We start from the raw sequence: 72,089 nt of genomic DNA on the forward strand, positions 1-72,089 counted from the left end.
AAACCTGACACACGATATGTGTACAGGCTCCCAGTGCCACAGATCCTTTCCCCATGCACAGTAATCCTTATTGCCTATTAATACAAGCTATCAGCGCCTCATGTCCAGCATTGCTAAGGGCATAGTACATCATATTAGCAGCCCCTATATTACAAACCATCTACATCAGGGTGGCCAATCATTTTGTCCTTGTGGGCTGATTATTTTCATACTTGGAGCCTCAGTGACCAACTATAAAGTTTAAGCCAACACTCCCTTAATTTTCATATGCCTCATGTTGTGGGTGCTAACAAATCTCAGTAATCTACCCATAACAGCAATCATCCAGGCCACAAAAAATATAAACAGGATGAACAAAGTAAGAGTAATTATAATTGGATTGCCTGGGCTTGTAAAGTAACACATCCTACATGGTCACACAGCCACAGTCCTCCAAGAGTGTTTGCGGGCTGTTTATGGGCTATATATGGGTGTCTTGACATTACATATTGGAACAAAATCTACTAAATTAGGACCAGCGTGCCATATTCAAACCATTTCACATCCGATTGGGGCCCTTGGTAACAGTTGGAAATAAAACATTCCCAATTGAAAGGCTATGCGGAGAAAGGTTCATTTTCCAATGCACTTGTGCAAGTAAAGCCTGGTTAAATTGGCTCCTTTTAAAACATAAATACATTTGAACAGTTTGCTGAAATCTCTTCATGAGTAACTGTGTGTAGTATATTGAAACATTACCAGACAATATCTACTTTCATCACAGAACCAATTAATTCCGGCATTGACTATTGGCTTCTGCCCCATTGAAAACTCCATCTTCCTCACTGACCTCTTATGCCCCATCTTCTAGTTTATGTTACACAGGACTACATTTCAAAAAGTTCTTCATTGGCTAAAAGAGCTTTGAGACATCCTGAGGTTGTGAAAGATGCTACATAAATGCAAGTTTTTTTTTTGCCTTTATACATTCTGTGTCAACTATTTTTCACCCAACCTCATACAAGGGCCAATACCATATTCCTACATTGTCGCTAATTATTTTAAAGGTACATAACCATACCGCCTGTATGACACTGGAAAACATCTGTGTCAATATTAAAAGCAAAACCTTTGTATTTTCCCTCTTCTTGCAGAAAATTTTAACTTCAGAAAACAGGTGAGTTTGAGTTGGGCAGCAGGTTAAAGCATTGAAACCTGAATCCATGCCTATACCCACCTCCAATGCACACGCTTCTGGTTTTAACAGAAGTAGGACGGTAGCTTGGTAACCAATCCCTTCCAGGATGCAGGTTGACACTTTAAATGTCATAATGAAGCTGTGAACCTCATCATTATTCCCTATTTGAAATGTAATTGTGGAGTCTGGGTTCCTGAAACTTGGCTGCTAAACCCAGGGAAGAATTATTGAATCCAGATGAGTGTCTCTTTACTTAATTTAATTACTTAACTTAATTAATACTCTTTTTTCTAATTCATTTCTGGGATGTGGGCATCGATGGCTAGGCCAGTATTTATTATCCATCTATAAAAGCCCTTGAGATGATGGTGGTGAGTTGCCTTCTTGAACTGCTGCAGTCCATGTGGTGTAGGTACACCCACAGTGCTGTTAGGGAGGGAGTTTCAGGATTTTGACACAGCCACAGTGAAGGGACAGAGATATATTTCCAAGTGAGGCTGGTGAGTGACTTGAAAGGGACTTCCAGGCGGTGGTGTTCCCATGTGTCAGCTACTCTTGTTCTTCTGGATGGTAGTGGTCGTGGGTTTGGAGGGTGCTGTCCAAGGAGGCTTGGTGAGTTCATGCAGTGCGTCTTGTAAATGGCACACATTGCTGGCACTGTGCGTCGGTGGAGGAGGGAGTGAATGTCTGTGGATGGGGTGCCAATCAAGTGGGCTGCCTACCTGCAAGGTCCAGTGTTACCTGCCTGGGCAACCCATCCACGTGAGCAAACTGCCTCCTCCAAACGTTCTGATCTTGCCGGACCTTCCCTCCGAGGCCTCCCAGTTGCCGCAGAGGCCTTCTATCTTACCCCTACTCCGGGGCCTCCAATTCTGCCCCCCTGCCGAGACCTTCAATTGTTCCCGCAATCACCCCCCACCCCCACCCCGAGGCTGCTGAACTCCCTCAGAGGACTCCAAGCTGCATTTCTCTCCACCTCTATACCTCCAACACCACCCTCAGGCACCTGGTACCACCCTCCAGGCCTTTCGTCCAAACTTTCGGGCCTACAATTTCTGCTCCTCCCAAAAGACCATGCGGTCATTCCTCTCCCCCTCGTTGGGATCAGCATCCCCCCGGGATGACCCTCTTGCCCCTGGATTTATCTCCCCCTCCCCCCACCAAAACACCCTTTCCGATTGCCCACCCCCCTCACCAACAAGGGCCCGGACCTATCTTGTCCTGTGGCCTCTACAGAGCTGCTCCTTGTCCAATTGGAATCCAAGCTTGTCATCAACAGTGCTCACCGTTGACTACCCCCCCCCACCGAGTACCCAACCCCCCCACCCCACCTGACCAGCTGATCGCCCAACCCCCCTGACTGACCACCCAAACCCCCACCCTCTGACTACCCCCCACCCTCCTGACTGACCACCTGACCCCCCGACTACCCACTCCTGGCCACCTGACACAGCCCCAATCACCTGAACCCCCGACCACTTGACACCCACTGACTACCTGACCCCTCCCCCACCGAAAACCCGACCACACCCGCCCAACCCCCTGACCCCTTCTACCCATTTATCTTACATACTTCTATCCAAGTGGCAGGGACCTTTAAACTTACCAGTTAAGCTAGCGCCATAAAAAGGGGGTGTGGCTTCACTTCCCCCAACGCTGCTGCACTGCACTGAAGGGACTCCCAGAGCAGCTGCACTGCACATTTCTAAGTTGACCCAGGTCGGAAGTCCGGGTGACAAATGTGCAGCTCCAGACAAAAGAGTGGAGTAGCAATCCGACAGTGCCTGCCACCCCACAGATGATTCAGCCCAATATTAATTCAATCATCAGCTGCCAGATGCAAGTTAACAAAATACCATTGAATTAATCCTTTTTAATTGGTATTTGATCTAAATGGGTGTAACAGAAACATGAGAAGAATGGAGTATTTTTAAATATTAAAAAACTCAGTTAGCACTGCAGAAATCAAAGCCATGTCACCGTCTATCAAAGTGTTTTGTAAATGTACTCTCGCAGAAGTATCAGCATTGAATTTAGATCCATGCAGTGACCAGCAGAAGGACCAAAAGCCAAAGCTTGCAGCAAGAGGTTGTTGGCAGAATGTCAAGCTTCTCCGAAAAGGACCCCTGATAAGCTTTGAATATGTAGATCAACACATGTATATTTAAAATCTATCAGAAGCAGTTGATCTATTACAGAATCCCAAAATGAAGAATGGTGTCATACAAAATTAATGAGCATTCAGATTTTTTGGGAAAAAATTGGGCATTCTAATTAAGCCATTTACAGATGCAAAATGAAATCATTTTGAGATTTTTGCTAGGGAGCTGTCCCTTCAGGCAGACAGATTGCTTCTTTCAGTGTGCAGAAGGCAAGAGGTCAGGTTTCTTCCATCATAAATGAAAATATAGAATGGCACCTTTACAGCAACACTGATCACACCTCTTCTCCCACCTGCACTGAGACTTCACTTTTTCACACAGCAACAATGATGGTCCTACAACATTTCTGACAAATTCATTTTAATATCTGGCCTGTGCTCACTGGCTGATTTTGGCTGAGCCTTCAAATAAGGACTTTGTTATCCCTGGCCTCGGGAGGGGAAAAATCAGCCAGGACTCGTGCTTGAAAGTGTGTGAGTGCCACAGGATAGCAGCGCATTTGATACTGATACCTCATACTAATACGGCTCAATTTTTCCATGGGCATTGGGAACTCAAGGTCAGGACCAATTACTGGCACCAAACATGCACTTCTGGGCAGCATGCCCATACATGCATATGAACATATGAGCATACGGATTAGTGGCAGGAATAGGCCATTTGGTTCCTTAAGCTTGCTTCACTATTTGATAAGGCTATGGCTGATCTGATTGTGACCTGAACTCTACTTTCCTGTCTACCTCTTATAATCTTTGACTCCCTTGTCAATCAAGAATCTATCTAACAAAATCTTTAAAAATATTCAATGACTCTGCCTTCACTGCTGTCTGGTGAAGAGAATTCCACAGACACTTTGAGCAGAGTTTTGCCCTTGGCGGGAGGGCTAAGCGGGGGCGGTCGGGAAACCGACCACCGCCCGCGATCGAGGGCAGGCCGCAACTTGATGATGGCGGGCCAATTAGGGCCCAACCAGTGTGAAACACAAGTGGCAGCGCTCAGTGCTGCCTGTGTGGGGGTGGGAGGAGGGCGAGCAGAGCAAACAGGGAACTTTTGAAAATATCTCTGAGGCACAGACCTGCCTCAGGGAGGTGAAGAGTTTTAAAAATTAGAAATAAAGATTTTAAAAATGATATACATCATGTCCCCTCAAGTGACTCTGCCACATAAGCAGGGACATGTTATAAATGAAGTTGAAAAATTGTTATTTTATTGCTATTTGATGTTGGAAACCTCATCCTGCCCGTGGATGAGGTTTCCAAAAAAATGCAAAGGGACTTGGCCTTTTTGCCTGCCTGTCAAGCGTAAGGTTCAACAGGCAGTGAAAAATTCAAGTTAATTAATACTTTAATGGCCTTAATAGGCCTTCTAATTGTCGGTGGACACACTTCCAATTCCTGCATGCACCTGCCAACCAATCTATCACGCGACTGCGTTTTGATGTTGGGACGCTTGCCTGATGTCATTGCGCGTCATTTCACACTCAAGTGCGTCGGGTGCGGGCCCGTCTGCTGAGATGAAAATTCTGCCCTTTATTAAGTGATTAATATCTGCTAATTGGTTGCCTCCATGTTCACATACAAACATACAAACAAACATATGTTTGTATGTGAACATGAACATACAAACAAGGAGCAGGAGTAGGACATATATCCCCTTGAGCCTGCTCCATCATTTAATAAGTTCATGGCTGATCTGATAGTAACCTCAAATCTGCATCCCATCTACCCCTGATAGCATATCACCCCCTTGCTTACCAAGAATCTATCCACTTATGCCTTAAAAATATTCGAAGACTCTGCTTCCACCGCCTTTTCAGGAAGAGAGTTCCAAAGACTCACAGCCCTCTGAGAGAAAAATTTACCTCATCTCCATTTTAAATGGGCGACCCCTTATTTTTAAACAGTGACGCCTAGTTCTAGATTCTCCCGCAAAAGGAAACATCTTCTCCACATCCACCCAGTCAAGACCTCTCAGGGTCTTATATATTTCAATCAAGCTATCTCTTACTCTTCTAAACTCCAATGGATATAAGCCTAGCCTGTCCAACCTTTCTTTATAAGACAATCTGCCAATTCTAGATATTAGCCAAGTAAGCCTTCTCTAAACTGCTTCCAAGCATTTACATCCTTACTGAAATAAGGTGACCAATACTATACAGAGTACTCCAGATGTAGTCTCATTAGTGCTCTGTATAACTGAAGTATAACCTCCCTACTTTTCTATAAAAGCAAAATACTGCAGGCTGGAAAACTGAAACAAAAACAAAAATTGCTGGAAATGCTCAGCAGGTCTGACAGCATCTGTGGAGAGAAAGACGGAGTCAATGTTTCAAGTCCGTATCACACGCTAGAATTTTCCGGCTGATGTGCAGATGGCATAGCCCGCATATCAGCGCGTAAAATGATGTGTGCTGACGTCAGCACGCGGCATCGCAATATTTCGGTAGGCGGGTGCGCTCAGTTCGCCCGCCATTAATTGAAGGGCTCGTTAAGGCCCTTAACTTGCTAATTGTCCAGGATTTTGAGGGGCCTTTGCGAACTTCAGGTTGGAGCACAGGCCCAACGGGCAGGCGGGTAGGAGATTATTTAAGAAAACTTTTGCAATGTTGGGATATGTGGACTCAGAAGGGTTGTTCATGTTTTTCATGAAGTTATAATTGATGAAAGTGATTAAAACATACTTGTGTGATTGTTAGTAGTTCTCATCGATGTCCAAGAGGTTTTTGTGTAATTTGAACCCAGTCTGCAGATAGCATTCTTTTTCGGCCTTGCAGCTTTCCGGAGGCCTCCATTTAGCCTGACCTCTCCAGTGGAGGCAGCTCCCCTGAGGAGGAAGGGGAGGGATAGAATCAGGAGGAGGCCAGGACTGGACAATCAGCCTCCAAGGGAGGCACCTTTGGGTGTCCAGGCATAGGCACAAGGGGCGCAGGGCCAAGAGGTTATCCAAGGTGCAAGGGGCCCCAGACGACACCACTACCTGCTGCCTGGGTATACAGGCGGCGAAGCAACTACCGCAATATGTCTGAGGTGCAGTGCCGAAGGAGGCTCCAACTCTCAAGGGAGACAGTCAACTCTATCTGTCAGATGATTGGCCCTGAGATCTCCCCTAACTGTGTGGGAGGACACCCCATGCCAGCAGCTCTGAAGCTCACAGTTGCCCTCCACTTCTATGCCTCTGGCTCTTCCAGGGCTCGATGGGTGATCTTTGCGATGTCTCCCAATCAGCTGTCCATACTTGTGTCAAGCAGGTTACAGATGCTCTGTTCAGACGTGCATTGACTTTCATTCACTTCCGCTGCAACCAGGCAAGTCAGACACAGTGAGCCAGAGGCTTCGTGGCCGTTGCTGGCTTCCCCCGCGTCCAGGGTGCTATAGACTGTACACATGTGGCCATCAAGGTGCCAGCAGGTGAGCCCGGTGCCTTCGTCAACAGGAAGGCCTTCCAACCCATGAACGTGCAGATAGTGTGTGACCACAGGATCCAGATTCTACAAGTCTGTGCAAGGTTCCCAGGTAGCCTACATCCTCAGACATTCTCAGGTGCCGGGGCTCTTCAGTGTTCTGGCTTGGCTGGATGGTTGGCTGCTGGGTGACAAGGGCTATCCCCTGCGAAACTGGCTCATGACGCCAGTACGCTGTCCAAGAACAGAAGCTCAGCAGCGGTACAATAGGAGCCAGGGCACCACAAGGGCTGTGGTGGAGAGAGCCATTGGTCTTCTCAAGATGCGCTTCCGTTGCCTGGACCGCTCAGGGGGTGCACTCCAGTACCCCCCAGATCGTGTCTCTCTGATCGTGGTAGTCTGCTGCGCTCTGCACAATCTTGCAGTGGAAAGGGGGGATGCAGTTGATGATGAAGACCTTGACACAGTGGATGAGGCTACACATGATGAATCCAGCAGTGCTTCAGAAGATGAGGAAGCACAGGACGATGATGAGGGCCACAACGACGACCCGCGTTTACACCAAGGAGGCAGGGACACCCGGGACAATTTAATCCAAAGAACCATCAGCTAGATCCACAAACATGGATCAGCAGGAACAGCACTGCCTGGAACTTCCACACGTGGCACTTGGTGCTACATCTTCCACCTCATCAGCTGCAAATAAGGCCTTAGTACAGAAACATCAATGTCCACTCTCACACTCAGGATAATCATGTGAAAATGAAAAAAGCACCACATTGAAAAGATGCTCAGCCATGGTAATAAAGGTGGACTTTATTCTGTCCACAATTAAAGCCCACATGATTATTCGACAATGTTACAAAAAGGGGTCCCTATTCTAAGGCCAACACCAAATCACCAGTGACATATCCGGGAAGTGCCTAAAGTGCCTTATGTTTTTATTTCCGGGTGCTACATCTGGGTGCCAGCCCATCGCTCGGAGTGGCTTGTGAGACAACCTGCTGACTCTGCTGTCCTATTGGCCGAGATGACCTTGGTGGGCGTCCTCTGGCCCGTGGAGCCTGTGATGGCCCCACCTGGGAGGGAGTGGCCAGTTCCTGAACTGGCACCTCCCCAGTTGTCACAGCCTCAACGGAAGCAACATTGACTGGCAGAGGAGCGGAGGAACTGCTGCCCTCATCCGGAGCACCATGAGAGGAGCTCACAGCGACGACAGGCAGCTGCTGCACTGACGTGAGGTCCAAATCTACCTCCCTGCTCACCGCAGATACATGGGCACCGAGTGCTTGGTGTCCACTACATCTCCCACAATGGAAAACACCACCTGTGGCCAGTACCGCTGTGAGGGCTTGCAGGTCAGAACGTATCCCAATCATATTTTGATCCATTTGGTGGAAGCCCCTCTCTTTGAGAGTCGCCAATCTCTCATTGAAGGAAGCCTGAAGCTCTGCCCTGAGGGCAGAATCTTCACGTGCACTCTGCCTAGACTCCTCCGTCGCAGAGAGCGACTGAACTGTTCCCTCATGCAACCCTGCCAGCTGCAAACGCACTTCCTGCCGCCTTTCCTGCAGCTGCTGCAATGGGGATAACTCCAGATGCAGGTCATCAGTGCCGGACTCAGCATGTGCCTTGTCCCCTGCAGCCCTCCGGGTGCTGGAGCCATCAGCACTCTCTGCCCCAACCATCTCCTCCAGTGATTGTGATTTGCCCTCTCCACTGTGACCCGGGACACTAGCTGACGGTAAAGCCCACACCGTGGTGTGTGTCTGCACTGGTGCCTGGCTGGCTGAAATGATGTGCCGCAAGTTGCACATGCTGCCCCTCAGGTGTGGAGGGGGGGCTGCGTTGCGGACATGTGGGTCGCTCTGGTGGTGATGCAGAAATTAACAACAAGGACGGTGCATCAGTTAGCATGCATTCACTTCAACCTTTCATCCCTTTCCCCCCCCACCACCCTCATAAGTTGCTCACCCTTAAAGACCCTAAGGAGAAGAACATTGGTGAGGTGGAAATGAGCCAAGACGGGCCCCAACCATTAAACGCACAAGCAGACAGGCTGGTCAGATGGCCTCATGAATGCCACATGGCTTGTTATGAACCAGAGGAGTGGGAAGAGTGCAGAGGTACCTGATGTGGATGCATTGTTGCCTGGATAGTTGCGCAGCTGAGGAAACATTTCAAACAGTTGTGTCAGGAGATTGAGAGGTCATTTATTGCCCTTCATTCTATGAGGAGGGGCACAGTCCAGGTGGCCAGAAGGCAACATTTCCCCTTGGCGCAGGGATGAGTAACGTGGTGGCATTTATCTAAGTTGAGTGCCATGAGGTTCACAGCTGAGGTGCTGAGGACCTTCTGGACACAGTAATGTGGGGCACAATGGCTGAAAGGCTGCAGGAGGTCCCAAACCCCCGAAAATGGAATAAGTCTTTGGCTGTGCAGCAGCGATCCAATGGCATGTTATACCATGGTGATCGTGGTCACATTGGAAGGTGGTGGAGACGCTATTCCTCAAGGGGACGAGGGTCCCTTCTGTATGACCCAGACGTCAGAATGTCTCAGTCTGTGAATGAGCATTGTTGCAGCATTAACGATTGCAGCAACCATCAGTGGTTTGGGTGGTAGGCAGACAGAGTGGATGGGACTGTGTACCTGCCCGCTGGACCCCAGCCTTGCCGCCCCCGGCCGCCCTGTCCTCCTGCCTCCTGCCCAGCTCCATGGCCTGCTCCTCGAATGGGGTGAGGCGCTGGAGGAGGGCACACCCACCACCAGTCCTCAGGCGCTCCTGGGCATTCTGGTTACTTTTTGCCTGCAAAACACATAAAAGGATTTATTGGGGCAGGTCACTCATGTACTCTGCACGCGCACGCCGCACCCCAACCACAGCGGGCCATCTGAGGCCTCCAGCGGCTCCTGTCCACACTACTAGTGATGAGTCCCCAGAAGATAGTACGGCTGGTCCTAAACCCCTCCCCCAATGGTCCCCTTGAACATATTCGGCGTGCATCACTTTGAATAGCACACGGGTCCTAGTGCCCACGGAAAGGAGAATCAAACAGGTGCGGCGCCAATGCCAGCAGATGGGACTTGGCCAAAAGATCTTGAGGCACCCCTTGGACCATCTCATTACCACAATATATCATGTGTTGGGGTTCTGAGTATGTGTCTACCTGCCTCCCCTGCAGCTTGCTCCCAAACTACTCAAATGCCACAGAAACCAACATGTGCTGCAGGGAAAGCCTTTCTTCTCCTCAGCCACTAAGGCTGATGTAAGCATTGTCAGTAAACATTTGCCCACCCAGCGTGCGACAGATGCCCTATGCAGTAACGACAGCAATACATGATGGAGGGGGTGGGGGGGGTGTGGTGTCGGGGGGGTCAAAGACAAAGGCTGCCTTCTGCCTCAAATAGCCTAGACAGACATGGTACTCACCCATCCGGAGCGCAGCAAATCATTGAAGCGTTTCCTGCACTGTGTGCCAGTGCGCCGGATGTCGTCATGGGCACTTACAGCCTCGCCCACCTCCTCCCACACCTGGCTGGTAACATGGGGGGGCCATCCTCCTCCCATCCTCAGGATACAGAGCATCACGTCGCTGGCCCACCTCTTCCAGGAGGACAGCAAGGCATGCGTCCGAGAATCTGGGTGCACAGTGACCCCCTGCTGGCCTCTCCTGCAGCCTGCCCCCCTCCCCCTCCACCTCCTCCTCCTCTGCCCTCCTTGGAGCATTTCTACCTCTCTGAGTGGCCATGGTGCACTGCTTCAAGCAGGCTGCCTGGCCACTCTATACAGGCTGCCGGTTCCGCATTGGAACTGGCAGTCTGACGCCCACCCGCGGAAAATGGTGGCACGGCCCGTTTTGCCAGCAGCAATCGCCCGCCTGCCTGCTGCTGAGTTGGTTGGGCCTGCCTGACCAACGAACGTAAAATTTTGCCCACAGACTTCTAGAGTCTAGCAATTTTTGTTTTGTTCCCTACTTTTGTATTCAGCTCCCCTCACAATAAATTATAACATTCCATTAGCTTTCCTTATTGCTTGCTGTACCTGCATACTAGCCTTTTGCAATTCATGCACTAAGACACCCAGATCCCTCTGCATCTCAGAGCTCTGCAATATCTCACCATTTAGATAATGTGCTTCTCTTTTATTCTTCCTGCCAAAATGGACAATTTCACATTTTCCCACATTATACTCCATTTTCCAGATCTTTTCCCATTCACTTAGCCTATCCTTATCTATTTGTAGCCTTCTTATGTCCTCTTCACAACTTACATTCCTACCTATCTTTGTGTCATCAGCAAATTTGGCAAACATCCCATCTATCCATTCATCCAAGTCATTTATATAAATTGCAAATAGTTGAGGACCCAGCACTGATCCCTGGGCACACCACTTGTTACACCTTGCCATTTATGCCTACTCTCTGTTTCCTGTTAGCCGGCCAATCTTCTACTCATGCCAATATGTTATCCCCTATACCATGAGCTTTTTTCTTCTGCAACAACCTTTGATGTGGTAGTTTATCAAATGCTTCTGGAAACCTAAGTACAGTACATCCACTGGTTCCCCTTTATCCACAGCACGTTACTTCATCAAAGAACTCCAATAATTTGCTTAAACATGATTTCCCTTTCACAAAACCATGTTGACTCTGCCTGATTACCTTGAAATTATCCAAGTGCTCTGCTATAACTTCTTTAATAATAGCTTCTAACATTTTCCCTATGACAGATGTTAAGCTAAGTGGCCTGTAGTTTTCCGCTTTCTGTCTCCCTCCCTTTTAGAATAATGGAATTATATTTGCTAAGGGAGGGAGACAGAAAGCAGGAAATTATAGGCTAGTTAGCCTAACATCTGTCATAGGGAAAATGTTATAGCAGGGCACTTAGAAAAATTCAAGGCAAACAGGCAAAGTCAGCATGGTTTTGTAAAGGGAAAACCATGTTTAACCAATTTATTGGAGTTCTTTGAAGGAGTCACATGCGCTGTGGATAAAGGGGAACCAGTGGATGTACTATACTTAGATTTCCAGAAGGCATTTGAAAAAGTGCCACATTAAAGGTTATTGCAGAAAATTAAAGCTCATGGTGTAGGGGGTAACATATTAGCATGGATAGAAGATTGGCTAGCTAACAGGAAGCAGAGAGTTGGCATAACGGACTTTTTCTGGTTGGCAGGTTGTGATGAGTGGTGTGCCACAAGGATCAGTGCTGGGGCCTCAGCTTTTTAGAATTTATATAAATGACTTGGATGAAGGGACAGAAGGAATGGTGGCTAGGTTTGCTGAGGACACAAAGATAGTTAGGAAAGTAAATTGTGAAGAGGCCATAAGGAGGCTACAAAGTGACATAGATAGGTTAAGTGAGTGGCAAAGATCCGGCAAATTGAGTATAATGTAGGCAAATGTAAAATCGTTCATTTTGTCAGGAAGAATAAAAAGCTAATTATTTAAATGGTGAGAGATTGCAGAGCTCTGAGTTTCAGAGGGATCTGGGTGTCCTAGTGCATGAATCACAAAAGGCTAGTATGCAGGTACAGCAGGTAATTACGAAAGCTAATAGAATGCTATCCTTTATTGTGAGGGAAATTGAGGGGAGTTGTATAGGGCATTGGTGAGGCCACATCTGGAGTACTGTATAGAGTACTGGTCTCCTTATTTAAAGAAAGATGTAAATGCTTTAGAAGCAGTTCAGAGAGAGTTTACTAGACTAATACCAGGAATGGGCAGGTTGTCTTATGAGGAAAGGCTGTACAGGCTAGGCTTGTATCCACTGGAATTTAGAAGAGTAAGAGGCAGCTTAATTGAAACCTTTAAGGTCCTGAGGGGTCTTCAGAAGGTGGATGTGGAGACGATGTTTCCTCTTCTGGGAGAATCTAGAACTAGAGGTCACTGTCTAAAAATAAGGGTCATTCATTTATGACAGAGATGAGGAGAAATTTTTTCTCTCAGAGGGTTGTGAGTCTTTGGAATTCTCTTCTTGAAAAGGTGGTGGAAGCAGAGTCTTTGAATATTTTTAAGGCAGAGATAGATTGATTCTTGATTAATAAGGGGGTGAAAGATTATTGGGGGTATGCAGGAATGTGGGGTTGAGGTTACATTCAGATCCACCATGATCTTATTAAATGGTGGAACAGGCTCGAGGGGCCGAGTGGCCTACTCCTGCTCCTAATTCGTATGTTTGTATGTATGTTCGTATCTTACAATCTAATGGACTCTTCCCTGAATCAAGAGAGTTTCAGAAAATTAAAACCAATGCATCAACTAATTCGCTAGCCACTCCTTTTAAGACTCTAGGATGAAGCCCATCAGGACCTGGATACTTGTCAGCCTGCAGCTCCAATAATTTACACAATACCACTTCTCTGGTGAATATAATTTTCCTGAGTTCCTCCCTACCTTCCATTTCCTGATTTACAGCTGCTTCTGGGATGTTACTTGTATCCTCTAGAGGGAAGGCTGATGCTCAGTTCATCTGCCATTTCCTTCTTTTCCATTATCAACTTTCCAAACTCACTTTCTATAGGACCAACACTCACTTTGTTAACTCATTTCTTTTTCAAATATCCATAGAAATTCTTACTATCCGTTTTTATATTTCTGGCTAGCCATCTCTTATCCTCTAATTTTTCCCTCATTATTAATCTTTTAGTCATCCTTTGCTGTTCCTCCACCACCATTTTCTCAAGGGCAATTAGGGATGGGCAATAAATGCTGGGCTAGCCAGCAATGCCCACATCTCAAAAATGAATAAAAAAAATTCTGTCCAATCTTCTGGCTTTCCACCTATTGTATAGTTTTTCTTTAAGTTTGCTACTATCTTTAACCTTTCTAGTTAACCACAGGCGGTGTGTCCATCCCTTGGACTTTTTCTTACTCGTTGGAATGTATCTATTCTGTGTATTCTGAAATATCCCCTTAAATGTTTGCCACTGCATCTCTATTGACCTATCCCTTAACTTAATTTGCCAATTCATTTTAGTCAGCTCTGCTTTCATGCCCTCATAACTGCCCTTATTTAAGTTTAATATCATAGTCTTGGACCCAGTCCTCTCTCCCTCAAACTGAATGTAAAATTCAATCATATTCTGATCGCTGCTACCTAGGGGTGCCTTCACTATGAGGTTATTAATTAATCCCATCTCGTTACGCAATACCAGGTCTAATGTAGCTTGCTCTCTGGTTGGTTCCAGAACATGCCGTTCTAAGAAACTATCCTGGAATCACCATCCAATTAAGGATGTGGGATGGAAACAGGGAAGTGAGAGGCCTGAAGGCATGGTCATTCAGTAGCTCCATTGGCAGAGGTGCGCACTGCTGTAGAAGAGGGAGACCTTGTGGGTGCCTCAACATGGATGCGCTCTCAAAAGATCAGTTTAAAAAAAACAAGCGGCAGAATTCTGAGGGGCCTGAAAGTGGAGGTCTCCTGCCTGAGAAGCTGCCTCCATATTATGGGCTTCCAATACGGTGGACAAAGGGCAATGTCAGGAATCTTCACTTAATGTCAGAATTTGGGCTTCGATTGAGGCCTTAATTACGTTGGTTGCCTGCCTGTATCCTTCAAGGGGGTTGCCAATTCCAGTGTCCTCAGCCCAACCATCTTCATCAATGACCTTCTTTCCATCATAAGGTCAGAAGTGGGCATGTTCGCTGACAATTACACAATGTTCAGCACCATTCGCGACTCCTCAAATACTGAGGCAGTCCATGTCCAAATGCAGCAAGACCTGGACAATATCCAGGCTTGGGTTCACAAGTGGCAATTAACATTCGTGCCACACAAGTGCCAGGCAATGACCATCTCCAACAAGAGAGAATCCAACCATTTCCCCTTGACATTCGATGGCATTACCATCACTGAATCCACCACTATCAACATCCTGGGGGTTATCATTGACCAGAAACTGAACTGGACTCATCATATAAATACTGTGACTACAAGAGCAGGTCAGAGGCTAGGAATCCTATGATGAGTAACTCACCTCCTTACTCCCCAAAGCCTATCCACCATCTACAGGGGACAAGCCAGGAGTGTGATGGAATACTCTCCACTTGTCTGGTTGAGTATAGCTCCAGAAACACCAAGAAGCTTGACTTCATCCAGGGCAAAGCAGCCTGCTTGATTGGCACCCAGTCCACAAACATTCACTCCCCCCATCACCGACGCACAGGAGCAGTAGTGTGTACCATCTACAAGATGCACGGCATCAATTCTCCAAGGCTCCTTAGACAGCACCTTCCAAACCCACAACCACTACTACCTAGAAGGACAAGGGCAGCAGGTAGATGGGAACACCACCACCTGGAAGTTCACCATCCTGACTTGGAAATATATTGCCGTTCCTTCACTGTTGCTCAGTCAAAATCCTGGAACTCCCTCCCTAACAGCACTGTCGGTGTGCCTACACCACATGGACTGCTGCGGTTCAAGAAGGTAGCTCATCACCACCTTCTGAAGGTTAATTAGGGATGGGCAATAAATGCTGGCCCAGCCAGCGACACCCACATCCCATGAATATATTTTTTTAAAATGAGTGACTTCCTGCAAAGGGGGAATAAGGAGAAGAGTATTAGGGCAGAATATTCATTCACTCCATAGCTATCCTCTAAAAGTAGAGTTTCTCCAAAGCAGTTTAGTTGTTTTTGATAATCAGATACAAAGGATATCAAAACATTAAGGTTGATTTTAACTCAAGGCATGTTCAGGACAGGTAGGATCATGGTAGGAGGGATCCCCACTTCCACCTAGAGTTGACAATGAGCCCTGGGCTATTTCAATTAATGGGCTTTATTATCATGTGACAGAGCTGTCATCCCAGTTGAATCTGTCAGGAGTGAAGGTGGGGGCAACAGGCGGGAGCAGAAATTCAGACAGGAATTCAAGCAGGCTGATGGTCCAAGGAAATACTTTCTGGCATGAAGTTGGCACTGAGTGAGGAAAGTGGTGGGTGGCTGGGAGATGCAGGCAGGAGATGTTGGTGCTTAAAGGAAGAGGCAAGGTAGTGGATGTGGAGCAATGTTCCCTTTAATTTCTCCTTGCTGTGTGTGTCTGATTGTTGCACTGTGCTATTCCTTTCTGAATGATGTGGGGTCACGGATCTCAAAGCAAACATTGCTTGTGCACAGTTTGTTTGTTCCCTGTTCAGCATATTTCTGGTTGCCACATAGCCATACACCCTTGCAGCTTAGAAGGAATGTTACTCTAGAGGCCCAGGGACATTTTGTGGGACCTGGGGGGGATATGCTAATTCTCATGGCGCACAAGTAAAAAAGGGAAAAAAAGAAAAGGTAAATAAAGAGGCTTACCGTGGCCTCTTCTGGTCATTCACTCAGCCAGACTGCTGCCAGGTTTCCCATGCCCACGCCTTGAATTTTCTGAGTTGAAATGGCGGTGTGACACCAATGGCACCGTCGGACCATGACTTTGAAATGTAACAGAGACCACTGCTTAGACAGGGTGAGGCCCTCCTATGCCCCTTTGAAGAGAATTAAGATGGTGAGGCAGAAATTCTCCTCCATGAACATGTTAGGCCTGTCATTTTAATTCTCCACCTAGCTGTCACTCTGACATCTCTGTCCTTGGCCTGCTCCACTGTTTCAATGAAGCTCAACATAAGCTTGAGAAGTAGCACCTCATCTTTTAGGCACTCAATATTGAATTCAATAATTTCAAACCATAAACTCTGCCCCCCTTCCCCCCCATTTTGTTTATTTTTCTTTGCTTTTTCCAATTTTTCTCTTATTTTTGCTTTCCATCACACCTGCTCCAGGCACATCTTTTGTTTCTTTATTCTTTTTGTTTCTTTTCTTACCCCATCACCATTCCCTTTGGCCATGTAAGACTAACTCTTCTGTCATTCAATCTCTCCTTGCTTCTGCCCCATCACAGACCTCCCTTTTGTCCTTGTCCTACATACCCCTTCCTCAAACCTATTACATTTCGAACTTTTCCCTGTTTGGATGAAGGGTCATTGACCTGAACCATTGACTCTGTTTCAGTCTGCAGATGCTGCCTGAGCTGCTGAGTATTACCAGATTTTTCTGTTTTTATTTCAGATTTCTAATATCTGCAGTATTTTGTTTTTTGATTTCTGATAATAACATTCCTGTCCCATTTGCTAGAGGCAGGATGGGTTAATATAAAGCCCGTTTATGTCAACTGGAAGATGTAGTGATGCAAACTAGCCAGAAGAGGGAACTAATCAGCTCCACTCGACCATCAGAGGGACCATGAAAAGTGTCAGGGTAGTTCTGGGGTGGGGGCTTCACATCACTGGGGACAATTGAATTGCACAGGCAGAAAAGATTCGATGCAAAGCTGCCAGGGCATTTTTTGTGATACATCAGGGAAACTAACAGTATGAGCAAAAAACTCTACAACCTAAAATAAGAAAATAAAATAAATATGTTTGAAAAGCTGTCAAAACATGATAAACGGCACAAAATCTACAGCAACTTTTATCTGACTTCACTTATGTCCTGAAGGAATTGTGTAAAATTAGGGTTGCCAACGCTCCAGGAAAGAATTAAATATTAATCTCTAGGACACTGCAGTGAATAAACCTGGGAATTAAATCACAGGCCCATTAAAATAAATTGTGCACTTTTTTTTTTCATTTTCTTTGAACTAGTTTGTTTGTTGAAGACAATGTTAAAGACGGGAACACAGCTGACTGCTAAGGTTCATCCGACTGGTTAACAAGGAGTTTTCAAGTGCTTTTTCAATTGCTGCAGGAAGACCAAGCACTGTGAGCAATGACAGGAGTGTGGCAGTAAGATGGTTGACAGTAGGAGGTCATGTGATGAGACCTGATGTCCAGGCTGAGCTGGGAACCCTATGTGGGATGTACATCAGCCAAAAAAATAAAGGCACCACAAGGCTATTTTTTAAAAGGATAGGGTTCCCTCTTGTAAATCAGTGCAGATCATACGAAATTTGGATTTTCAAAACCCTTTTAGGATTTGAAGTGGCAAAATTATGCTTCTTTTTCTCAAAAGTTCTTCTGACCCTTTCCTCTGTAACAGAATATCAATGCACAGTAAATAGCAATGGCCCAGTCCAGTGGCCATTTTTCATGGATGGCTCTGGACAGGTTTTGACTTCAATGGAGATCCAATTTGAGGCCAGCCTTGGGGGAATTCACTGGATGTCGATCAACAGTGAGAAAACCCCAGTTGGTTATTTGTTAAAAAGCATGACTGAATCAGGAAATAGGTTGAAAGCCTGGAATATCCCTGTTCTCTAATCTATGGCTCAGGAACTCAGTATGGCATTGAAGGTAGGCTTCAAAATCAGCTAGATGTAAATACTAATTATAATTGACTGCAATGTGTCATTTTAGTTTTGAGGGGAAAAGGATATATAGGATTGACCTCTTCCTCTGGCTCCAGTCTTCTGGACCACTCACCATCTGGCATTAAAGGGGTAAGCAGGTGAGCTATTCCACTGCCTCTGTCAATCCCTAAGCTGATAGGACATGCATGAAAGCGACCCAGTATTGAGTGATACTCTGATTTTCTCCCTGTTCCTGTGAGGTGCTGACAATGTCCCACTGCATGGATGCTCAGCACCACCAAATATGACATGAAATGGGACTGGACATCACAGTACTGCTGTTTTTTCTTCATAAAGGAACTCCATATTCTCTGTATAATGTGCAGTGGTTCAAATGTTTTGTGCTGTAATTTACTCAATAGGTCAAGATGGAGTCAGAAGCTGTAAGGATAAAGTTTGGGTGATTTATGTTAATTGTTTGGGCCTTGAGATTGGATTGATAACTTACATTCACTTCTTGGTGCCTGTTTTACTCAAGGATAACAGGGAATTTTCATAAATTTTGGGTTTGAATTTCATCAGAGTCTCTCCTACTTTGTCGTGGCAACTTTGGCAGAAGTATGGTGGAAACTCCGTTTACACAGCACTTCTGGTCAAAGTACAGTGATGGAATGAGAGAAATTCTGAGCAAATTCACCCCCATTACCTTTGCTGTCTCGCATGGAATCATGCAGCATAGAAGGAGGCCATTTGGTACTCAATGCCTATGTCAGCTCTTTCATATCCCAAGAGTCTCAATTCCCTGCTCTTTTTTCTCAAAGCCCTGCAAATTTTTCCTTTTCAAGTTTATATCCAGTTCCCTTTTGAAAGTTATGATTAAATCTGCTCCCACTTCTCAGGCAGTGCATTCCAGATCATAGCAACTCGCTGTGTAAGGCATTTTTTACTCATCTCCCCTCTAGTTATTTTGCCAATTTGCTTCTTTGGTTTATAATGTGAAAGTAGCATTGGATTACATGGGAGAGAGGGGATAACTGGCTCTATGGAGTAGGACCAGGAAGTATATTAGATAAAATGACAATTCCTCCAGTGTTATCAGATGCTTTATTCACTGTATGGTCCGTTGGGAGATAAAGTGAGCTCTCTTGTAAACAACCTGAATTGGATGTCATACTTCTAGGTCCATGAAGTGGTTTCCTTTCAAATGGCCCAGTCCTACTTTCATTCTGGAGTCTGCTTCATTTAAATTACTGAGGCTAGAAATGAAAATACATCCCTAGTGCATTAAATTGAAACATAGAGCAAGCTACATCTAAAGGACATGTTCCCAGCTCCTCTGATAGTGAAGATTTAACAGAGCGACTCTGGAAGTTCTCTGTAATATCTTGCAGTATTTTCCAATGTTTATTTGCATGTAGCCTGGTTGTCTTTGAGGGAAGCTTTCATTGAATATTCCTCTGGGGATAAAGTATTTTACATTCATGCCTGTGTTTCTGGTTCTCCCCATCTGACAGTAGGAACAGTTTCAGACTGCTGAAAAGCTTTTTACTTTTGTTTATGTGACATTTAAATATGAGAAATATTTCATTTTTAGTGTAACACTGATGCATTTTAAAAGCATGCTTGATGGGAATATAATAGATGGGGGTGGAGGGAATGAGCTCATTGAGACAAGGGAGGAAGTGAAAATCCAGCACTGTTAAAGGGAAACAACATCTCAATCTGAATGGAGGATGATAACATGTTGAAGGTATTCTCTCTCTCCAAAGAGGCATGGGGAAAGGGGAAGAGGAATTTTATAGAAAAGTAAGCTGCACTAAGTGGAAACCCAAAAGTCTTCTAAAGGCACATAAATAGTAGACAGGCAGTAAGAGGAGGGCTGATGTCGATCAGAGACCAAAAAGGAGACCTACACATGGAGGCAGAGGTCATGGCTAAGGTATTAAATAAATATCTTGCATCTGTCTTTACAAAAGAAAGAGGAGTTTGTTGAGATACTGGATGAGCTAAAAGTTGATAAAGAGGTGTTAGATAGGCTCGCTGCACTTCAATAAAAACACCAGTCTAGATGGGATGCATTATAAGTTGCTAAGGGAAGTAGGATTGGAATTTCCAGAGGTACTGGCAATAATCTTCCAATCCCCCTCGATGCCAGGAGTGGGGGGAGGGGGGTGGGGTGGCAGTGGGATGCCAGAGGAGAATAATTGCAAATGTCATAGCCTTTTTCAGAAAAGGATGGAACAATAAATCTAGCAATTACAGGGTAATAAGTTTAGCCTTGGTGGTGGCGAAGCTTTGAGAAATGATATTCCAGAACAAAATTGACAGTCACTTGGGAAAGTATGGATTAATTTGAGAAAACCAACATGGATTTATCAAATGTAATTTGCATTTAACTAACATGATTAAGTTTTTTGATGAGGTAACAGAAAGGATTGATAAGGACAACGTGGTTGATGTCGTGTACATGGACTTCCAATAGGCGTTTAATAAAGTGCCACATAAAAAACTTGTCAGTGAAGTCCATAGAATAAAAGGGACAGTGCAGCATAGATGCAACTTGTCTAAGAGTCAGGGAACAAAGGGTAGAGGTGAATGGTTGTTTTTTTTTAGACTGGAGGAATGTATACAGTAGGACCACTGCTTTTCTTGATATATTTTAATCAATTGCACTTGGGTGTACAGGGCACAATTTCAAAATGTGGAGATGGTACAAAACTTGGAAGAGTAGTGAACATTGAAGAGGATGGTAATGGACTTCAAGAGAACATACACAGGCTGGTGAAACAGTTAACACAGAGAAGTGCAAGTGATATGTTTTGGTTGGAAGAATGATGAGAGGGTGAGTTAAAGGGTATAATTCTAAAGGGGTGCAGAAGCAGAGGGACCTGGGGGTGAATGTGCACAAATTGTCGAAGGTGGTAGTGCAGATTGAGAAAGCGGTTTCAAAAAAACATACTTTAAAAATATACTTTGGCTTTATAAATAGATACATAGGAGGAAATTTAATCTAGGCAATCTCGCCAATTGGCTGGAGAGCTGGTGAAAACCCCACATCACTTACTTTGGGTAAGGTCCAATACACTAATTGCCAATCAGGCACTTAACTGGACATAAGTGGGTCTTCCTGGGATCAAGGGCACCTTGACTAATCAAGGTCGATTTGCCAGCCAATCAGCACCCTTTTCCCATGCAGTATAAATTGTTGCTCTCCTTGAAATTTGGCATTCTGGTTTCTGATGCAAGACGAAAAGCTTCGACAGCATGTCTGTTTTTTCAGCAATACTCAATATATTTTATAATCCAGTAATAAGGAAATAAGCAAAATCAATTATAAAAACAGTTCATATATATTACTCCAATAATGTGCATGGAATATCAGATTAATTGCCGTACTTACTATAACAAGGGATTAGTTATAAAATCTTAAAAAAACAGGGGATTGGATATGAAGATCCTAGGTCTCCGAAGGGCATATATTCTATTCACTGATTTCATAACACAGGGCATGTTTGCTTGCAAAGATTGCTAAACTCTCAAAGGAAGTATTATAATTGGTAGTAGCTTTTCATTCCTCTGTCATTTCTGTGATTGTGTCATTCTCTATCTTGATGACTCAGCTGAAATTCTGGAACTGTTTGTGTGGACAGCTGAGCCTCTCACAAGATGGCTTTCTTCATGTGCAGTGATGTATTGAGACATTAAGTACTGTGTCACTGATGCTGCGTCTTATATACAGAAATAACAGTAACAAGAGAAGCTGTGCATTTGCATCGTGCCTTTCACAGTCTTAGGGCAATTCTTTAGTACTTTACATACAACATGGTCCTTTTTGAAGTAGTGTCGCTGTTACAATGAGAGGAACACAGCAGCAAATTTGTGCACAGCAAGGTCCAACAACAATGTGATAACAACCAGAAAATTAGTTTCAGTGAAGTTGATTGAGAAATAAGTGTTAGCCAGGACAACTGGAGGTATGCCCCTGCTCCTCTTTGAAATGGTACCTTTTATGAGAGTGCAGAGAGGAGGTCGATTTGATGTCTCATCTGAAAGGTGGCACCTCCAGTGACGCAGCGCTCCCTCAGCACCGCACTGAAGTTTCAGCCTAGATTTTCTGCTCATGCTTCTGGAGTGGGACTTGAATCTGCAGCCTGCTGAATCAGAGGTGAGAGTGTTACCAACTGAGCCACATTTAACACAGCAATAGCTCATCTTCAACTGGAAACAAAAACATATCTTTACTGAGCACCTTCTACACAGCAAAATATCCCAAGGCAATTCAAAAGGGAGCAGTGGGCATTGAGCAGGAAGTATGAATCAGAAATGCTTTTGTCAGTGATTGTGATGTCTTGCGTGATAGCAATGTTCAGGTGACGACCAGGTGGAGAGTTTAAGTGTGGAACAGGCTTGAATCTCAATGAGAAAATGGAGGCAGTGGAGGAGATTTAGTTTTTGCGCAAGTTCAAGTCTCTGAGAATGAGGGGCTGAAGGCGAATCCTTCCCTTTCTGCTGCAGAGACTAATGGCAGAATCTCTCAGATTTGCACAAAATGCAGTAGCGGGCGGGAAAAAGGACAATTCACCAACCGGCTGCAATGGTGGCTTTTTGCACCATATCATCCCATTCCTGCTGCTTCCCGCCTCATTAATAATGCATTGACGGGCAACATTCCAAATCGCTGGTGGGCGGGCTTGGATTTGCCTGCCACACCACGGCCTCAGTGCTTCCTCACTATGGGTGCCATATTTAAAATACACTAGAGCGCAGCCTACTTCATGTCTTCAGATCAGGACTGCTCCAAAAGACAGATGGCCCTGAAAGCAAAGAAGATAGCAGCCCCCAAATTTAGTGACGCCTCTCTGAGGCGCCTGCTGAACTCAGTGGATGCCACGATGTCCTCTACCCCCAGACTGGTCACAAGCAATCCACTATAGTCACCAATCCAGCTTGGGAGGCGGTGGCAGCAGAGGTCAGCACCACCAGAGCACAGAGGAGGTCAGCCATCCAGTGCAGGAAGAGGATGAATGCTCTCATCCATTCCACCAGGTTAAGTTAACCAAGTCATCACTCTCAACTCACACACTCACAAACCCATCACACATCCACAGAGATATCATACCGCAAGGGACAACACCACTAACTCTCATGCACGCCCTCACATCTCCAGCAGGCTCATAACCTCTGGAGCTCTTGTCCTCAACCCATCCACAACCCTACACACCACACAAACATTCCATGTAGTGCCATGTGTTCTGCTCACACTCTCTCTATCTTTTTTCATGCAGGAGAAGCTGGCTCACAGCAGCGGGGAGAGGTCCCAGACTGGAGGTGAACTGGCCCACATTAAGCCCCTCACTCACTTTGAGGAATGTGCCATCACACTGACTGGTGAGGATGTGGACCATACCTGCAACGATGGAGAGGTCAGTGACCCACGTGAGGGTCCTGCACCACATCATCTCTCTCTCAACACAACTGTGAGCGCTCTCTCTCCTGCTTTTGACTCTGCTACCAGGCAACTAATTATCTCTACTTTGGTTCACAGGGAGCTCTGCCAAGTGATCCACAGCCTCAGCCAGCCAGTCCCTCAGCTCCATCCACGTCCTCACCTCCTGCCAAGAGGACACCTCCTCCATTGAAGAGCTGGAAATAAGCAGCCTGGAAGACCCATCACAGCGCTTATTCACACCTTGCACCAGCACAGAGACACACTCCTCAGTGGGACCTAGATCTAGAACAGGCTCGGGTTCACAATATGGTGGCCACTGCACTGACACATGTCCGCAGCAGGAGAAGGCAGGCTCAGTCGAGTTCCCTGACTGCTGAGGAAGAGGCATCTGTGAGGTCTGAGTTAGACACTAGCCTCTGGATCGGCCTTCTAACTCATCCAGGAGAGTCAGCAGAAGGCATGGGAACATCACGCCGAGCTGTGGAAAGCCCTCAACAGAGTGGCACACCAGTCGGAGGAGTGTGACCGCCTGCTCTTTGATGAAGTGGTGCCCACATGTGTACATATGGAGATCTCCATGGGAATGATGGCGGAAACCATGAAGAACCTGGTTCAGCAGAATGCGGAGATGCGTGAAGACTTGCACTCCATCGCGGGAGCCATGGGTGAATTCCTGCAGTGGCAATGTGAGAGGGAAAGAGGGCATCTTGATGTCCCTCCAGGTGCCCCTTCCCCTCAAGAAGTCAGGCCAGGGCCCTTGCACCTCCCGAAAGAAGGAGGAATGGCAGCTGGACACCCCTGGGTTATCCACTCGGGAATCTCAGAGGCTGTCCACTCCCTCTGAGTCTCCTTTGCCTGTGATCCCCTCAACCTCATCCTCTGTCACTGCAGAGGGAGCAGCTGGCCCACAGGAGGGTAGCTAAAGCAAATCAGGGTTATCAAGGCCTCAGATCTCCAGAGGCAACATGAGTCATGCCGAAGTCATCAGAGGCAACAGGGCCAACCATTGCACAGGCTGTCTCTACCCCTGCTGCGGATGTCAGGGTAGCACCAAGAGGAAGTGGTAGGCGTAGAAAAGTTAAGAAATTCTGATAACAAGTGGTTGAACGGGTGAACACATTTTGTCACTTTATAATCTGAAAATATATTCGCTTTCACTGAATAATGTGTAATTTATCTTTCAGCTTCATTTACAGACTTTGCGAGTGCTCCCACCCAACCCCCACCCCACCGCCTCCCCACAACTAGCAGTTCAGCTGTACGCAGCCACACCTTGAGTGATTCTGGAGGGACAAGTGTATGTGTGGCAGAGCCTTTCGGAGCCTCGTGCAAGCACTCTCCCATACACACGGATTCTTCATGTACCATACTCACCTCAATGTCCTGAGCATTTTGAATGCTGCCTGCTGGGGTTCACTTTCAGTTGTCCATCTGAGCTGATCTGTACCTCCACCCACCCACTGATTGCTGCTGCATGCTGCTCACATGCAGCACCTGTGCCCACCCAACACGAGGCTTTGCTCACTTTTGATTTCAACAACCATGGTAGTTGTTAGGTTTCTGATCAGCTCCTCCATCCTTCCTCCTCCCCCCAACCCAGTCACCTATGTCCTTTGCTCCATCACTGTGAACCCCACGGGCATCACCTTCCACCTCCCCACTGTCACCTACCAACCTAAACCCTTGTCTTTTCAGGATGTCCAGGTGAATGAGCACATTCTCTACCTTCCACAGAATCCCACTCCCATCCACATTGACCTCCCTGACCAAGTCCTTCCCACCCCCAGGGTCCATGTCTGCCTGCGAGTCCCCACCAAACACCCTCACTGTCTCTTCTACTGCTACTGTCACACACTCACCCTCCTACCCTTCCAACTCTCTCTGCCCCTTCTCATACTCACCATCTTACCATTCTCTCCTACCACGCCCACCCTGAGTTTGCTTCCCAGGAGGCTGTCATTGACTCCACAGACCCCTCCCTTACATGTTCACCTGGACATCATCCACCCCACTTACTTCCTCCACCCTTACTCCCAGGACTCCTTCCTCCTCCTGGATTCCTTCTCCCCTCTGAGCACCTTCCTCCCCCTAGACTCTTTCCTACCCCTGGACTCCTTCCCCATCTGAACTCCTTCCCTTACACCTACCTCCCAACTTGCTGCATTCTCCCCCATTATGCCCTTCTCCCAGGATACTCCCCCCTCCCAACCACATCCCTCCCAACACCGTCGTTCCTAGCCCAAACATCAACCCCAAAACTTTCATCCCCCACTTCCCAGCTTCACGGCCCCCGGTACACCTTCCCCTCCCAGTCAAACCTAGACTTTCCTCTCCCACCAAGTACACCTTCCTCTCCCTCTCTTCACCGATCATCTGTAGTAGCCCATGGCTAAGACCATGATGTTCCAAAGCAGGCCCGAGAAATCAATGGAGAACCCCCACTTTCCGTGAGTTGTTTTATGTCAGAGCCATGTCCGTGAGAATCCGCCCAGCCTGCGATGCATGTGTTCCTCCAGGATCCATAGCTGGTAGGGCTCCAGTATCTTCTGCTCCTCGGACATCCACAATCTGAACAAGGCCCTAACAGTAAGTCCCATATTCTGCAAGTCGCACTTATCCAGATGTGTTCAGGCATGCTTTCCTGCCGGCGTGATGGAGAATCTGGCATGGGCGGATGATTCCGGTTGTGCCTTACTTTGCATCCTATCAACAGAATGCAAAGTGGGTTCATGTTGGCCTCCAGTGGGTTTGGCGTTCTGCCACAGCAGACACTATCGGATGATCCGGCTGTGCTTTCATGCCAGCGTGAAACAGATTTTTGGCCTTCTCACCATATTGTTTCCCCCCCACCCGCCATGATGCCAACAGGTGGACTGCAAAGATCAGATTTTGATGAAGATATCATCTGGAGGCTAGGAAAAGTGGGAAATGACATTGTAGGAAAAGCAGGTAGAGTATTGGATTGGCTGAAATGGGATGGGGCAGCACTATCACAATGGCGATCGTGGAAGAGACATAGTGGAAAATACTACCTGGTAGGATCATTTCAGTGAGGAGCTAAGAATCACTGTTTGGTCAGGCCCATTATACTGGAGTTTTTATTGAGAATTAAGTCATGGGTTCTTGTTCATAGAAAAACAGACATTTCATAATGGAGACACACCATTGGTTGGAGGGAGCATGTGGAGTAGAATGGGTGACAAAAAGGATCTTGGCAAAGCTGACCTCTGACAAACAGATCGGCACCAGAGGAAGGAACTGAAGCAGTTTATATGGCTGCTTTTGAAGAGCAGGTGGCCAGTTCCATGGTGGACACATCAAAAGTCACTTAGGACACAGCAGATAGAATAAAAGGCCTCTCCAAGAGACACTCAGACCCTAGGATTGGGGACAGGGTAGAGGAAATAGAAGAGTAATGAATCAAAAGAATTAAAGTTCAAAAAAATCATTGAAGTTATTTAGAAAATTGTTTTAACTTAAATTTTCAGTCCAAACTTGATTATCCCAAATTAGCAGATACAGGTAGAGTAGAGAAATTATTTTGTTTGATGGAGGTTCCATTCTGCTCTAACATTATGCTGCTGAATGTTGAACAAGGAAGCATAGTTGGTTGTCTATGGCATCTAGCTTGCTAGGGATGAATTTGTGATGCTTTATTGTATCACATGGCAGGATGCTGTGCCGTCTATTCCTTTCACTTGTTCATGGGATGTGGGGGTTGCTGGGTAGGCTAACATTTATTGCCATCCCCAATTGCCCTTGAGAAGTGGTGGTGAGCAGCCTTCATGACCACTGTTAGTCCCTGTAATATAGGTACACACATCATGCTGTTAGGGAGGGAATTCTAGGATCGGAGATTTTTCCAAGTTAGGATGACATGTGATTTGGAGGAGAACATGCAGGTGGTGGTGTTCCCACTATTGGCGAGGATTCTACTTGATCCCTATTGACTTCACTTTTGTTCAGATTCCTTGATCCCACACTTGGCCAAAGCTGCCTTGATGTCAAGGGCATTCACTCGAACTTCATTCTGGAATTCAACTCTTTTACCCATGTTTGGACCAAGGCTGGAATGATGTCTGGAGCTGAGTGTCCCTGGTAGAACCCAAACTGAGCACTGGTGAGCAGGTTATTGGTGAGTAAGAGTCACTTTCATCGCTTTGCTGATGAGCGAGAATAGATTGATAGGTTGGTAATTGGCCATATTGGATTTGTCCTGCTTTTTGTGGGCAGAGCATACCTGTGCAATTTTCCACATTGCTGGGTAGATGCCAGTGTTGTAGCTGTACTGGAACAGCTTGGCTAGTTGTATGGTTAGTTTTGGCAACAGTTCAGGGAGGACGTATTCCAGAATGTTGTTTGGGCCCATAACTTTTGCCAATCCACAGCCTTCATCTCTTTGTTGGCATCATAAAAGAGCTGAGTTCCAGAGATGAGGTGAGAGTGATTCCAATTGGCTGAAGACTGGCATATGTGATACTGAGATGTCAGCAAGAGGCCAAAATGGATCATCCACTCAGCACTTCTGACTGAAGATAGTTGTAAATGCTTCTGTCTTTTCTTTTGCTCTATTGTGCCTTGCTCCGCCATCAGTGAGGATGAGGATATTTGTGTAGTTGGACTACCAGCTGTCCAAATATGGCAGGACTGCAGAGCTTGAACTGATCTGTTGGTTGTCGATCACTTAATTCTGTTAGGGAGATGCTTATTCCACTGTTTAGCATGTGTGCAGTCCTGTGTTGTAGCTTCACCAGGTTGACATCTCATTTTTAGTTATCCCTGGTCCTGCTCCTGGCACACTCTCCTACACTCTTCATTGAACCATAGTTGATTCGCTGGCTTGATGGCAATGGTTGGGTGAGGGATATGCCAAACCATGAGGTTACATATTGTGGTTCAATACAATGCTGCTGCTCCTGATGGTCCCAATGCTTCATGGATGCCTAGTTTTGAGCTGCTAGCTCTGTTATGAATCATCTCATTTAGCACAGTGATAGTGCCACACAACGCAATGAAGTGTGGTCTCGGTTTGAAGATAAGACTTTGTCTCCACAAGGACAGTACAGTAGTCATTCCTGCCAGTACATTCCCAGACAGGTGAATTTGTGACAAGTAGGTTGACGAGGATGAGGTCAAGTAGATTTTTCCCTCTTGTTGGTTCTCTGAGCACCTGCTGCAGACCCAGTCTACCCGTCATATCCTTTAGGACTTGACCAGCTCAGTCAGTTGTGGTGTTATTGAGCTACTCATGGTGATGGACAATGAAGACCCCCACCCAGGTTATATTTGTGCACTTGCAACCCTCGGTGCTTCTTCCAAATGGTGTTCAACATGGAGGAGTACTGATTCATCAGCTGAGTGGAAGCAGGATGGCGGTAGGTGGTAATCAGCAAAAGGTTTCATTGCTCATGACTAACCTGATGAGGCTTCATGCAGTCACAAGGCAATATTGAGGACTCCCAGGGCCAATGCCACCCAACTATAAATCACACTGCTGCCACCTTGGGTGGGTCGGTCCTGACAGTGTAACAAGACATATCGAAGGATAATGATGGAGGGGTCTGGGACATTAGCTGTATGGTATGATTCAGTGAGTATGGCTATGTTGCTTAATTAATCTTTGGAACAGCTCTTCCAATTTTGATGAAAGTCCCCAGGTGTTATTGAGAAGGACTTTGCAGGGTGAGCTGCGTAGGGAATGCCTTTGACATTTTCAGTGCCGAGGTTGGGCTGGGTGGTCAATCCGGTTTTATTCAAATTTAACTTTTCTGTAGCGGTTTGATACAAATGAATAGCTTGCTAGGTCTTGAGTCAACCACATTGTTGTGGATCTGGAATCATACGTAGGTTCACCAGCACCTTCTCAAGGCAATTGGGGATGGGCAATAAATGCTGGCGTCCCACTGGTGCTTATGTCCCACGAATGAATTAAAACAAAAATCATCAGTGAATATTCCCACTTCTGACTTTATGTTGAAGGGAAAATTCATGGACGAAGCTGAAGGTATCTGGGCCTAGGACACCGCCATGAGGAACTCCTGCAGTGATCATTGGGCTAAAACTGATTTAAAAGAAACTAATTTTTATTAAAATTGTTGCACTGGGTATTGAAACATTGAAATATACTGCAAAGCAATTGCCAGCTGAGAGCAATATTGATAGACCCTTGGAGCAGTTCAGTCACACACCATCTTTACCACAGTTAAGCCTTGAAACTGGGAGACTCTGCACCCAATGATGGAATTTTGCTAACGGGAGTGCAGATCAGACAACTCTGACACCTTGTGTTTCTGTGCTGATGTAGAAACTCTTCCACTGTTAAGACAGGTATATGGCACATTTTACAATGCTAGCACATCTTGCAAGTACGCAAGGCAAATGCAGATCATTATAATGGTGTTAAAAGTTCCCTGCTGATTATATTCTTGATGTTGGCCACACTGTCAGAGGGATAGCAGCGAGAAGCTGGGTGATTCAGCATCTGCAGAAAAATCAGCGCCCAAGTCACCTCAGGCCACGCTTGAAGATCTCCACATAGCTGATTGCAAGCGGTGGCCTGCAGGACACTGGCAAACCCACCCTGTCAACTGGGAAATCACGCGTGCTTTGAGGGGACTGGAAGGCAAAGGCAGGGATCAAAATGCAAAAAAGCAGATAAAAATGAATTACTTTCTGAGTCCTGCTAATCTGTTTACCCAACTGGATACTCTCTCTAAAATACTTTTGGTGCCTTATATCCATAAACTTAAATAGGCCATTTGTCATATGTTATTCAGTAGAGATTCACTAGAACCAAGGCTATTACAATAAGATTTGACTTTAATAACATTCGCCATGATGAAACTTCTGTTTTACTTAAAGGCACCACTCAGAGCGTAGGTATTCACAGGGACAGGAAATATTTGATTCTGAAAGGTAACATTCGTGCAGTTTTTTAAAAAATTATAATGGACACATGTATTTTTTCCTTCTTCCTCTTCTCCCACAGCTTTTCTTTATTTTAGATTCAATGAAAGAAAATGCTAATGTCTGAGTTCTTTTGATGGATTTTGTTTTAACCAGCTTTCGCAGGATCAAACGTTTCCATTGGTTCTGCTGGAGCTGCAGTTATGAGGGACCCCAGTGAATTCCTTTGCCGCGGACCCGGGCATGTTGATGAGATTCCAAAACCATGTCACCAATGGTCTTCCCAGCATTATGACAACTCTCCTAGAATATTGTTGAGGAGATTTACTGCTGGTTAAGAGGTCATAGTACATTTAATGTCTAATTGTTCTAACTCCCCACCGCCCCCCCCTTTGAGGGGCCTTCCTCCTTCCGCCATTATGGATTGGCGGCTTCCAAGATACTTTTGTTACAGCTAGAAAGAGAGGTAAAAATAACAACCATGTTGTGAATCAGCATTATAACCTGTTCAATGAGCATCTGGTGGAAAAGACTTGTGACGAAAGGCTGGCCAGAAGTGATAACCTATCTTAATGTGTTGCATAAATTTGGCTTGTATTCATTCCTTTATGAATAGAAGATTGAGGGGCGATCTGATCCAAGTGTTTAAACTGCTGAAAGGATTTGATAGGGTCGATGAAGTGAACCTAGTTCCTCTGGTGAGGGATCAAGCACGAAAATGCAAAATCTTACAATTGGAACTGGGCCATTTAGGAATGTACAGAAGAAGTACATTTTTCACATGTAAAAAAAAAGTGGAAATCTGGAACTCTCTTCCCTCAAAGAATATGGATGCTGGATCAGTTGCATCTTTGACTGTGTTGAGGGAAGGAGAGCAAAGTTGTGTGTGTGTGTGTGGGGGCGGGTGCGGGTGTTAAGTGGAGATGAGGTACAGATCAGCCACGATCCAATCAGAGGGCAGAGCAGTCTGCAGGGATTCAGTTCAGTTCCTCTGCTCCCATCTCGTTCAGATGCTGATCGACCAGTTATATATTTCCAACATTTTATGTTTTTTTATTTCATGTGTTGACGTGCTGCAATGAAATATAATCCGTGTTTTTTTAGCGGGGGGGGGGGGGGCACAAAGAATCTATAAAATAAATAAAATGACAAGTATGAGAGGCGCCTTTAGATTTGGTCTCTCTCTTTCTCGGTTAAAGTTTTACATAGATCCCTAATTTGTGTTTTATTTTGAAACCCCAACTTGTTATTATCTGATACTTGAACGTGCAGCTTTACGCCACAACTTTCTCTGCTACACCTTCGTGTACGAATGCAGCGATTTCTCTACACAAAGCAGCCGGTACGACAATGCTTCACACAGCGGGCGGCGGGGAGGGGGGTGGGGGTGCGTAGGTTGGCGTTTTAGCCTTTCGGTTCTTCTCGCCGATAACCTCCATCATCTCCTCGACCCATGTTCCGAATATCTGGCGGCTCTGAAGGGAGAATGGGTGGGCAGGAGGCTCTATGTAGGCGGGGAGATGGGATTTCGAATGCTTTTCCGACGACCTTGGCTGAATCACCAAACGCGCGTCCAAATTGAGGAGGGCTGGAACTTGGCGACTTTCTCTCTGAACTGTTGCCAAAACACTTTCCCCAAAGATAGCACAGCACGCACGGTTTGCATCAATGTGCAGCCTCTTTCGGCTTTACGTTCGCTTCGATGCAATTTGTTATGCCAAACACGCGATATGATTTCTTACCTTCTCACATCACACTCTTGGCAAAGCTGCTGCCTCTCTGTAAATGGCGCGCCACAGCCTCTGGATGGCAGCAAAGTTACACATTTGCTTTGATTTTTTAAAAAAACGTTTTTTTGCGCATTTTGTCAAACACGTAGCTAAAGTTCCTGTTCCCCCCCCCCACCACTCCTTTTTTTTTTCTTGCTCTTTGAACTCGCACCCGCGTATAATCGTTATGGAATGGCCACAATCCTATCCGAGTCTTTCAGAGCAGGGTGTTAGGAATATCCCAGTGCTGATGTGGATTTGTCTGTAACGCAATTAAAATGTCAGTCGCTGTCCTTTCAGAACTGCACGTTTGTTACATAAAGTGATATCCAGAGAGCCCATTCCAGGCAATCCAGAATTTAAGTGTTTAATACGACTCAATAAATCACAAGTCAGATATACAAGACACCAATGTGCGTTCTAAATTCGTCAAGCAAGGGTTTCGAAAAAGTTTCGATTTCCCCTCCTCAATTTATATGGGGATTTTCTCATTGTATAAATATATTTTTCCCCCCAAAATAAACTTTGAAATGTGACGAATTGTGGTTAGAGGCCACACTTTATCCAAAGGCGAAGATTGTTGTGTGGGAAGATTGGTCTGCCTGTCCCAGGCGGGAGGGGCTTCCCCCGAGAACCCCCTCGGCGTCCACTGCATGAAACGTGGAGTGTAACTGGGGCAAGGTGTTGCCTATTCGAAACGGTGGCTGTGGGCTGGGATGGGGTGAGTGTGCTGGAGAGAGAGCTGCTTCCCCTGTGCGTGTAAGATTGGTCGAGTCCAACTCGTTGGTTCCAGAGAGCCGGGTTCCGCTTTGCTCTGCTCTCTGCCTCTCTCTCACACACTCAATCACACTCTCTCACACACACACACACGGAACTAGTCTATCTCCTTCTCGAGCTTTGCTGAGGATTGAGCTCTGCCGGAATATCACCGAGACGGATTTGAAACGTTCCCTCTTCTGCTCTGGCCTCTCTATATCTCTGCAATACACACATACAAATATATAGTCTTTCTGCTCCCCCTCCATGATATGCCAGCGAACCATGAGAAGCCCTGGCACCCCCAGTATGGTCCGACTGGTACCACCGTGTGAACCCAGATCCGTATGTGTTGAGATTAAAGCCCTTAAACCTTCGGCGTGCGGACTCTTGGAGATGACGGCAGGAACATCACTGAGATCTCTGCTGCTGCTCTGCTGTGTCGGTCTGCTGGTTGCAGCTGGCGGTAAGTTAGCGGTGATCTTCACACATGCCCATCTCACCCTTAGGAGGAAAAGCGATAGTTTGTGTGGTTGTGTGTGCATCTGTCGGATCCAGAGCCCCGCCAGTCTCAGCTAATCTGTCCCTCACACCCCGAGAAGTGGACATCACCCTCCACTGCACTTGACATTTGCCTGAAAGCTGCAGCCTCTGAACTCCTTAAGTCAGGAGCAAGCAGCTCCTCACTGAGCTCAGTCTCAGCTGCAGCTTTGGAACGGGCTGGGAGAGAGGGGTATGAACAGGGGCTGGGGGAGAGGGCTAGAAACAGGAGCTGGGAGAGAGAGGGTAGGAACAGGGGCTGGGAGAGGGGTAGGAACAGGAGCTGGGGGAGAGTGGCAGGAACAGGAGCTGGGGGAGAGGGGTAGGAACAGGAGCTGGGGGAGAGTGGCAGGAACAGGAGCTGGGAGAGAGGGGTAGGAACAGGAGCTGGGGGAGAGGGCTAGAAACAGGAGCTGGGAGAGAGGGGTAGGAACAGGAGCTGGGGGAGAAGGGTAGGAACAGGAGCTGGGAGAGTGGGATAAGAACAGGAGCTGCGAGAGGGGTAGGAACAGGGACTGGGAGCGGGGGATAGGGGTAGGAGAGAGGGTTGGTGGTAGAAGAGGGGACTGGGAGGAAGGAGGGGGAGTGGGAGAGAGGGCTGGCAGGAAAGAGACAGGGCTGCGGGGCAAGAACAGGGGGGTTGGGGGAAGGAGAGGGGGCTGGGATTTGGAAAGGGGCTGGGAGTAGGAGATGGGCTGGGGTTGGAGAGGGGATGGAGGTAGGAGAGGGAATGGAGATAGGAGAGGAGATGGGGGTAGGAGATGGGGCTGGGGGTAGGAGAGGGGATGGAGGTAGGAGAGGGGATGGAGATAGGGGATGGGGCTGGGGTAGGAGATGGGCTGGGGTTAAAAGGGGTTGGGCAGAGATGTGCTGGGGGTAGGAGATGGGGCTGGGGGTAGGAGATGGGGCTGGGGGTAGGAGAGGGGCAGGGGTTAGGAGAGGGGATGGGGTAAGAGAGGAGCAGGGGGTAGGAGAGCGGCGGGGGGGGGGGGGTGGTAGGGGATGGGAGAGGGGATGGGGTAGGAGAGGGACTGGGGGTAGAAGCTAGAACGCGGAGGAGGGGGTCAGGAATCGGAGGGATGTAAACATTTCGAATCCCAAACCCCGAAATGACTGAAGAATCCGGTCATTAACTGGAGTGAACAGTGCATTTTTATCAATGTTGGATAATATTCAGCGTTGCTCTGTTTCTAAAGGAGAATGAAGACTGCACTGCTCCTTGGCTGATATATCTGATTTAATCTGATTAATTTTGTATTTCTGCCTCTCGGCTTCTATATGTTTGGTGAGTCGGTGGGGAACAGACATGGGGAAGCCCAGGTCTGATAGATATCGGCTGGATTGAGAACACTGAATCCTTATTATCTGCTCCTGGCTGTCACCGGGCCCCCTGCTCGCCTTTCAATATGTAGCTTTAATGCTGAAATGGACGATTACATTGAAGGAAACTTGATTGCTGTTATTTTTCCTGCAGAATCTATGTTTAGAAAGTCACACAGGTGTTTTATTGTCCAGCTGTATATTTGTTTCAGTGAGACTGGGGGAATCTTGGTGAGTCTGGTAGCGAGCTTGTCTTGAAATCTTTTTTTAATGGTTGTCAGGAAGTTCCGATACTTGGTGCGTTTTCTTCCATTTCCTTTTTTGGAGAGAGGGGAGGTGATTTCGGCTGGCGTGTGGCTCTATTGCGTTAAGTTTAGTTACATCTGTCCCCCCTCCCCCGCTCCATGCATAATACCAGGGCTGGAGCTGAAATTATTTTGCTTTTCTAAGTCCTTCTTGAAATGGCGCTTTGGAGCGGAATGAAGACATATCGCGGCTCTGCTCCCGAAATATAGATGGAGAAAGGCTAGAGACAGCCTCCCGGTGATTCTCAGCACGGAGAGCGCCCGTGTTCAAGTCCGCGGGCTGGACTGCGCGAATTAGATAGAGCGCACAACGCATTAAGAGCAATGCTTCTAGAAAGTGATTTGTTTCAGTGTTCTGCATTATTGCGACTCGACACAGGAAGACGTTAACTAACCAGGGAGAGGAGAATTTGAACAAGAGCTGGACCGAGTCCGCCTTGAATAAGAGATTGGGATAAGGGGAAGTGGGGAGAATCTGTTCGCAGTTTGTCACTCTTGTTGCTTCACATCTCCCCGGGCGGTATTCTCGCTCAGAGTCCTGTATCTACTTGCACATACTCAAGTCTGTGTAAGTGTGAAGTGAGTTTCTGTCACTCAACATGCGGTTGAATGTATGTATGCCTGTGTGTTAATGTGGTGTATGTGTGCATCATTCTGTGTATGTCCGAGTGTGTTAATGTAGCATGTGTGCGTCATTGTATGTGTGTGTGTTAATGTGGAATGTATGCATCATTCTGTGTGTGTTAATGTGTTGCGTATGCATCATTCTGTTTGTGTGTGTGTGCGTGCCTGTGTGTGTTAATGTGGTATGTGTGCATCATTGTGTGTGTGTTCAAGTGGTATGTGTGCACCATTCTGTGTGTCTGTGTGATAATGCGGTATTTGTGCATCATTCTGTATGACTCTGTATATTAATGTGGTATATGTGCATCATTGTGTGTGTTATTCTGGTACATATGCACCATTCTGTGTGTGTTAAAGTGGTATGTGTGCATTATTCTGTGTGTCTGTGTGTGTACATGTTATTGTTATATGTATGCATTATTCTGTGTGTGTTAATGTGGCATATGTGCATCGTTCTTGTGTGTTTGTGTGTTAATGTGGTATGTGTGCATCATTCTGCATGTGTGTTAATGTAGTATGTGTGCATCATTCTGTGTTAATGTGGTATGTGTGCATCATTCTGTGTGTGTTAATGTGGTATGTGTGCATTATTCTGTGTGTCTGTGTGTGTACATGTTATTGTTATATGTGTGCATTATTCTGTGTTAATGTGGCATATGTGCATCGTTCTTGTGTGTTTGTGTTAATGTGGTATGTGTGCATCATTCTGCATGTGTGTTAATGTAGTATGTGTGCATCATTCTGTGTTAATGTGGTATGTGTGCATCATTCTGTGTGTGTTAATGTGGTATGTATGCATTATTCTGTGTGTGTTAATGTAGTATGTGTGCATCATTCTGTTTGTGTGTGTGTTAATATGGTATATGTGCATCATTGTGTGTGTGTGCCTGTGTGTTAATGTGGTATATGTGCATCGTGTGTGTGTTAATGTGGCATGTGTGCATTATTGTGTGATATTGTGGTATGGATGCATCATTGTATGTGTGTTAATGTGTTATGTGTGCATTATTCTTTGTGTTAATGTGGTATGTGTATATCATTGTGTGATACTGTGGTATGGATGCATCATTCTGTGTATGTGTGTGCCTGTGTTAAAAGGTATGTGTGCAATATTCTGTGTATGTTAATGTGGTATTGTGCATTATTCTCTGTGTTAATGTGGTATGTGTACATCATTGTGTGTGTTAATGTGGTATGTGTACATCATTCTGCATGTGTGTGTGTGTTTCTGCTATTTGAGGGATGCTTTAATTTTCTGCAAACTTGCCAATAAAAGTCAGCCCTTTGGTGGACAATGGGGTGTGAGTATGGGGACAGCAGGAGCTCTGCCTGTCCCGCATATCGTAGTCCACAAGAAAAAGAGAGTTAAAGTGACATCAGGTACTGCTCAAGGGAAATAACCTTTTTCACAGCTTTTCTACATTGATATCTGGTCTTATCTGCATCACAAGGGGCATGCTGTTAGTGTGGGTGACAGACAGAGTGCAGAGTCTGTGCACCTGGTGACTGACCCTGGATTTCCTCTGCTCAGTCAGCGTCTGCCAGCTCTCTCCACCTGGGCACAGCGCTGTAGATTTGTACCGGGCCAAAGGAGCTCTGGCCGTTGGCTTCTCTCCCTTGGAAATTAAATGTTTACTTCAGCACAAACACATTCACACTTTTACACACCCACACTTCTACACAGAAGCACACACATACTCAGACACACTTGTACAGTTTCTGCGCCCATTCGCAGACACAGACTCCCGCACTCACAACCACACAGACACACAAACACACACTCATACTGTCTCTCTCACTCTAACTGGAGTGTGAGTCACTATTTATGCATGGGCTGGGGGAATCCGATGCCAATGTTGGTGATGGGGGAGTCAGGGGCGCACATTCCCAGCCACTTACACCACCAGAATGAAGAGTCAGCAGTGGCGAGAGGGTCCACACAGTGCCAGGTGCTGTGGCAGAGAAGCGCAGCTCCGCGCCAATCCTACATGTCACCATGGTGAGAATTCCCGAGAGTGAGTGCATGGGCGAACACACACTTGAGGATTGAACATGGAAAATAGCTTGTGGCTTGGAAAAGGACAGGTTGATGTAGAATTACCCATTGATAGAGTGGGAAGTGTTCATTGCATAAGATATCTTTAGACATGGTGTTAAAGGGTCTGGTTTATCCCCAGCTAGAAAATTTCACAGACTCAGATCACCACCCAGCACACACTGAAGCCCATTCTCACAAACTCAGGAACCCCTCACACACAAAGACACGCCCTCCACATACCCTGACCCCACTCACGCGCACACACACACATCCTGATCCCATTCTCTCACACACCCCCACACAACCTGATGTCATTCTCACACACCCACACATCCTGATGTCATTCTCACACACCCACACACCCTGATGTCATTCTCACACACCCACACACCCTGATGTCATTCTCAAACACCCACACACCCTGACCCCATTTTCACACTCCCAGACAACCCCACACACCCTGATTCCAACCCACACATTCAGACACCCCCACACACCCTGACCCCATTCTCACATGCTCAGACAGTACCACATACCTTGACCCCATTCTTACACACACAGGCACCACCACACACTCTGATCCCATTCTCACATAGACAGACAACCTCCACATACGCCCAATCCCATTCGCACACACCCAGACACCCTTCACACATCCTGGTCCAATTCTCACACACTCAGACATGTTGCTGAAACACATTGCTCACACTGATCCCTGAAACACATTGCTCGCACTCTCACACTGATCACTGAAACACATTGCTCACACTCCCACACTGATCCCTGAAACACATTGCTCACACTCCCACATTGATCCCTGAAATACATTGCTCACACCCTCACACTGATCCCTAAAACACATTGCTCTCACTCCCACACTGATCACTGAAACACATTGCTCACAATCCAATACTGATCACTGAAACACATTACTCACACACTCACGCTGATCACTGAATCACATTGCTCACACTCACACTGATCCCTAAAACACATTGCTCACACTCCCACACTGATCCCTGAAACAAATTTCTCACACTGATCCCTGAAACACATTGCTCACACACACACACTGATCCCTGAAACACATTGCTCACACTCACACACTGATCCCTGAAACACATTTCTCACACCCTCACACTGATCCCTGAAACACATTGCTCACACTCTCACACTGATCCCTGAAACACATTGCTCACACTCACACTGATCACTGAAACACATTGCTCACATCCAGACACTGATCTCTGAAAAACATTGCTCACACTCTCACACTGATCCCTGAAACACATTGCTCACACTGATACTGATCCCTGAAACACACTGCTCACACCCTCACACTCACCACTGAAACACATTGCTGACACTCACACTGATCCCTGAAACACATTGTTCACACTCCCACACTGATCCCTGAAACACATTGCACACACCCACACACTGATCCCTGAAACACATTGCTCACACCCTCACACCAATCCCTGAAATACATTGCTCACACTCCCACACTGATCACTGAAACACATTGCTCACACCCTCACACTCATACTGATCACTGAAACACATTGCTCACACTCACACTGATCCCTGAAATACATTGTTCACACTCCCACACTGATCACTGAAACACATTGCTCACACTCCCACACTGAACCCTGAAGCACATTATTCACACTCCCACACTGATCCCTTAATCACATTGCTCACACCCACACACTGATCCCTGAAACACATTGTTCACACTCCCACACTGTTCACTGGAACACATTGCTCACACTCCCACACTGAACACTGAAACACATTGCTCACACTCCCACACTGATCACTGAAACACATTACTCACACTCCCACACTGAACACTGAAACACATTGCTCACACCCACACACTGATCCCTGAAATACATTGCTCACACCCTCACACTGATCCCCAAAACATATTGGTTAAACTCCCACACTGAAACATATTGCTCACACACTCACACTGATCCCTGAAAAAACATTGCTCACAATCACATTGGTCTCTGAAATACGTTGCCCACACTCACACACTGATCCCTGAAACACATTCCTTTAGGCACTGGTCTGCGCAGAGAATAATCTCAGCCGTTGAAAGCAACTTGAGTGCCCTCTACCCGGGTAAGCCCATCTACAGGTGGTCAATGACAATCCTGTCTTCTTATGCTGCCTACAGGACGGCGGCAGGGTAAAGCTCTCTTCCCTCAGTGTACAAACTGCTTGTTTCGCCTTCCCCTTGGTCAGTCCCTGGTTCGGGTCAGCTGGAGATCAGCAGCCTGGAGAATAAATGAGTGATCGAGGCGAACTGCATGGTGAAGCAAATCAAACAGAAATACAGCTGGCCGGGGCGAGTTAACTGTGGGGAAAATGGCTAATTGGGGAGAATTATCTGTGGGATAATATAATTATTCTTGATCAAAGTGAGTTATGTATCTATATATCTATAGTGACTGAATATTAAAGATAGGCTAATAGTTTGATCATTTGGCCTGGATGAATGACTGAACTCTCACAGTGTGAGCACCTTGTTGCAGGCGAATTTTTCCCCAAGTTATTGCTCTTTCCATTCAGCACAAGCTCAGAGCTGAAGAGAAACGAGTCGCCATCCATCCCCACCTCCTTTCCACATGAGAACCCGCCTCCCCAGGCCTTTGCTCTCCTCCCCTCCTCCCTAGGCCTTTGCTCTCCTCCCCTCCTCCCCAGGTCTTTGCTCTCCTCCCCTCCTCCCCAGGTCTTTGCTCTCCTCCCCCCTCCCCAGGTCTTTGCTCTCCTCCCCCCCCCCCCCCAACCAGGTCTTTGCTCTCCTCCCCCCAACAAAGGTCTTTGCTCTCCTCCCCCCCCACCCCCGATCTTTGCTCTCCTCCCCACCCCCCAGGCCTTTGCGCTCCCCCCCGCCCCCCGGCCTTTGCGCTCCCCCCCGCCCCCCGGCCTTTGCGCTCCCCCCCGCCCCCCGGCCTTTGCGCTCCTCCCCACTCTTCACCCCGCCCCCCCCCCCCCCAGGCCTTTGCTCTCCTCCTGCCCCCGACCCTTGCTAACGGGATGCGAGTCCTCCCTGAGACAGTCCCATCGGGAAGCAGCCGAGTTGCCGGGGTAACCGCTGTGGCGTGGCGCGCTTGGAGCAAGGCGGCAGGCGGCAGGCACGACACGGGGCGGGGCCGGGGGGCGGGGAGCCGGCTTCTCGCACTCACCGCCACAGCCCCTGTGTCCTGGCCTTTTGCCGCCCGGGAAGTGGTTGAGTTTAATCAAGTTCGACTTCAGTCTCAGTGAACTCTCCCGGCGGTGTCCCTTTTCGCAATGGGCGCCCAGGGGGGCAGCCGGAGCGCCGGGCACCGAGGGCACCGGGGGCAGCCGGAGCGCCGGGCACCGAGGGAAGAAGCACATTCAAGCCGCCTTGGCGCGAGGTTTTGCCACTCTGACGGCGCTAAAGAAATGCAAGTTGTCTGTTTCTGCTGGGGTCGGATAAAATGACCAGAATGGCCGGCACTATTTTGTGAGCTCTTTCCCTTCCACTCAGTATTTAAGGGCAACTGACTGGGAAGGATTTTTATTCGGAGACATAAACGGTGCGAGAATGTAACTCAGTAAAGGTTACATTTTTAAAAATCCATCGCGATTAGCTAAAAGTGATAACCGGCCCACCCTGCATAATCTGTTTTTTTGTTATAACCTTTTATCTGCACAGTCACCTCTTCTTGTCAAATTTGTCAATCAAATCTGACACTCTGTAAAATAAACTCCATGGGGTGTGGGCGTCACTGGCAAGGCCAGCATTTGTTGCCCATCCTTAATTGCCCTAGAATCAAGTGGCTTGCTGTAGGGCAGCTAAGAGTTAACCACAGTGCTGTGGCTGTGGGTCTGCAGTCACATGTAGGCCAGACCAGGTAAGGACAGCAGGATTTCACTCCCTAAAGGGGACCAGAACTGTAACTAGCTTTCAATTGCAGATTTAAAAAAAATTAACTGAATTTATTCTTTAATTACATTGAAATTCACCACCTGTCCTGGTGGAATTTGAACTCACATCCCCAGGTTAGTAACCTGGGCCTCTGGATTATGAAGCAGGTGACAATGCCACAACACCACCATCTCCCCTGCTCTGGTTGCTGTTATTACTGTTGATAGAGGCAAGCATATACTTGTCTGACTTCAGATTTGGTGGCAGTCTATATCCCACCAAGATTACTGATAGTAGAATGTTTGCCTGTAAGTGAAGACCTTTCTCGACAACAATCTGGAGACAGGCAAGGAATCTTCGGCTAATCACGATCATCCATTTGGCTGAGGGTAGTGCTAAGGATATAGGCCCAAATCTGCCAGTCTCCAGATCGGAGATGGTATATACATCACAAGATACATGCCAAGTCGCTGAATTAGTCCTGGTGCTACACATTCGTAGGAGTTGCCTGGGTGAGTTTTTCCAGGTAATTCTGTTTTTGTTTAGCTTAAACTTCTGATGGGCTGATTCCCTGCTTCCCAGCAGCCTCTGCGAATGCCTTAGCTTAGGGTGGAGACTTGGGCAAGGTACATGCAACTGACCTGGATACATACCCTGGAAATGTAGTTTAATACCTGCGGTTTAATACCTGCTCTAACAGCTGGATAGCTCTACAGCCAAACCCCTGAAACATCTCCCCTGACCATTCAACTAACCCCTGCTACACAACTGGGAGCAGACCAGTTGGGAACCAGCAACAGTTTTTGGCACTTCTGCACCCACCAGCTCCACATTCAAGTAAGTTCTACTAACATCACCAGTTAGGCCTCATATAGACTACATTTTCCTAAGTGCAGGCACTGGCTGTATTCAGGGCAGCCCCATTTTACTGGCATTATGTTCCTTATTTGCATATAGTAGCATTGACATTTGGTAATGTCGCTTGACTAGTAATCCAGAGGCCCAGTCTAATGCATTGGGAGCACAGGTTCAAATTCCACCATGGTAGCTGGTGGAATTTAAATTCAATAAATAAAATCTGGAATTGGAAGTTAGCTTCTGTAATGGTGACCATGAAACTATTAAACTAAAAGCCCATCTGATTCACTAATGGCTTTTAGGGAAGGAAATCTGTCATCCTTACCCATTTTTCCTACATGTGACTGCAAACTTACAGCAATGTGGTTGTCTCTTCACTACCCTCTGAAATGGCCTATCAAGCCATTGAGTTCAAGGGCAATTAGGGATGGGCAAAAAATGCTGACTTTGCCAGTGACACCCACAACCCATGAAAGAATAAAGAAAAAAAATGTTAACACCTGTTTCAAGCTTGGGCCTAGGGCACTGGTTCTTCTGCATTTATCAATATGGCACTTCCAGTGCGAGAAATGTGAGCCCACTGTGTTCGACAGTTAATTTAGCACCTGAGAAACAGGCACAGCACCAACTAATTTTTCAGACTAGGTGTTTAATAATGACAGGCTGAATGGAAAAGCAGAAATATTGTTACAATTCTTTAGATTAAATTCAGTTGCCCAGCAGATTAAAGATGAGAAAAATACCTTTAGGAGCCAGGTTCTTAGACAGCACTAGTCTTCTTTACAACATATCTGTCAATTTGCTAACAATTCTAACCCCTGCTTGCATAGAGAGTGCTTTGAAGTATTATTACTTGGAAATGGAGATTTAAGAAAATGTATGGTACAAGTACACAATGAGACACAAATCTGTCAATTCATTCATGGAAATAGAACAGCTCCAGAAATGCATAATTTTTCACATTTAGTCGATTTGCGTAGAAACACTGTAAAAGAACAAGCAAATTTGCATCTAGCTGATCTGGGAGCTGAGCCACTATTTTGTGGATTTCTACTTGGTAAAGTACAGACTCTGAAACATTATTGCCATATGGTTTTCCTCTAACATATTAATAAATTACATGTTATTGAAGTATTTTTACCAGCTTTCCAAACACAATTTCCATAAAATGAAGTCTGCAAAAAAAAACTGATTAACTTTCTTGTTTCCTTTTGTAAAGGGAAGTTTTCCTTCTTTGAGTGTGGATACAACCTCTGCTCCTTGTTTCTGTCCGCTCATAGTTCCCCTAACACTGAGCCACTGGCCTCTACAAGCATGGAGCAGCTTCCAAAGTGCTTCCGAAGCACTTTCCTGAGTTAAGGTGTTAGGTTCTCCCAGGCAGTGAGCTGTCGTATTTTTAATCAGGTTTCTTCTCACAGTATGAGAAACGTTTCTAAAATCTGGAATGGGATTACATTACCATAGTGATATTCTCTTCAGATGCAGTTACACTGATAGGCTTCTCTATTGAGCAAATGTGGTTTGTTAGGTGACGGCACAACTTTCAGGTCTTACTCCGCAGTACATTAGAGTAGAAGAGTGAATCACCTTTGTTCAGTGATTTTACACCCATCTTTAGACATCAGGACAACTCTCAAATCTTATTCTGCAGTGGACTGAATGGAAGGTAAGAAAATCCTTTGGTCAGTGATTTCCCACCTCTCTTCCAGTCTGTAGGCGGCAGTATAACTCTGATTTGCATCTGCAAGAATCAATTCTTCTCTCTGACAACATCAGAAATAATCTGACCTCCAGGCATTACTGATTAGAGCCAGAAGGTATGGATTTTTAAGGCAGTAACCTCAATCAAAGATAGAGTGAGATTTGGAGTACGAAGTATAGCAGCTAACCTTTCGTCATGGCTGGTCTGCATACATAAACTTAACCTCGAAGATTATCGAACTGATTTTTAAAATAGCTTGTTTGATCTCCCAGTTTCAAAGGTAAAAGTGAGCCAACAGAAAAATTTTGTGGAGAACATGCCCTTTCCACACCGTTAGAATCATCTTCCATACATATGTTACAATGTCATCCGAATGAAAAATAAAGACTTGTACACCACCTTTCACAACCTCAGGACATCCCAAAGTGCACAATAGCCAATGAAGAGGTGTAATAACTGTTACAAAAACAAAAACAGAATTACCTGGAAAAACTCAGCAGGTCTGGCAGCATCGGCGGAGAAGAAAAGAGTTGACGTTTTGAGTCCTCATGACCCTTCGACAGAACTTGAGTGAACTTGTAGTGTAGAAAACCTGGCAGCTAATTTGCACAGAACAAGCTCCCACAAATGACAGTGTGATAATGACCAGATAATCTGTTTTTGTGATGTTGATTAAGTAATTGATATTTGCCAGGACACTGGGGATAACTCCCCTGGTCTTCTCCAGAATAGTGCATGGGATCTTGAAGGCCCACCTGAGAGGGCACACGGGGCCTCTGTTTAATGTCTCATCCGAACAGCAGTCACTCTGACAGTGTAGTACTCTCAGTACTGGAATCGAGTGTCAGGCTAAATTTGTGTGGGTCTTGAATACATAACTGACCTAGTCAATGTGCTGAGCAGAGAAAGCAAAAAGAAATGTCACAATAATTATTTCAATTAACTTTACATATCCTACTCTGACTTCTCCCTTTCTGCACAAAGCATATCATTGATCAACATTTATGTAAAGTTGGAAGCACAGAATGACAAGTCCCCAATTTTCATGTCACAATGACACCATGTTTGCCCAATCAGAGACATGCCTGGTGCACTCCATGCTTTGCCAATTAGAAACATGTTTGCTGCCCCATGAGGCCCTCTGTCTTCTCTCTGGATAAAACAACCTTCTGCAAACAACTGACATGGGGTCACCATGTCATCTCAGGAAGGGACCAACTTTTCATTGTACAATTAAAATAAATACATTTACCCTGAACATTATGTGTATACAATTTCTTCAGAGATGTTGCATAATCCTTTTTGTGATGTAATACTGTCTTTAGATAAATAATAAAAAAAACTGTTGGCATTGTAAATTGTAATCTCCAGTTGTGGGTTTTAACAATTGCCATATTACTTTAAGAGTACTTTCATCTCCAATCCTGCTGAGCAGTGGCTTCATTGGCATGGTCAATCTTCTTGTAGATGGTGATGCTATTCTACTATAGAACCGTCACAATCAATCCAAACTCACTCTTTTTGTTTGAGAGCCACATGGGACCATATTAACAACTGCTGCCTGTCTGTTGTTAAGACCTATAAAACACAAGTTGTTTTGAGGCTAGGATCTCATTTACATGTGGCTGGCGAGTTGCACTGCCACCAGTTGGGGAGGCCAGGAAAGTGACTTGACTCTTAAGTGGAACTTGCTGACAGAACATATGGAGGTGGAAGTTGTGGGTTGGGGTTTGCAACAGACTGAATTTTTTTTTTATGGACCCAGAATGGTCACTTATAAGTTACAAATGAGCAGACCATTTACAACACGCATTTGCTTCTCAAAATTACATTGGTGGTTCTATGAACATCAAACCATCTTGATTCGTGTATTACACATGGTGTCCCACCTGAAAACAGGCTGGTACTCTGGCCATGCATCCCAGGACCCTTCCCAAGGTCGCAGCAGCCACAGCTCCATCAAAAACTGGATAGCAAGTGACTCACCCCATCTTCAGGCCATGGTGCACTGTTTACCCCAAAGGGGGCACTAAAAAACCACTCCACACAAATGCTTTTCTGTATCAGCCACTGGATGGTGATGATGAGCAGGCACTGTAGCTGAATCTTAGCCCAAGGATGATGTCAGAGGAGAGGTCAGGTAACATTATAAACCCAGAATTGAATCTGGAACTCTCTGGTCTGTAAATTTAGTGCTATGAAGTGCAGTGCTTGTTCACACCAGCCATTGGTAAACTGGAACTTATGTGCATTGGAAATATATTGTATTTTGACAAGTAACATACACATGAAATAGCTGGTGCTTGAACCTAGCAGTTGATTAAAGTTGTAGATTCTATATGGATATGTTGCTTCCTCCATCCTTCCTAATTTGTAGATAATTACTGTGGATTACTTTGCCCTTCCTGGCTTATCTCTGTGCTCGCCTTCATTTAAATGGGTGTACCTGCAAAGTTCAGCACACATTAAATTGAAATTATAGTCAGACATTTAGCTGGATAAATTATACCATTGTGTTGCAAAATTGAGCTGATCAATCAATGTTACCTGCTTGATATAAAACATTTCAGTAATGCAGTTTGTTCCAGCCTCCTCTTATAAAGATGAATTATGTAATGTACCAATTATTGTCACTAAAACAAGGATATCCATTAAGATATGTAAAGTAATAAAATACACCCATCTTGACAAGGTTCAATGCAAGTAGAGGCTGTCTATAATGATTTTAATCCCATATTGATAAAATAAGCTGTAGTGTTGCTACAGGCAGCTGCTTCTCCAAGATATAAATTGTATGTGGTAAAGATGCAATGCAAGGTTTACATTTTACCTCTCAGGGTTATGTACATTTGGATGATTATAGTTATTGCAGCATGGGTTTGCATCTTGTAAAATGGTTAATTATGAAGAAAAGCTGCAGAGTGAAGACAGGGCAGATCAGGTGCTGGGAATGATAAAGACATTGCTCCTCAGTGGTAGAATTGGGCTGATCAGCGCAAATCCCATTAACGTATTCTAATTATTCTTTACAAGGATTTCTCAGCAGTCATTAGACATGGGAGTCACTAATTACAAGAAGGTTTACATGGATAGTCATTTACGAATTTACCAGCAAGATAAGTCACTTGATGGCATTTTAAATTTTATTGAGGTTATCCCAGCTATTGTATTACAGAGTTTATGGCCAACTTCTGATAAGTCAGAGAACCAAAGCCAAGTGTTTGTTCAGTCCTTTTTGTGTGGATTACTTCAGTGTACTTACACTGTCAGAATGGCATGTATAAACAAGACTAACAGAGAGGTTAAGGTTCAGCACTATAATGACAGATTGCAATTTCACTCAACAGCTTCTAACATTTGTGAATGCAAAATGAATGCCATTCAATACACTGTTGGCATAGTGTTATATGCCAAGGCTACTGCAGCCTTTGGAAATTTGGCTGTAAAAGAATAAAAAGAAAGAAAGACTTGCGTTTATACAGCACTTTTCATGATCAGTGGATGCCACAAAAGCACTTCACAGTCAAAGAAGTACTTTTGAAGTACAGTTACTGTTGTAATGCGAGAAAACAAGTTCCTTAAATTGAATATTTAAACTTTTGATGCTTATGTGCTATTGCCATGTGTTGTCTAGCTTCGTGAACAATAATAATTCCTTCAGAATTTTTTTCACTTTAATTTTAACGTTACAGATACCAGTGAAAGAACTCACAGAATATAAGGGTTATAACTCCTCCTGTTGCCTAATGTTGGAACAAAAGCACTGTGTGTAAAATGTGGGCTTCTTCAATTTATACTCACATTAACCTTGATTGCTAGACAACAGAGGGAAATACACTCCATTATGTTTTAGCCCTTTCTGTGCTGTGTACCAACTATTTAATTTTAGTACAATTGAGGTGTGAGCACCTTGGAGAAGGTAGAAGCTTGCAGCAGTCCTTCTTAAATGTAAGAGGCTGCCTTGACTGCATTCATCATATAATCATGTCAATTTCTAGAGTTCTTGTTTTCAATTATCTAAAAAAAAACCTCTAAAGCTGATTTCTAAACTGTAAAAGGCTATTTTTGTATTTGTGGGCCTTATCTTCAAAATGGATGAGAGGACTCAGGTAAGAGCATAAGAACATAAGAAATAGTATCAGGAGATGGCCATTTGGCCCCTTCAAGCCTGCTCTCCCATTCAATAAGTTCATGGCTGATCTGATTTGGCCTCAACCCCACTTTCCCACGTGTTCCGCATAACCCTTGACTCAACTATAGTTCAAAAATCTGGAGATCTCAGTCTTGAATGTATTCAACCACCCAGCCTCCACATCTCCCTAGAGTAGAGAATTCCAAAGATTCGTGACCATTTGACAGAGAAGAAATTCCTCCTCATCTCTGACTTAAATGGGAGACCTTTCCTTCTGAAACTATCCCCCCCCCAGTTCTAGAATAAAAGCAAAATACTACGGATGCTGGAAATCTGAAATAGAAACAAAGCGCTGTAAAAAATTCAGCAGGTCTGACAGCATATGTGCAGAGAGAAACAGAGTTAATGTTTTGAATCAAATATGACTCTTCTTCAGAACACAGTTCTAAGTTCTAGATTCTCCCATGAGGTGAAACATTCTCTTAGCATCTACCTTATCAAGCCCCCTCAGAAACCTATATGTTTCAATAATGAATATAGACCCAACCTACTCAACTTTTACTCATAAGAAAACCCTTTTCCCAGGAATCGGCCTAGTGAACCTTCTCTGAACTATCTCCAATGCCAGTATATCTTTCCATAAATATGGAGACAGAAACTGTATGCAGTACTCCAGGTGTGGTCTCACCAATGCCCTGTACCATTCGAGCAAGACTTCCCTATTGTTATTCTCCATCTCCCTTACAATAAAGACGAACATGCCATTTGCCTTCTTAATTACATGTTGTACTTATATGCTAACATTTTGTGTTTCATGTATGAGGAGCCTTAGATCTCTCTATACCACAGCATTCTGTAGTCTCTCTCTATTTAAATAATATTTTGCATTTTCTATTCTTTCTACCAAAGAGTAGAAAAAAACTTTCTACCTCACATTTTCTGACATTTCACTTTATCTGCCAAATTTTTCCCACTTATTTAACCTATCTATATCACTTCGCAAACTCTCAGTGTCCTCCTCACAACCTGCTTTCCATGTATCTCTGTATCATCAGCAATTTGCCTATAATACACTCAGTCCCTTCATCCAAATCATTAATGTTGATTGTTATTAGTTGAGGCTCCAGCACAGATACCTATCACTCTACTAGTTACAGCTTGCCAACCTGAAAATGACCCATTTATCCCAAGTCTATGTTTTCTGTTTCCAATTCTCTATCCATGCTAATATATTCTCCCAACAAGTGAGCTCTTGTGCAGTAGCCTTTTATTTGGCACCTTACTGAATGCCTTTTTGAAATCCAAATACACTACATCCACAGGTTCCCCTTCATCCTATCTACTAAACCCTCAAAAAACTCTAATGAATTTGTTAAACATGATTTATCTTTCATTAAACCACATCGACTCTGCTTAATTGTATTATGATTTTCCTAATTTCCTGCTACTATTTCCTTAATAATGGATTCCGGCATTTTCCCAAGGACAGTTGTTAGGCCACTGGCCTATGGTTTCCTGCTTTCTCCTCCCTCCTTTCTTAAATAGAGGTGTTACATTAGCAGTTTTCCAATCTACTGGAATGCAGGGAATTTTTGAAAAATTACAACCAATTAATTCATTATCTCTGCAGTCACTTCCTTTAAGACCCTATGATGATGGTCATCAGGTCCAATTGACTTGTCAGCCTTTAGTTCCATTAGTTTCCCTGGCACTTTTATTTAAAAAAAAATGTTCATGGGATGTGGATGTCACTGGAAAGGCTTTCAATTCCAGATTATATTAATTGAATTTAAATTCCACCAACTGCTGTGGTGGCATTTTAACCTGTGCCCCAGTGGATTAGCCTGGGACTCTGGATTACTAATTCAGTGACGTTACCACTATGCCACCATCTCTAGTGATGTGATTTTTTTAAGTTCCCCCCCTTCCTCTTGCCCCCTGTGCTTTTACTAATATTAGGATGCTTTTATTGTCTTCCACCATGAAGATAGATACAAAATACTTGTTCAAAGTTTCTGCCATTTCCTTATTTCCCATCATTACATAAGAAGATATAAGATCTAGGAGCAGGAGTAGGCAATTCAGCCCCTCCAGCCTGCCCCGCCATTCATTACGATCATGGCTGATCTCATTTCAGCCTCAACTCCAATTTCCTGTCCTCTCCCCATAACCTTCCAACCCATTACTAATTAAAAATCTGTCTATCTCTTCCTTAAATTTATTCAGCATCCCAGCATCCACTGCACTCTGAGGTAGTGAATTCCACAGATTCACGACCCTTTGAGAAAAGTAATTCCTCCTCATCTCAAATTTAAATTTACCATCAATCATTAATTCCAGAGTCTCATCCTCTAAGGCATAAATGTTTATTTTAACCCTCTTCCTTTTCATATACTTGTAGAAGCTCTTACTGTCTGCTTTAAAATTTCTTGCTATTTACAATCATAACGTATTTTCTTCCTCTTCTTTTCAGTAATCATTTGCTCATTTGTAAAATGTTCCAAATCTTCTGGCCTACCACCAATCTTTGCTGCATTGTGCCTTTTATTTCAATTTGATACCATCCTTAACTTCCTTAGTTAGCCACAGCTGGTTTATTCTTCTCGTACAGTCTTTCTTTCTGAGTTTGATACACCTTTGTTGAGAATTATGAAATATCTCCTTTAACTGCTTATTGACTCTCATACTTTTAAAATCTATTTTCTTGGTCCATCTTAGACATTTCTGTCTTCATATCATTGCAAATGCCTTTACTTATGTTTGAAATATTGATTTCAGACTCATGTTTCTCACCCTCAAACTGAATGTGAAATTCTACCATGTTTTGATCACTCTTTCTTAGAGGATCTTTTACTGAGGTAATTAATTAATGCTGCCTAATTACACATGAGCCATTTATTCTGAGTCTCTGTTTCCTGTTTCCAATTCTCTATCTATGCTAATATATTCCCTCAACAAAATGAGCTCTTATCTTGTGCAGTAACCTTTTATATGGTATCTTATTGAATGTCTTTTTGAAATCCAAACACAGTACATCCATTGGTTCCCCTTTATCCACCCTGGTTGATTCCACAATGTACTGTTTGAAGAAACTGTCCTGAATACACTCTTTGAACTTGACCTTGAGGCTACCTTTGCCAATTTGATTTGTCCAATCTAAGTGTAGATTAAAGTTGCCCATGATTATTGTAGTACTTTCCTTACAAGCTGCTGTTATTCCTTGATTTATGTCTTACAGTGTAGCTACTGTTAGGAAGCCTATAGACTATTCCCACTAGTAACTTCTTTCACCTGCTACCTCTTATCTCATGGCTCCAAGTTATTTTCCTTTTTGCCTATCCTTCTGAAATGTCAAGTATTCAGTTCCGACTGTGGTCACTTTGTAAACCTATCTCTGTAATAGCTATCAGATCATACACACTTATTTCTATTTGTGCTATTAATTCATCTACCTTGTTAAAAATGTTTTGTGCATTTGAATAAAGAGCCTTTAATTTTGTCTTTTGTCTTTTCCCAACACTGACCCTATTTGCTGGTGTACTATTATGTTTGTATGCATTGTCGCTTTCTGTCACATGCTGGTTATCATTATCTATATCACTACCCTTCATTATTACCTTGTCCTTTCTTGTTAACATTCTAAGCTTCCCCTCATCTGAACCCTCCATCCACTAGTTAGTTTAAAGCCTGATTTGCTGGGACACTGGTCCCAATGTGCTTCAAGTGCAGGCTGTCCCAATGGTACAGATCCCTCTTTCCCCAGTACTGGTGCATTATTCTTAATGCACTGAGGATTATTTAGTAAATGATATCATAGCTTAGAAACGTGTTCTAAGAATTACTCTGACAACCAATTTAAGTTTGTCAGTTGGGCTCACAGTGTGGTGCAGTTGCATGTACTGAAGCTGCATATATCAATACACAGGGCCAAGTTCTTCGCAGACAGAAACAGTAACCATTAACTGGTGCATTCTCATGGCAACGCCTCTACCAATCAGAGTCCACGTGCCAACCAAACAGCATTCTCTTCACATACAGTATAAAGTTGTTGCTTCCTCTGATATTGGTATTCTTGCAATTGTCCTGATGAGTGCAAGATGAAAAGCTTTGACAAAATATCTTTTTCAGTAATACTCAAGTTCTGTACGGCCAAATCACTAATTGTCTATAGTTTTAACCTAAGTCATAACATTGTTTAATTTATTAAATGCAATTATATGCTTTAGCCCTTTACTGCAACAACCCACAGCCCTAATTAAACCCTAATTCTCTGTATTTATTTATATATATCAAGCAACACCTCTTACACCCACCTCATTGTATTCCCATTCTCTTCAAACACCTTTGCACTGTGGTGGAATTTGCACTCAGGTGAAAGTGCTCTGTGCTAATATTCTTATTATTGCACCAATTATCATTTTACTAACACCAATTTACATTTTTAATTACTGGGACTCAGTTTAAACCATTCATTTAAGAGCGTAAAAGAAGGAAAAATGCACCAGTAATTCACTTACCTGCTTTCCTGTGATGTCACACTTTGACTTATATCCTTGTTTTATTGAACTCTGGATTTGAAAATAGCCCGTCCACTCTCCAGACTCACTTTCTCGAACCATTCCACTCCCCAGTCTCACTCTCTCTGACCACTCCACTCCCAGGTCTCTCTCTCTCTCTGTGACTACTCCACTCCCGGCCTCCCTCTGTAACCACTCCACTTCCAGCCTCTCTCTCTGACCACTCCACTCCCAGCTTCTCTTTCTGACCACTCCACTCCCAGTCGCTTTCTGTGACTACTCCACTCCCGGCCTCCCTCTGTAACCACTCCACTCCCGGCCTCTCTCTCTGACCACTCCACTCCCAGCCTTTCTCTCTCTGACCATTCCATTCCTGGCCTCTCTCTCTGACCACTCCACTCCCAGCCTCTCTCTCTCTGACCACTCCACTCCCAGACTCTCTCTCTGACCACTTCACTCCCGGCTTCTCTCCCTGACCACTCCACTTCTGGCTTCTCTCTCTCTCTGACCACTCCACTCTCGGCCTCTCTCTCTGACCACTCCACTCCTGGACTCTCTCTCTGAGCATTTCACTCCCAGCCCCTCTCTCTGACCACTCCACTCTTGTTTCTCTCACTGGAAGTTGTAATGCAGATTAATAAGATCATAACAAAAGCAAACCAAACACCAGGGTTTATTCCTCAAGGAGTAAAAAAATAGATACATTATACTTATATTGAACCTTGATTCTCCAGATTTGGAGTACTGTGTAAGTTCTGGTCGCTATATTATCAAAAGGACATAGAGTCACGGGCAGGGTCCAAAAAATTTTATTTTTTTCGTTCATAGAATGTGGGACTGCTGGAAAGGCCAGCATTTAACATCTATTCCTAATTGCTTTTGAGAAGGATGTGATGAGCCAGCTTCTCGAGCCATTGCACCCATGTCATCTAGGGTACTCCCACAGTGCTGTTGGTAGAGATGATATCAGACATGCAAAATTATTACTATTAGGAAAGGATGAACAGGCTTGGTTTGCTTTCTCTTGAGAAGTGAAGGCTGAGGAGTGACGTTAATAGACGTCTTTAAAATAATGAAATGTTTTGATAGAGTAGGCACAGATAACATTTCTACTTCTGGGGAAGAGCAAAGCTAGAATCCATCAATACAAGATAGTCACCAAAAAAATCCATTAGGGAATTCTTTACCCAGAGTATGGTGAGAATGTTGAACTCACTACCACATAGTCGAATACTATAGATCTAATTCAGAGGAAGCTAGATAATCTTATGAAAGAGAGGGGAATAGAGATTTTGTTGATAAGAGTTAGATGAGGAAGGATGGGAGAAGGCTTGAGTGCAGCATAAATATTGGCACGGGCTGTTTAGACCAAATGGCCTGTTTCTCTGCTGCATGCTCAATGGGGATATATGACTCTAGTTCCACACAACTTGGTTGACTTAAGTGCATTCTGAAGTGACCCAGCAAATCATTCAGCTGTATCAGCTAGGGACCGACTGTAAATATTGACCTTGTCAGCGATGCCCGAGAATGAATTTTAAATGGTCTCCATGTACTGCAAAGGTTAAATTTATTACTTCAGAGAGAACAAACAAAGTGTCTGTCTTAAGGGTTTCAAAAATCTACCACACATGGATAATCCTTCATTTGCGAGGTGTGTGGCTGAATTTTCTGTTGCTTCGGAGAGCTGCAACTATTAAATACATTTCTGCAGTTGAAAATGTCAGTGCTGTTACTATAAGCAGATAGCACTTTAAGCCTCAGTTATCTTAGTACTCATCAGCCAACTATTTTTTCCTTTAATCATTTGCACTTTCATTGATAAAAACGGTGCATAATTCCTGATTGTTTAAGGGTAGGAGCATTTAGATCAGTGTAGGATCATTTTCATCTTCACGACCTGGACAGTAATCTGGTGGAATGGATGACCCATTCTTCATAGAACCTTCTGATTCCCCATTCATTAATTCCAATGGAATGATAATCAGGTGGGTTCTACAATGGGCAAATTATCAACTCTGCCAGGTTTTCATCGGGTGGTATTTGCCCCTGAAGACCTATGGGCAGCATTTGGAACTTCATTAAATCTATGTTTTCTTGTGTTGGACTCTAATATTGGAAGCTGCATTTACATTTTCAATTATTTTTCTTGTGTGGTCCTTTTCTGTTAATATTCATTTGCCTCTACAAGAGATCTTTTATAATGGATTTTGAATGATCTAACAGCCTCCAATTGCAAGTCAAATTAAATTACAATATTTTTCCTCCTTGGAGTGACCTGTAGCTTTGTTGTTCTGTCAGCTTAGCTCAGAGGTAGCAGTCTTGCCTCTGACACGTAAGAATGCGGGTTCAAGTACCACTCCATAATTTGAGCACATAATCTAGGCTAACACTTCATTACTGCACTGAAGGTGTGCCATCTTGTCAGCACTACTGTCTTTCAGATGAGATTCTGAATTATTTGGAGGACACTATTGGAAGAGGAACAGGGTGGTTCTCATGATTGCCTGGCCCAGTAATCATCCCCCAGCCAATATCTCCAAGATAGACGAGGTGGTCAATGATCCCATTGTTTTCTTTAAGCTATGAGTAAATCAGCTGTCTTGTTTTACTTAAAATCTACAGCGACTATACTTTCAAAAGCAACTCATTAGCTATGAAACTCTTTGGAGCAACCTGAAGGCACTCTATAAATGCAACTTCTTTCTCAAAATTACTTGAAGTTACAAGTTACTGCACATCAAAGAAATATCAAATAACCCAACTAACCTTTTTGTATTTCTCTTAATTTAAAGCTGATTTGAAGGGACACCGAATCCTGAAACTTGTTAAATTAAACTTTATGTCAACTCAACTGCATAATGAGATGTCCCAAGCTGCTTCACAGGAGCATTATATAAAAAAAAGACACCAAGCCATACATATTAGGACAGATGAAGTATGTTTTAGGGAGTGTAATAAAGAAGGAAAGTGGGTTGAGAGGTTTAGGGAGGGAATTTCAAAGCTAAGGGCCTAGATAGCTGAAGGCATGGCACCAATGGTGGAGTGATTAAAATTAAGAATGTTCAAGAGATTGGAATTAGAGAAGTATAGATATTTCGGAGGCTATTGGAACTGGAGGAGATCACAGAGATAGGGAAGGGCAAGGCTATGGAGGGCTTTGAAAACAAGATTGAGAATTTTAAAATCGAGGCAGTGCTTAACCGGGAGCCAGTGAGCATGGAGATGATAGGTGAACAGGATTTGGTGTGAGTTAGAACATGGGCAGCAGAGTTTTGGAGGACATTATATTACAAAGGGTAAACATGAGAAGCTAGCCAGGAGTGCTCTGGAATAGTCAAAACTAGAGGTTACAAAGGCATAGATGCCTTCAGCAGCAGGGGAGGTGGTGATGTAGTGGTACTGTCACCGGAAGTTAATCTAGAAATCCATGGGTAATTCTCTGGGGACCTGGGTTCAAATCCCATCCATAGCAGAGAGTGGGATTTGGAGTTAAAAGTCTAATGAAACTGTGAAACCATTGCTGATTATCCTTAAAAACCCCTCTGGTTCACTAGTGTGAACTAATTTCACTAATCCCCTTCCATTAGATTAGGAAATCTGCTGTCCTTACCTAGTCTAGCCTGCATGTGACATCAGACCTGTGAACAAGGGCAATAAATGCTGGCTGAGCTAGTGATGTCCACATGAATGAATACATTTAAAAAAAAAGATGAATTGAGACAGGAGAAGAGTTGGATGATATAATGGAGGTGGCCTTAGTGATGGCACGGATATGTGGTTGGATCGCAGAATCAAATATAATACCAAAATTGTAAATAGTTTGGTTCAGCCTCAGACAGTTGCCAGGGAGAGGAATGGAGTTGGTGGCTCGGGAATGGAGTTCATGGCAGGGACTGAAGACAATGGCATTTCCAATATTTAATTGGAGGAAATTTCTGACTCTGTTCATTCCATACATGCAGCACAAGGATACAGATACAATTACAATGTATCATGGTGACATTTGTATGCGATGTCAGTGCCACACAAATGTCTTCTCGTTCTCCACCTTCCCCATAAAGAAAGTTGATAAAAAAATTATTTTAATTAAAATGTTCATTAATATTACAATCATTTAAGGACTTCATCAATACAGTGATTAATTTACTTTCAAAATTGACTTGAGCCCCATCAAATATCTCATCATAGCTGCTTCAAACACAAATAATAAAACTTTAAAAAAAATGTTCAAAAATATGTCTTTAGAAAGAACAGAAAAGTTTCTGATCTATTTTTTATTGCAAATGTTCTGACTTTTTACATGTGACAGTGTTTCTACTTATCTTGTTTCCTTCTGTTTGAAATGGCTTCACAGTGAAGTTTCATAAGCTACATAATTTCTTCTCCACATGTGATGCATTCCCTTGGGTTGGAAAGATACTTGGGATCATTATCAAAAAATCAGATGCAATTTAGGTTTAAAATTTGGATTTCTCCATGGTGCATGTCTGCCAAAAATGTATTTCTTCCAAATTGACTATCAGTTACTTAGGCCTTGTCCAGGAGTGTGACATTATGTAAAGACTGTAAAGATAAGATGTGGTGGAACCTCAAATGAAATAGATTCTGGTTCATGTGTGGATATGCAATAAGACTCACTGTTAGCCATACCATATTGTGCTTCTATAAGTTCAAATTAGGTTCTTGTGTTATTGTGAAGGTGGCAATATCAAATATACTTCCACATTATGTGGACCAATCTGTGGGATAAAAGATGGATGTGCTAGTGAACATTCTTGTGAAATGTGTCTTATATGCTCAGCTTCCAGCCTAATTAATTGCTGCAAAACTTTATTGCTCAAGTTTATCAGTGCAAGCTGTATCACAGACTGTATTTTGTTTTTATATTTGGGTGTAAATTAATATAAATCCTTTAATTAAAATGGGCTCCACAACAACAGGAAATGTTGGAGATACATAATAGATACAATCAGCGTTTTAATGAGATCCCCTTGTGTTTTCATTTCAGATTTCTCACATCTGTAGCTTTAGTTTCTCAATTGAGATGCTGTTTTGAAGATAGAGGCTCCTTTCTTTATGATTGCATTGCATTTGTTGTGAACATTCTTGAGTTAACATAAATGCTGTCACTGTTTCTTCACAGACTAAACTCACAAGCGTGAATTGCAGGGTTTTAAGTTAATTTGATCTGATAGAGGCTATGTAGGAAGAATAAATCAAACAGATGGGTTGAATATGCTGGGGTTAATCATTAGCTGATTTGCATGTTAGTACATGTCAATATTAATGAAACAGAAGGTGACCACCTCTTATATGTGTGGGTCATCATGAACTCTTTCAGCACTGTGTACTGGAGAAGAATCCCACTATGTCCAATCAAATATATAATGATGGCAAGGGCAATAAAAAAAGCAAACAATGTTTTGATAAAATCTATGACCATGATATACACTCATAATCCTAACAGTATCTGTTGAACTCACCTTCCTCCTACAAGCTCCAGGCTTTTAAAATCCATACGTGCTGTCATCTGATTGCTTCTTGATTTAAATTAACTTCTTTTCTACTGTTTTGGACTTCATGAGTGTTCTGCATTATGAATCTCAGCCTTTGCCCTCAAGTCCATCGATTGAAACAATCTGTTATGATTCCGGCTGCAACATAATATTACAGCTTCTGCATGGGGTCAGCAGAAAAAGAGCCAAAGAGGTTAAACCTGCCTTGGTCTGCTGTGTCAGAAAGGGTGATAGTGAATCGGCAGGCATAAACTGCACCAGTCAGGCCTGCAAATGCTTTGGATTTATTCATTTTATTCTGGAGATGTTCCTTCACTTCTAGCCCACCAATCTAAATGACAAATCATGCAATGTGGCAATGATGAAGTAAAAATACATCTTTACAAAAGTAGAAGAAAGAGCTTGTATTTATATAATGCCTTTCATAACCTCAGGACATCCCAAAGCACATTACAGCCAATGAAGTACTTTTGAAGAGTAGTAGTAGTCCCTTCCTTCTACTAGTTGTTAAAGTTCCTGTCACCTTACCTATCTGAGCTGGATTCAAGTCACAGTAGTGAAACAAACCTACCACACAATTTATGGATAAACAGGATTAAGATAAATATATCATTTCAAGATAAATATATAATTTGGGCAATAAATGCTGGCCCCAGCCAGCGTAGCCCACATCCCATGGATGAATAAAATCATTTTTCTCATTGGCTTTTTTTGGTTCAAATACAGCATAAAGAGACTGATTAAGTTTGTAATTATGAGATGCAGTGTTAATGTTTGCGTGATATTCATTACACAGTCTCACACAGATAAGGTCTGCATCAATTTTCATATTAATAACTCTCACTCAGAAAATAATAGGGGTTAATTGTTTTACACACACATGAGCTAAAAATATCATCAGCTATATGTGGAACCAAACTAACTCTGCTTACTGCATAGCCTTGCATCAATAGACAATATGATAATGCAGGTGCTATTCTGGTCCTTGAATCAACATTTCCAGTAGTGCATTAAAATGCATGTGGTTTTTGACATGATGACAGAAGAAGCATTTCTGGTTCCTTATCAAGACATTGTATTAGTCCGTGGATTAGTGTAGAAGCAAAGTATTTTCCAATACAGAAGCAGCCTGAAAGAGTGGATAATTACAACAATTTATGAACTACACAAACAGCTAAATAAACAGTGCTCGTAATCCTTCTCCCAAGACCTGTTCACTATTTCCTTTCTTTAAGATGTATTTTTACTTCATCATTGCCACATTACATGATTTGTCATTTAGATTGGTGGGCTAGAGGTGGAGGAACATCTCCAGAATGAAGAGTGGTACCTAAGGCATTTGTTTTCAATAACGTTCTGTGCAATTTAGTGCAATATTTTAAACTGGTTTATTCTTCAGGGATAGCTCAATCACATACTTGTAAAATATGTAAGTTTTAGCTTCTTTGTTATTCTAAATCATCTAACTCAGCCTTTTATATATTCAATAACCCAGCCTCCACTACTGTATGGAGTAGAGAATTCTAAAAACTAACGAGACTCTCTGAGAGAAAAAATTCCTCCTCTTCTCCATCTTAAATGGGAGAACCCTTATTTTGAAACTCTGCCCCCTAGTTTGAGATTCCCCCTTGAGGGGAAATATCCTCCCAGCATCTACCCTGCCAAGCTCGCTCAAAATCTTATTGTTGGAACTTCAGTAAGATCACCTCATATTCTTCTCAACTCCAATGCGAATAGGCCCATCCTGCTCAACCTTTCCTCGTGAGAGAACCCCTACGTCCAGGGAATCAACTTAGTGAGCCTTCTCTGAACAGTTTCCAATGCAAATATATCCCTCCTTAAATATAGAGACAGAAACTGTACTCAGTATTCTAGGTGTGGCCTCACCAATGCCCTGTGAGGTTGCCGCAAGACTTCCCTACTCTTATACTCAATCCCCCTTGCAATAAAGACCAACATTCCATTTGCCTTCCTAATTACTTGCGGTGCCTGCAGGCTAACTTTTTGTGATTCATGTATGAGGTCACCCAGATCCCCCTGTACTGCAGCAATCTGCAGTCTCTCTCCATTTAAATAGTACTCTGCCTTTCTATTCTTCCCGTCAAAGTAGATAATCTCATGATTACTTCATTCTACCCCATTTGCCAAATTTTTGCCCACTCCATCTATCTATATTCCTTTGTAGACCCTTTGAGCTGGATTTTTGGTAGGTAGGGTCTTCAGTCTATGGAGTTAAAGTTGAGGATGAGCCCACCTCCCCCTGATAGGCGTCCCTGCAGCCGTTTAATGGTTGTTGTGCCTTTACTTGTCTTGAAACGGGTCTTCTGCCTCCATCCAGGGAGGAAGTCCTAGCTCAGAGAGCTGCCAACCAGAAGTGGTGGCCACTGCTGGTACTGCAGCCAGTCACAAAGAAAGTGATGGAGCCTGGTGAGTCCAGGGTCTCGCTGGGATCAGGCTGGTGACTGTGCGAGGATAGTGGGAGAAGTTGGTGGTCAGGGCAGGGGAAGTAAAGATCTTGGGGGAGGGCCTCCAATGAGCATGGGAGCTAGTAAAGGAGGTACCGTCCCCTTTACTGGTCAACAGCCAGACCAGTTAAATCTGTCGGCCTGCATACTTGGTGTGAGCCTCTCCTGCCACAGGTAGAATCCCAGTGGTGGTGGAAAGTGCCCTTTATAAGTCGAAATTAATTAACCACTTGAGGACTTCAATTGGGACATGGGTGGGTGGGCCTCCAGACGCTGATAAAATTGTGGTGGGGTTGGGGGTGGGTGTGGGAGTGGCTGGGTAGACATCGGAAACACGGCACCCATAGTATGGTGCCAATTTTATGCCTTCCCCCCCACCTACCAACCCACCCCTGGGGGTTGTTACATCATTGTGTCCTTCTCACAGCTTCCTTTCCTACCTATGTTTGTACCATCAGCACCTTTAGCTACATTACATTGAGGCCCCAGCACTGATCCTTGTGGAATGCTTGAAAATTACCCATTTATCCTAACTCTCTGTTTCCTGTTAGTTAGCCAATCGTCTATTCATATTAACATATCATCCCCTAACTTGGGCTCTTGTGTACTAACCTTTCATGTTATATCTTAGTGAATGCCTTTTAGAAATCTAAATACACCACATCTACTGCTTCTCTTTTACTCACTCTCCTTTCTACATCCTCAATTTGTCAAACATGATTTCTCTTTCATAAAACCATGTTGACTTTGCTTGATTGTATTATGATTTTCTATATGTCCTGCTATTTTTTCCTTAGTAATGGATTCCAGCATTTTCCCAAGGACAGATGTTAGGCTAACTGGCCTAAAGTTTCCTGATTTTTGTCTCCTTCCTTCCTCAAATAGAGGTGTTACATTTGCATACTAATATCCTTTATGGAATGAAATGTGCCATCCTTACTTGGTCTGGTCTACATGTGACTCCAGATCCACAGCAATATGGTTGACTCTTAACTACCCTCTGAAATGGCCTAACAAACCATTTAGTTCAAGCGCAATTGGGGATGGGCAACAAATGCTAGCGATGCCCTCATCTCCTGAAAGAATAAATTTTAAAAAGTTTTCCAATCCACTGGGACCCTTCCAACATCAAGGGAATTTTGGAAGATTACAACCAATGCATCTTTGTCGGTTCCTTTCTCCCTAGTTGAAAATTACATCAATGTGAATCTTTGTACTTCGCTAATTTAAGCAACTCACTTCTTCATTTTGCTGTTATCTAATTTGGTAAATTTGTTCTGAGCTAACCAATATTGTCTAATTCCTTGTTGTTCAATTACAATTCTATCTCTATGAGGTAAAATGACTGGACTGCTATTAATGTTAATATACTGAATTACCTGAGAGCAATATCAGATATGAGTGGGTTAACAAGGATACCATCCAAGTGAGGCTGAATGCTCTCACTCTAATCAGCAGGTGTCAGGAAGTTCTTGTCTGTGATATGTGAGATCATTAATATTCTTAGAAACAGGCAGATGCATAAGAGAGTCATCTTGTTGGAACAATTAAATGGGCAATTAAAATAATGCTTAGATCATTGTGCCAGAATGGTGGTCAAAATTTCCAATAAAGACAAGGTTAAACTTTGTTTTAGTTGCCTGAACAAGGACACCTCAACTGGGATAAATGAGAAAGTCTGAGAAGCCTCGAAATTGCAAGATTTGTATCACTTTCTGAGGTGCCTCTTGACTGCAGGTCACCAGATGGCATGGCATCAGCTTTTTGAGATGTAACTTGATACAAATAATAGGAAAGCATCCAAAAGAAGATGTTTTTCTACACAGTTTCGGTACTCATACTTGTGCACCAATTCAATCAGGCCCTTGTGGGATTCCCAGTGAATTGAGGGTAAACTGGTAATTGTCACCTAAACCGTAGTTTACTTAAAGTGATCCTACCCCCAAATATGTACTAATTAAATAATGGTCAATAAAATTGCAGCAGCCTACATGTATTTCTGTGGTTTTTCAGTATAAGCAGCACCATTGAATTAAAAGATCTTGAAGGAGGTGGCCATGGAAACAGCGGGCAGAATATCATGCTCAGCGTGAGGGTGTGCACCCGACATGCCCGAACGTAAAATGATGTCGGGCGTGCGCAGTTGTCGCGCAGTCTCATAATATTTCATTCGGTGGGCACACATCGGCGTCAGCTGCATGCCCACTGATAATTAAAAGGCCTATTAAGGCCATTAACAATCTAATTAAATTCAAATTTACGCTGCCCATGAGTGGGATGAGGTTTCTGAAAGCAAATAAGTATTAAATAAAATCCTTATTTTTGAATTAAAAACATATCCCAGCTCATGTGACAAAGTCTTGTAGCAGCTCCGTCTCTCTGGGAGATTGAAGCACCCTTTCACACACATACATGAGCTGCGCGCTCGGCCCAGCTCTCCCTCCTACTCCCGCCCGTACAGGCAGTGCTCAGCGCTGCCACTTGCGATCCATGCAAGGCCTTAATTGGCCAGCCCATGTGAAATCGCAGTGTGGAGCCGATCACGGTCGGCAGTCGGCTTCCCAACCAAGCAACCCTGCCAAGGGCAAAATTCTGCCCAGCGGATGCGTTGGTTGTCATCTTCCAAAATTCTGTAGATTCTGGAACAGTACCAGCAGATTGGAGGGTGGTAAATATAACCTCACTATTTAAAAAAGGAGGGAGGGAAAAATCAGGAATTTACAGACCGGTTAGCCTAACATCAGTGGTAGGGAAAATGCTAGAGTCTATTATAAAGCAGGTGATAACAGGACACTTAGAGAATATCAACAGGATGAGACAAAGTCAACAGGGATTTATGAAATGGAAATCATGTTTGACAAACCTACTGGAGTTTTTTGAGGATGTAACTAGCAGGATAGATGGAGGAGAACAAGTCCCACATAAGGGGTTAGTGTGTAAAATTAAAGTACATGGGGTTGGGGGTAATGTATTTGCATGGATAGAAAATTATGTAGCAGACAGGAAACAGAAAGTAGGAATAAATGGGTCTTTTTCAGAATGGTAGGTGGTGACTAGTGGGGTACTGCAGGGTCAGTGCTTGGGTCCCAGCTATTCACAATATATATCAATGATTTGGATGAGGGACGCAAATGTAACATTTCCAAGTTTGCTGACAACATAAAACTAGATGGGAATGTGAGTGATGAGGAGGATGTGAAGAGGCTTCAAGGCGATTTAGACAGGCTGAGTGAGTGGGCAAATACATGGCAGATACAGTATAACGTGGACAAGTGTGAAGTTATCCACTTTGGTAGGAAAAACAGAATGGCAGGGTATTATTTAAATGGTGATAGTTTGGGAAATATTGCTGTACAAAGGGACCTGGGGGTCTTTGTACAACAGTCACTGAAAGCAAGCGTGCAGGTGCAGCAAGCAGTTAAGAAGGCAAATGGAATGTTGGCCATCATTGCGAGAGGACTTGAGTACAGGAGCAAGGATGTCTTACTGCAGCCTTATAGGGCCTTAGTGAGACCACACCTGGAGTATTATGTGCAGTTTTGGTTTCCTGACTTAAGAAAGGAAATACTTGCCAGAGAGGGAGTGCAGTGAAGGTTCACCAGATTGATTCCTGGGATGACAGGATTGTCATATGAGGAGAAATTGGGTCGACTAGGCCTATATTCACTGGAGTTTAGAAGAATGAGAGGCAATCTCATTGAAACACATAAAATTCTGACAGGGCTGAACAGACTGGAAGCAGGGATAATGTTTCCTCTGGCTTGGGGGGGGGTCTAGAACAAGGGGTCACAATTTCGGGATATGAGGTAGGCCAGTTAGGACTGAGATGAAGAAAAATTCTTCACTCAGAGCATGGTGAACCTGTGGAATTTTCTACCACAGAAGGCTGTGGAGGCTAAGTCACTGAATATAATTAAGAAGGAAATAGATAAATTTCTAGACTCTAAAGGCATCAAGAAGTATGGGGAAAGAGCAGGAGTACGGTATTGAGATAGAGAATCAGCCATGATCATATTGAATGACGGAGTAGGATTGAAGGGCTGAATGACTTACTCCTGCTTCTATTTTCTATGTTTCTATGTTAATTTCTATGCAAATAAATGAGTTACTCTCCCTGTACTCAGCTTCTTGTGAGCCATTTGAAAGAAGCTAAAAAATTGTCTTTCAACACCATAAGTGGATCTATGCAACTAGGTTGGGATAGAATTCTACCCCATGCTTACTTCATCCAATTTTGATGCTGCAAGATTTGAGCATTTCTACTGCGCAGGACAGTTCTGCAATCAGCTACCATATTTGTGATGAGTTTGTGTTAATATGGAAAAGCTTCACTACATGACTTTTAAACAATTTGAAGATCCAGGTACTTGCACTAGGAAGCAATTGAGCCAAATTGCAATCTGAGCAGATTGACTGGGGCCCAAGGATTTGCTTAATTGCAAGCAATGTGATCTCGACTGCCTCAGGATATGTCTTGGTGTAACCCAGTGTGCAATTGAAGCTCCAACAGTAACGCAGAGCTGTTGAATAATACTGATGCCCAGTAGTTACAACTTTCAACTACTGAAGACGAGTCCTCGTAGTCTGTAGCAGAATTCTTATTTCCAACTAAAAATATAGTTTTCAGAGAAGAGTGCTCTTTTGTTGAAAGTTCTACAAGATTTGAATTAAATGCATAGCTAAAGTATATATAAAAAACAAAGCCATAGGAATTCAAGATAGAACATGGACAGTTGTGAAACTAAAAACAGAAAGCATTGGTGAGGAAATCAATGGTAATCTGTGGGAAAGTAAAGTATTAAATCTATGTTGACAAAATATCGAGCACAAATATATTATGAATGAAACAGGATTAGTGAAGATAAACTTAGAATCATGGAATGAGATATCTCAGTCGGCCACCATTGTGCCACCTCTTTGAAAGTGCTATCTGATTATTCACATTTCCTTATTCTTTCCTTATAGGTTTGTAAGCTTTTCTTTTTTATGGATGTGTCCGATTCTCCTTCAAAAGTTACCATTGAATCTACTTCCATTCCAGACAGTGCATTCCAAATCTTCACTGCTTGCTGTGTTTTTAAAAAAAGCCTCCTCTTACCCTTCTAGCCTGGTTCCGATGCCAATTACCTTAAGCCTGTGTCATCTGGTTATCAACCCTCCTGAAAATGGAAACAGTTTCCCCCTATCTACTCTATCAAAGCCCCTCATATTTTTCAACATCTCTATTTGGGTTTTGCAAATGCAATGCTGTACTGACTAACTGGCTTGCCATAGTCATGTGACTCTGCCACGAGGCACTCTGTCTCTGGGGGCAGACATCTTAAGCCAGTTCAATAAAGACTCTCACTGAGTACACATTAAAGAAGCACAGCAGTCCTTGTACATGAAACATGGTGTCAGAAGTAAAGAAAAAATAGATTTTTAAATCTTGCAAAAGCAGCAGAGAAGACACTGAGAACCCAGGAACACAGAAAGGTTCAAATCTGCAAAAAAGCTGCTGAAAAGAACAAAGGAAAACAAACAAAGGCTGCCAGTGAGACAGCTCAATAAGGTCCACAGAAAAGCACAGATCTGCAAAAAATCTTCTGAAAAAAGGACAAAAGAAAAGCACGCACAGACTGTAAGTGAATTTAGTGGCTGCAGAGAAAAGGACAAAGGAAACAGATAGAGGTTGCAAGTAAATTGCTGAATGAGTAAAAATGACTAGTAAATTTTCCAGTCTCACCTCCAGTCCAATTGAAAAATGATACATAGTAAAAACTGGTAGGTTTTCCACTCATAGTTGCAAAACTCTGAGATTGCAACAGACTTAATGAACAAGCCTGAACCGATAAGAGTAGCCGCACTGTTCACTTGCTGAGGAAGGACTGCTACAAAGTGTATGCCGCTCTAAGTCTAATAGATAAGCAAAGAAAAAAGATGACAGATTTTGAAAGCCTTGAATGCACATATTGAACGCCTAGTGAATGTTACCTATGAATGTTATGTATTCAACACTAGAGCTCAGAGTGAAAATGAGACCATTGAACAATACGTCATGGCGGTTACACAGCTTGCAGAATCATTTGAGTTTGGACAGCTAAAAAAATGATCTGATTAAAGATAGATTGGTCTTAGGCATGAGAGACCACTTAGTGAAGGCAAATCTACTGAAAGATGAGAAACTGATGCAAAGAAAGTGATAGATGTGTGTTGAAATGCAGAAGTTGTGAAACAACAGCTAGAGCATATGTATGGCAGAAGACATATTATGCTGAGAGACAGTCCAAGCCAGAAAAGCTGAGCAATCTCAGACAAAGGGCAGGATGCAAATACTGCAGAAGATAGCACATGCAGGAGAAGAAGCATTGCTCAGTATGGGGAAAGCAGTGTTTTAACCGCAAGAAGCAAAATCATTTCGCACACGTGTTTGACCAGAAAAAAGCAAAACAATCCTATACAGATGGCAACTGGAGAGGTATCAGCAAATGAGTCTGATGAAGAATACACAATATAACAGGTTGGTTAAGTCAGGTCTAAAGGTGACAAATGGTTTGTGACTGTAGTAACTGAAGGTATAGCCTCTCCTGCTGTCTATCAGGGGTCATATGATGTTCTGGGAGGCTCCGATCAATGATCCCTAAGTGCGGGCAATCGGGGGGGTGGGGCTTCCTGACGAGAGTCCTGAGCTAGCATGTAGCACCTGAAAAGCTTTCTGTAATAAAGTTTATCTGTTTCATGTTGAAACCTGTCTGCTCCATCAAGTCGTTATAGTGATTGTTACAATGATGACCTCAGAAGGAGAGGATCAAACAAAGAAGTGTCAGATAGACACTGGTGCATCATGGAACGTAATGATCTTCACAGACCTGAGCGAAGTAGCTCAACATGGCGATCCAAAAATAAAACCCTCAAAAGTAAGGTTGAGGATATATGAGGGTGCAATACTTATACCAAGAGTCCACATTAGTCTGAGAACCCAATGTAATGGCGAGAAGAAAGATCTGGATTTCTGGATCATGGATGGGACACAATGGCGGCTCATTTCAGCTGAAGCCAGTCTAAAGCTTGGACTGTGAACCTGAATGTGCCAGCAGAAATTTACAACGTGTCAAAGCACACACAACCAGTGATGGCAGAATAGATCCTAGAGGAGTATCAAGATGTGTTTACAGATTGGGATGTCTACCCAAAGAATATCATCTTGAAGTAGGTGAGAGTGTAAGACCAATTCAACATCTGCCAAGGAGAGTTCCAGCTGCCCTCAAGTCAAGCTCAAAGGACAAGATGGAAGAACTGGAAAAGAGGGGAGTAATCAAAAGTGTGACAACTCCTACAGACTGGATTAGCAGCATGGTAGCAGTGCAGCTGCCTTGAAAGCTGAGAGAATGCTTAGACCCAAATGATCTAAATAATTTGCTGAAAAGATCTCACTACCCCATGCCAACCATCAAAGGAATTTTGCCACAACTTACCAAGTCAAAGATATTCACTAGTCTGGATGTGAAGGATGATTACTGGCAAGTGAAGCTGGATGAAAGCAGCAGCTTTCTAACTACATCCTGGATGCTGTTCAGGAGATAAAGATGGTTCACAATCCGTTTGGCATTTCCACAGCTCCAGAAGAGTATCAACGCAGACAGCATGAGATAGTCAGTGATCTTCCCAGAGTAGAAGCCATAGTGGATGATCTACTAGTCTATGGATGTGGAGACAAAATGGAAGAAGCCATAGCTGACCATGATCAGAATTTTATATGACTGCTGGAGAGAGGTCGCCAGATGAACCTGAAGCTGAAAAAGAAAGAAATTGCAACCAACGATGCCTGAAGTCAAGTACATAGGACATTTACTGACGGCAATAGGTCTTTGCCCAGATCCTAATAAGATGAGAGCTGTAGCAGCGATGCAGCGACTGACAGATGTGAAAGCAGTGCAACGATTTGTTGGATTTGTAAACTACAGTAAAGTCCCACTGGTTGCAACTTTCTTGTTTGTGAATTCACTTAACAACGCTTTTTACTTTGTAGATAGCATCGTCCAACACGTGAGAAAGACTCGTTTGTCCGTAGTTTCTTCTTTCTCTCTTTTCCCCAGGGAGACGGCAGCCATGACGGAGCATCCGGGGCTAATAATGGCTCTATTTAATTTTAAATCTTCACTAGCGTCTAACCTAACTCTATGCTTATGTGTTTTATAAACCTGTCCCTTAGCTTTCCATCCCCATAATTCTTAACTAACTCTTTATAAGAATTCATGGAATCCAAGCACTTTGCATGCTTTGGTCATCCCTTGCCAAGAGCGATGACACTATGCTCGGATCTTCCCTGTCTGTCCTATACAGGTACTGCATCACATTTTTGCTGGAGAGTCCAGTACTGCCCTCGCATGACTGGAACAGATCTAATTGATTCCCATACATTCCCCTTTGCGGTTTTCCCATTTGTGAGATATTGCAGCAACAAAACCCCCATGAACTGTGGAACTTTACTGTATTTAGCAAAATTTTTGCCTAACTTGTGAGCAGAGTGTGAACCATTATGCAAGCTCATGGGCAAGGAAGTGCTATGGTATTGGGATACAGAACAAGAAGCAGTGTTCACCAAAATCAAGCAACCTACCCAACAAGATGCAACTTTACAAGCACTATAGGAAGTGGTGATGAAAGGATGGCCTGAGAGCTTCAAGAACACATCTATGGTCTCAACAGCATTTTGAGCATACCAAGATGAATTGGTAGCCTAAAAAGACATCTTGTACAGTGGAAATAGAATTAGTATCCCTAAGGAGATTAGAGAAGAAATGCTGAAGTGCACCCCGTAAAGAATTTGAATCAACTCTGAAAAAGGCAAGAGAAGTGCTCTACTGGCCAAACATGAGCAATGAAATTAAAGGCCACATCACCCAGTGCAGTGCTTGCAACATGTACCAAGCTAAATAAGCTAGAGAGCCGTTGATGACACCCCAGACAGACCATGGATGAAGCTGGGAGTAGACCTATTAAGTTTGGCAGGAACTGATTATCTTGCCACTGTAGACTACTATTCTGACTACTGGGAGCTAGACCAGTTGACTTCATGACTACGAGAGAAGTAGTAGAATGCTTGAAAGCACACTTCAGTCATTGCGGCATTCCAGACACTGTGATGAATGACAATGGCCTTCAGTTCGCAAGTGAAGAATTCAGCTGATTCACAAAAGATTGGGAATTTCAGGACCACACATCATCTCCCCACTGTCCCCAGTCGATTGGAAAGGCTGATGCGGCAGTAAAAATCACCCAAGTACTCATCAAGAAATTAAGCAAATCTATCACTGACAAGGCAATCCTTGAGTGGAACAACATACCGACTGAAGGCATGGAAAGTAGCCCTGTCCAGAGGCTGATGTCATGCTGCATGCAAACTACGCTGGCAACAGCAAAAATGCTACTGAAACAAAAAGTAGTAACAGGCGTGAGTGAAAAGATCAAGGTGAAATGACAGCCAAATTTCAGTTTTACAAGAGTGCCAAACCATTGCCAGAGCTGAGCATTGGAGAGCCAGCCAGGGTGCAAACTTTCAATGTTCTCAACAGGAGTCAACCCACATGGAAACTTGGCACATGCGTAGAGAAATGTCACCTTGATCATACGCAGTGTAAGTAAATGATCAAATATACCAGCACAACCACAGGCATATGCGAACAACTAGCGAAGCTGTTTCTTTGCAGTGTGAAGCTGTTCCTTCACAGCAATTGGGTGGTCAGGAAAAAAGGATCTCACCAGCTTTATTGAGTACAGAACTACCATCAATCCCAAAGGTCCCTGAGTCCCCAACAACAGCAATGGAACACCAACAGTCACCAAAGCGGCAAGGGAATCACATTCTCCAGACAAGGAACATCACCTTGACGAACAGCCAATGTCAACGCGCAAGCATTCCACTAAGAGACCTACACGGTTTAAATATTATATGTGCAATGCATGTGCAGAGACTGACTAGAAGCCCAAACAGCTGTCAACGCATGGAATCAGTGGGTATATAGTGGGTGACTTGGGCAGCTCACAGTCCCATAGGATCAAGCATGCAAATGTGTCTTTTGTTTGCTGCAAAAAAGGGAATGTTGTATCTTTTTTTAATATGAAAAGGGGGATGTTTATATCTTTTTTATGTGAAAAAGGGAATGTTTGGGTTTTAGAAATACAATGCTGTACTGACTAACTGGCTTGCTATAGTCATGTGACTCTGCCATGAGGCACTTTGCCTCTGGGGGCTGACACCTTAAGTCAGTTCAATAAAGGCTCTCACTGAGTACACTGAAGAATTACAGCAGTGTCCTCATACATGAACCAACCTCTATTAAATCTCCCCTTAATCTTCTCTGTAAGCAAAACAATCCTATCTTCTTTAATACCTGTACATAATTGAAATTCCTCATCTATGGTACCCTTCTGGTAAATCTCCTCTGCATCTTCTCCAAGGCTTTGATGTCTGTCCTAAAATGTGGCACCAAGAATTGGTCACAATACTCTAGCTGAAGCCTAATGCACTTAGAATGGGACCTGGGAGCGATACCAAACTTGTCACTTTTCAGACACTGTCACTTTTCAGACAATGTGGTGAATCAATGTTTAGCTGTTAGGATATATAGTCACAACAGCAACAAAAAGTGTCCACAAGGTTGTGTTAAAGATTTATAATGCAATTTATATTGCAAGATCACACATAAGCTGGCTGTGTACCAGCTCTGAATGCCAGTAGTGACCACAATCCCTGTTGGACCTGCTAAGGTCATCATCTCGAAAACCTATGTTGTACAGTGTCCTGCTGACGTTAGTGAACCTACCAGGTTTACATTGTGATTGTCACTGGCTGAATGATGCACATTGTCTTGTGGACGTAATGCTATCAGAACCCAATTGTTGCCAATATAAAGCTTTAGAGGACCGTGGTGATTTGGCCAGTAAGCCATGAAAACGCAGATTTGGGTTCAAAAAGTACAGAAAAGAGAGACAAGGCTCATTTTAAATGCTGCGGTAATGAGCTGTGGAAAAAAAGAGATTAAGCGTTTTAGTCCAGAAAAGGGAAGCTTCATTGAAGCATATGAATATAATTATTAAATGGTATAGATAAGGTAAACTCAGCTTATTACTTGAATGTAAGCCAGAAAATTAGGATCAGAGGATTTAAATGGAAATCAGCGACAGATTTTAGAAAAAAAAAACTTCATTATTTAAAAAGTAATAATTGTTTTATTTACTAGAGACAAAGGTATTGACGTTATTTGAAGTACAATTAGATGCCCTG

The sequence above is a fragment of the Carcharodon carcharias genome, chromosome 5 (genome assembly GCF_017639515.1).
Source record: "Carcharodon carcharias isolate sCarCar2 chromosome 5, sCarCar2.pri, whole genome shotgun sequence".
NCBI classification, from domain to species: domain Eukaryota; kingdom Metazoa; phylum Chordata; class Chondrichthyes; order Lamniformes; family Lamnidae; genus Carcharodon; species Carcharodon carcharias.